The sequence below is a fragment of the Gordionus sp. m RMFG-2023 genome, chromosome 3, assembly GCF_954871325.1.
Source record: "Gordionus sp. m RMFG-2023 chromosome 3, tfGorSpeb1-WG-v2, whole genome shotgun sequence".
NCBI classification, from domain to species: domain Eukaryota; kingdom Metazoa; phylum Nematomorpha; class Gordioida; order Chordodea; family Parachordodidae; genus Gordionus; species Gordionus sp. m RMFG-2023.
This window is the reverse complement of record NC_088777.1, coordinates 4582072-4653323: the sequence shown is the minus strand read 5'-3', so window position 1 is coordinate 4653323 and position 71252 is coordinate 4582072. Positions and strand designations below refer to the sequence as shown.

At 27.3% G+C, this 71252-nt stretch overlaps 2 protein-coding genes across 2 annotated transcripts; both read left to right on the top strand.

Moving 5' to 3' along the window:
• The first annotated feature begins 13106 nt into the window (after nt 1-13106).
• LOC135926522 (cysteine-rich secretory protein 2-like) lies at nt 13107-21260 on the top strand. Its single transcript, XM_065462429.1, has 7 exons — nt 13107-13234; nt 13872-13972; nt 14030-14123; nt 15333-15478; nt 20709-20794; nt 20895-21016; nt 21076-21260. The coding sequence occupies exons 1-7, from the start codon at nt 13186-13188 to the stop codon at nt 21120-21122; spliced, it is 645 nt and encodes a 214-aa protein (XP_065318501.1). The 5' UTR covers nt 13107-13185; the 3' UTR covers nt 21123-21260.
• A 19922-nt stretch (nt 21261-41182) lies between these two features.
• Nucleotides 41183-69624, top strand: LOC135927578 (enhancer of mRNA-decapping protein 4-like). Its single transcript, XM_065463653.1, has 19 exons — nt 41183-41220; nt 41265-41364; nt 41532-41637; nt 41959-42193; nt 42801-42957; nt 43036-43293; nt 43734-43913; nt 50329-50566; nt 50805-50985; nt 58992-59633; nt 59789-60204; nt 62048-62260; nt 63779-63945; nt 65457-65631; nt 67064-67307; nt 67600-67882; nt 68106-68356; nt 69228-69348; nt 69409-69624. The coding sequence occupies exons 1-19, from the start codon at nt 41198-41200 to the stop codon at nt 69478-69480; spliced, it is 4062 nt and encodes a 1353-aa protein (XP_065319725.1). The 5' UTR covers nt 41183-41197; the 3' UTR covers nt 69481-69624.
• The last annotated feature ends 1628 nt before the right edge of the window (nt 69625-71252 follow it).

Below are 71252 nucleotides of genomic sequence, written 5' to 3'. Positions count from 1 at the left end.
TCCAGACTATGGATTTTTTATTATCCAGAGTTAGGATACTAAAATTATTTATAGAATTATTAAATGTAGATACATCCATTTTAAAAATGTGTAAAATTATGGAAACTTTTGGAATTTTAGATTTTTGATTGATTGAATTCTATAATGACGTCAATATAATTATGATTTTAAAACAGTAGAAAATAAAAATTCATCAAAATCCTGATTGACATTTAAAAATTACAAGAGTGACGTTGACATTAGAATAAAAAGGTATAAAATATGAAAAAATTTTCTGCGCAGGCCGTGCGCCGCCAACATAAAAATTGGCGGCGCGCCGGCGTGATTTTCTTAAACGGCGGCGTTTTTGGCGTAACCAGGCCGGCCGGCGAACAGGTCTAGTTATTGTTAAAAAGCCCGATTTAGGTCGAATAACGGCCTGATTAAGATTTTAGCTAATTTACTTTTTATTGATTAAAAGGCAATCTCTAGCAAAATGGTCACAAATAGTGAGTTTAGCAAAATTTTGAACATAATAAAAAATAAATTTTTTTTATAAAATATATAGGACATGTAAAAGAAAATGAAAATAAATCAATTTAATAGTCATTAATATATCAACTCGGAAATTTTTTGAAAGCGTTTTCAGGGGCTAACCAGCTAATTCTTTTGGTCCGACTAGTGGCCTAATTTTAAAAAAATTTCCGAAACTTTTCGGTCTGGTAAAAATATTTTAGCAAAGTTTGTTCCAATTTACCCCGAAATATTTTGAAACTCTTAGGACTTCTGGTCCAGGTTGGGCCTTGCCAGCTTCTACTATTTTTTTTTCTATATTTTTAAAAAATAACGAGTAAATAAAAGCTGATAGTAAAGATATGTTACTTTCAGGCTATTATAGTGTTGTTAAACGGCTCGATTATGAGCCGATTTTTATAAATGTCTAACTCAATATTTTATGCAGAAAGTTTTGATACAAGCATGCAGATATTGCACATAGATAGCACAAAGGTCTGGAGATATCTATTAACAAAATCTTAGAGGCTTGGAGCAAAATTTTTCTGGCATTAATATTGAGTAAAAATTGGCTCAAAACGAATCTTTAACACTACTATACAGACCTCCTTTTTTTTAAAAAAATTTATATATTTGGTTCCCACTAATCATTTCTCCCCTCACTCACCGATTAGAGGACAAAAAATAAAATATAAGAAAGACTGCTAACTACTTCTAAAGAATGTAAGATTACGCATTTTTCCTAAAATTATATTATTACTAGTATTATAAAATCTATTAAAAAGCGTTGCTCCGTGAACGTAGCGGGAAGACCATATCATGTACCATATCAACAAGATACCCATGATTATAAGCGACGAAATATTCTTTAATTGAGACATCTTTATTTATATTTGTTGTTTTTTTTTAAAAAAAATTTGTATAAAACTAATGTTGAAAAAATTTTCAAATTATATATAATTTTTTTTTTTTTATAATGTTGATCGTAATATTTCATTAAACACACCTCTTCCCTGATTGGTCATCTATAAAAATAACCTCTGCTTTATACATATATCACTTTACAACTACCCTCATCTCCGAACTAGATATACTCATTTCCAATTAAATACTAATCGCAACCCTATGAGTATGTCTCTTGGCCCAATCGATACTACTACATACCTTAGTTTCAATTACACGAGAAACTAGTAGCCGGGCTCAGCTACTGTTCTTAGGTTCTAACATATATTTTGCCAATAAAAAATTATAAAATATTCAGTAATAATCTTGAAAAAAATAAATTAGCATTTTTACTCTGTGAGGCTTACGATAGAATCACTGATATTCCTTTCACTTAATTTTTTTATCAATATAAAAAGATTTCGTTAATTTTGATCATATTTTTTTAAAAATTTAAACTTTAATTTTCAATAATTTAAAATCTTTAATATTTAAATAATTTAAAATCTTTAATTTTCAATAATTTAAAACTTTAATTTCAATAATTTAAAACTTTATTCAATATTTAAAATGATAAATCCTTAAATTTATTTCAAAGTAGAAGAAAATAAAATGACTAGATATTACTAGTAGATAGCCCGTCAAAAATGACGAGGAATGAAAATTTCTTCTTACTTTTATGCTATTTGAAATAATATCCAATTTTTATTCTTTTTACCCCCTCCCCCCTTCAGGCCAGGTTCAATCCATTAAAACTAAGTGCCATGGTTTGAGTAAAATAAATTTAAAGCATTTACTTGATAATACCAATATTATTCGTTAAATATTACTGATTAGTTATACCTAATATTTAATATTAAAAAAAATTCCCAGGCAAAGTCCAAAGCCATATTATGAATGAAAAATTCTTCCAAGCCCAATGAAAGATCATAATAATTTTGGTAGTTGAAAACTGAAATAAAATATTTAAATAATCATAATGAATTTAAAAATACAATCAAAATTCAGATTTTCATGGGCCTTGGTTTTTTGATCAGGTCAAGCCCAGATTTGCAAAAAAAATTTGTTTTGGGCCAATGTCTCACCTATAATTAATAATAAAAAAATTCTCAAGCGTCCAAGCTCATAATAATTTTGAAAAATTTTCCCCAAGCCCAGCCCAATATAATTTATAAAAATAATTTCCAAGCCCAGCCCAACCTATAATAATTTTATAAAAAAAATTTCTCAAACCTGGCCAACCGATAGTAATTTTCAAAATTTTTTTCCAAGCCTGGAAATAGGTAAATCTCTAAAAACCATTTTAGTCCATTAAGACTAAGAGTGAATACTATTTTTTTGAATAAAAATATATTTAGATTAGATTTTACCTGAGGGCCATATAAATATTCTGTGTTAAATATTACATCTATGCCTAATATTAAAAAAATTCCCAAGCCAGGTCCTAGCACTTGGTTTTCTCAAACCCGAAGACCATAATAATTTTGATAGTTGAGGACTGAAATAAAATATATAAAAAGTCAATATACATTTAAAAATACAATCAGAATATGAAAGTTGCATGGACCTTGGTTTTTGATCAGGCCTTGCCATGTCTTTAAAAGTTTTCAGACCAATTTCTAGCCCATATTTAAAATTAAAAAATTTACAGGAATCTTAGACTATAATAATTATGAAAAATGTTTCTCAAGCTATGTCCAAGTCCATATTAATGATGAAAAATATTTCCCAGGCCCAGGAACCTAAATAATTTATTTTGATCCAGAAAAATAGGTCTGATGTAAGGGGTTTATAAGAATTAAATCTGTCTAATTTCAAAATTATCATCAAATGAAGGGTAAATATCTGATTTACCTATGATTCTACTGGTGAGCTCCTGGTATTTATATGAAATTCTAGAATACATATTAATGCTGAAAATATGTTCCTAATTTAAATTTTAAAAATACCAAATGATTTATTACTTAACAAAATATAAAATTAAATTTAAGAAATTATTATTAAATTACAATAGAAAAAATAAAAAGATATGTCTAAGTTATAATAGGAGGTTAACTTCAATCATAGTTAAATTATATATAAGTAAAACAAAAAGGTTATACATTTAATCAAAAATGTTATAATAAGTTATGAATAACATACATTCTACAATTATGAAGTTATGAGTAAAAATACAAAATTTTCCTATCTTATGAGGTGTTATTTAAAAATTTATATTTATTTTGGGGTTATTCTAAAATTTTCCATTATTTTTATAAAATATGTTAGTTATTTATTTGTATTTGTAATTTATAATCTAAAAATTTATTCTTGCTAGATAAGAGTTTTGTGTTACCAAGGTGTGCTTTGTCCCTTCCATATATCTCTTATCTTTTCTGAAACCCCAATATAATGGTATAAAATTCTAAATTATACATAAATTCAAGAATTAAAATAGTATTTTAATAATACATCTCTTATTTTAATAATACATCTCTTATTAATATTGAATTGGTACTTGATGCATTTAAAGTTCTATTTACCCCTAAATATTCAGGAATATGTATAATATTAGGTGTGTATTCAGTGCATTCAATGCACACGCAAAATTTTAAAAATGTTAACTATTAATTAAGAAAGTTGCATGTGACATTGATGAGGCCTGGCTATGTCTGCAAAAAAAATTTCAGACCAATCTATAACCCATATTTAAAATTGAAAAATCTTAAAGTACCTCTATTTTAAATTTTATCCAATATGATTTCCATCACATTTTTAAATTTTGATATTTCTAATACATGTTCACGGTAAACATTGCAACAATTTTACCTTTTTTTATCTTAAATTTTAATATATAAAATTTATTAATAAAGTATATTTACTACCATACACACAAACTAAATAATTACCCTTCAACCCCATCAGCTAGTATGGTAATAAAAATTTAATTATATTCAAGTTGGTGAATACGTAAAGCATATGCCTTTGAAGCTTTAATATATATATAATTAATATTTTATATTTATTTATATTCAAGTTGGTGCAAGCGGCAAAGCATATGCCTTTGAAACGGGAGGCTCGTGTTCGATTCTCGTAGAGAACAAAAAATTAACATTACACTATATAGTCTCCTTAAATTTAATATACATTAGGGAGGTACGAAAACGATCGTGTTATGATTATGGAGATCATATATATTAGATAGATTGTTATATAAAAATAATGAACAATCATAATAAAAACGTGATCAGCGATAATATCGATAATATTATTTTAGAAATTTATAATTTTACGACATACTATTATGATGAAATTAACTGAAGTGAATTCATTCTTTAAAAAAAATATATAGGGGAGATGTGGCATGACTGGCCATGATTGTTCTTTTTCTCCAAAAACTTCAATATTATGTGTAACTTAATTCCTAATCTTTAAAATTAAAATTTGAATCAAAGCTCTATCTATAATAGCTTTTGAACTAGATGAGGTTATGTGAAAGTTGTTTTACTGGTCAGTCAAAAATATGGTTATATTTTAATTGGGGCCATTTAGTATGTGTTAACTGGCCATAATATGTTATTTATGAATTTTAGTGTAAATATGAAATATTACTATTATAAAATACTAGTAAAAGTCCCTATGTTGATATTTCTTCATTTTTAAAAGTATATTTAAAACTAATTTTACACTAATTTGATTAATATTAACACATCCCCAATTTATTATCAGACATATATTATAATGTTAATGATAGTATTTCACAAAATTATTATCTTAATTATTTATAGACATGTGCGCCGACAGCATTATCGGCGGTGGCGTTTCTTTATATAAATGATCGGTTGGTGGCGGCGTCAAATATTTTTCTAACTCAAATTTTTTTTAATTAAAATTATAAATTCATTGGAAACACTTATAAAATAAAATTTATGCTTTTTTATGTTTAGAATTAATGATTATATTAAGTTAAAATTATCATATATAATATTTAGATTTATAGGACATTAATGATCTTTTAGAGTTCAAAGTGAGCCCAGCTATAGATAATATACGCTCGCTGGGTGTGCCTCGTAGCTGGAACGCACAGATCCTTTCTAGTTAATATTGAAAGTTTAGAAAATCCAATGCATCTTCCAAAAATCTAAGAAATCTTTTATCTCTAAATTATAAGGCGAAAATAATGAATAGCACTCCTTTTCTAAACTAGTTAAATAGTCTTGTTGTTCCAGATTATTTTTATGAATAGATGGATGTTTCATAGCTTATGACTTAAGATAATCGAATTCTGAAGCAACTTCCGTCGTTTCATATTTGGTTAATTCGTCCGTGTGTAAGTTTCAACTTTTTCTATCTCGGAAAGAATAGTTTCAGCGGTATATTTTTGAGTGACATGATGTGTCGCCAATGTATAAAATACAATATTAAAATTATTATCTATTTCGTGAAATGTAAAGTATTATAATTTTGTCGTCTATATTTGTCGGTCCACATATCAAAAGTTATACCACAAAATTTAGGACGTATATTAATTTGTTGACATATGCATGCTTTCATTGATAAATACACATCATCTAATCCACTCCGGCTAAGTGTTGTTCTATCTGGTAAAACTTTTGTATCTGAAATAATGCCATATTTTTACATAATAAAAAGTTAATAATAAAATTATTATTCCCATAAAAAATTCTAAATGTGGCATGAGATCAGTTTTATTTAAATATTCTATTATAAAATATAAAATAAAAATTAAGATTAAAATTAAAATTATATAATAATATCAATACCTTTTCTGTTTTACTATCCTAATTATCTTATCTAGCATGTTGGTCATAGACCGGCCCAAAGTGAGCCAACGTGTATTATATGGATTGTTAAAAATCAAATTTATAGCAAATGATATTTATTAATTTTAAAAAATTAAAATCACATTTTAAATAATTCAAAAAATATTTAATATTATTTTTCTTCTAGTTACAATTCATAAATAATATATAAAATAAATTTTTTTTTTTTTAAATTTATTTATTTTTTATTGAATAGTAGATAATATTAAAATTAACATATCAAATATAAAATAAAATAAAACATTATTTTATAAAAACGGAGGTGGGACTGCAAGTTTTCAAGAAACATGAATAGTTATATTTTAAAATAGTTATTTGTAGGTTTTGTTTTTAAAAGATATATTAATTTGAAAGATTCGGAGAATAAGATTAGAGACTAAAACGAATATACAATGATGTTGTAATTAAATTCTTATTAAGGATATACGTTTAACTTTTATTTAAAATACTGCTAGAGATATAACAGCCTCAATGATCTGATATATGAATAAGATACGCCAAAGTTGATAATATTTAGCAAAAATAGGTTGTTGATATACCAAAATCTTCATAAAGAGAAACGGCTTTTATCATTAGAAAATTCATGCAGAATCGAGCTCAATTAGAGATCAGAATTTTACTTTGAGTCATTAATAAGTTTTGAGGTCAGTTATGCAACATTATTCTAATAGCTGAAAGAAAATGGTAAAAAAATTGAAATACCAAAGAAGAAATAAAGATTTAAATTGTTTTAATGAGGCTTTAGATATAAGAAAATGGAAAATTAATGGAATCAATTATCATAGAGCTAAAGATCCAACAGAATGAAGAAATAGTTTATTTTATTGAATAATGATAATGTGGATACGAAATACTTCTAAAGAATAAGAAAAATTGTTTGATATTTAATTAAAATATTATTAGTTATAGTGATGTGATTGTATGTACAATTTTTTTTAAAAAAAAGAAAAAAGTATGAGAATTTATAAGGATTTAAAAAAGAAGAATTTGAGATTTAAAGTGATAAATAGTTGTTTCTAACAGATGCATCTAATAAGGGAAATATTAAAACATATGCCATGATCCTTCGCTATTTCAACAAGAATAAGGGCATTTCAATAAAAGTGTTAAAAAATTTTTCCGCTGATAGAAAAATTCAACGATATAGCTAACCACATAATGATAAATAGCTAATTCAGTGTTATCAATGAGTTGCTTGGCAGCTTTCTGCGCTGATAATGCCTCTGTGAATTTTGACAAAAACAAAAGTGTATTTATGGAATTGAGGCAGCACAATAATGAATTAATATCAATTGACTGTATATGCCAAATACTACATATTTCTTGCAAGAAAACAATGAATGTACTATCCGGATAGGTTGAAATAATTGTGATGAAATGTTTTAACGATTTAGTTCATCAACTAAGATAATGAATTAAAAGAGTTGGAATTTTTGAGATATGTACCTATCATGTGGTTATCATTAATACCTGCCATAGATCGAATTTTAAAATTTTACGAACCCTTAAAAAAATACTTCTTAAATAAATATTTTAAAAGAAATATTTTTTATAGGATGAAATGGCAGAAGCATATTTGGGATCAGTTTCACATGTAGGAAATATACTTCATGCATTTAATATTCAGTTGCAATCAGAAGATTCTTTATTAAAGATTTACAAAATCATGCTACAGCTCTGTTCATCTCTACAGTTAAAAATTGATAATAAATTTTATGGCGTTATTGCCAAAAATATTATATTAAAATTTTCAAATAATACTCTAATTAATATATTTTTAAATGAAGCAGATATTTTTATTAAGACAATTTTACAATATTTACAATCAAAATTTGATTTTAATAACGCTATTTACAAATGTATAATATTATGATCTTTGAACAGAAACTAACAATTGATGGTTTTTGTAATTTAATAAATATTTTAAAAATACCGATTGACATTGATGTCTTGTTTGAGGAGAGAGTAATTCTCTCTATTTTTTATGATTCATCTGAATACTTAAAGTTAGATGGTCTAAAAGTAGAAGAGAAATGGGTAGTTTTCATAATAACGATAAATCCCTATGCTTGGAAAAAATATGCGAGTATGTTTTCTCCTTACCTCATTCTAATGCCTCATCGAACGTCATTTTTATCCTGACAGGACTTCCTGGAAAAAGGAGAGTAATCTGATTTCTTTAACAACATTAGAGACTGGGCTAATAGTCAAAATTATATATGTCATGCCAGGAATTTTATAAATATCTTAATAACGACGGTAAACGTCTAGTTCCATTATTTAAATCTCAAATAAAATATAATTAACATTATAATTATTTAATTTTCCATATTTTTTTTATATTTTATAAAATCTTAATTATACATTCGCATAAAATAAATATATTTTTTACATTGTAAAATTATTATTTTGAATATTATGGCAAATCAAAAAATTGAGCATTACAAGACTATCGGTATTTTTTAAATATTTAAAATTTTTAATATATTTTTAGTAATGGCGCCATATAATTTATTGTCAATTTTTTACTGTAAATTATGCACACATCTTCAGCTTAATTTTGTGAATCTTTATTGAAAAAGATTCTTCTGATTTCAACTTCATATTAACAGCATGTAGCAGATTTCCTACATGTGAAATCTTTCCTAAAAATACCTCTGCCATTAATTCTTGAAAAAATTTTTCAAAATGTTACGACATCTCTTATAATTTATTTAAGAAATATTTTTTTAAAGGTTTATAAAATTTTAAAATTCTATCGATGGCGGGTATTAGGAACATGTCGCAACCAACTTTAACTGACTCAATTCTGTAAATACAGTGGTTTTTGCCAAATTCACTTAGGCATTATTATATCAGAAGGCTGACATGCAATTCATTGATAATCTCGAATCTGCTATATTTACCATTATATGGTTAATTATGTCTTTGGATTATTCACTATTTGAAAGAAAATATTTTAATAGATTGAAACGACGATAATTTTGTTGAAATAGCGGAGTATCAAGGAAATGTTATAATATTTCCCTTATTAGACGCATCTGTTAAGGTTGCATATGTATGCCAATCTTTCAAATCGTCAAGAATTGACCTAGTGGATTCAGGTTCTAAAACATTGATGATAGCCTTGCTCATTTTTACTCTACAAGAAAAATTTTCATTTATCTCGGAAATAGCTCTGTTAACGTTGTACTACATGATGTATACCATTGCCTCAACTGCGGTTGCATTTGTATTATTTTATATTTTTGGAGAATATTTTTGTTTTGCAATAGATGTAGATACACTCCCCTGCGCTGATTATAGTAATAATATAACTGACCTATAATAAATAAAATTATCATTGAAATAAGTGTAAAATATTACCTTAATATGTATTTAAATGTGATATAAGCGCCTATTCCTATAATGTTATACACAAACACACATGGTAAATTTCCAATTGCGGTAGTTTTGCGGGACTTTCGCATAATATATATTTTTTACATTATATAATTAAAATCGTTTATTTTTTTTTATAAAATTAATATATTTTAAACATGTTAATTTAATAATAAAGATAGTATTTAAAAATTTTTTGTCTCGTACTATTATTAACATTGGCGTACGCAGGGGGGGAGGGGGGGGGGAGGGGGGTTGCAGGGGGACAAATCCCCCCCCCCCCTCTCAAAGCCAAAATATGTAGATGCCGGATATATTTTTCAAAAATATTATTGTTTATATTAATTTATATTTGTTAATATTTATTCCTATCTCATATATATATTTAATTACATTTATTTATCACATTCATCTACTAAGTTATTTTATCAATTAATTTCGATTTCCTTGGCGTAATTTACCTATTATTTTCATAGTTTAGTGGCGTATTATTTATCTAAATTTCTAGTCAAATAATAATTATTTCTGAAATTGTCCAACAGGGAGAAAGAAATTGCAACCTTGTCCAACGAGATAGACTATCCGCCATCATGCCGTAACAGCTTTCATAGAGTTAGAAGAGCCGATTATTAATTCTATTACTGAAATATCACAATGACCTGAAATAAATATTTCCTCAGAAGCAAGAAAATTATTCAATGCTTATTCCAAATTTTATTTCTCATTAGAATGTATTATTTAATTATACAACTATTTTAAGTATTACTTTTCAAAAACATGACATTGACTTGATTAAGAAGATGAGAAGAGCGGAGAGGATTTTATCAGAACTCAAGGAAATTAGGGCTAAAGTTGATGAAGAATTTCATATTTTATTGTTGAATCAAAAGCAGAGCTATACGTGTTTAATATTTGTCTCCCTCGACTTATAGCAAGGCAAGCTCATTGTTAAAACTTTAATATAGGATCAGTAGAAGAGTATATCTTAAATATAGATACATTTATAACCCAAATAAATGAATTTTTAATTCATCATGCAGCACTTACAAATCTGCAAATATTACTTCCACAAAAGCCATCCCAACCTTTTTTCAGATGGTGATGGGAAAAAAAATATTTGTTAGATTTTTATTATGATGTTAAAGTATCTTATGATGCCTTACTAGCTGAATAACTATGTTTATAAGATTAACTATGGTTGATATAGTCCCAAAATGCTATGGATGATCTGCATTATTTCAAACACATTTTAGATTAAATTCCCAATGTATTACAAGGGTTTATAAACTCTCCCCATTAGTAAACTAATGAGAGAACATTCTCCTTTTTAAGAAGAATAACAGAGGCCTGCAGAAGTACCATTTGCAGGGCACGGCCCGGATTATTTTTAAAAATTTTTTACGGCCTGGCCTGGTTTTTTTTTTAAATTTTCAGGCCCGGCTCGGATTTTTTTAAAATAAATTTTATTTAGATTTATTAGCTAATAATAACGATTTCAAATATAGGCTGTTTTAAAAAATACAGCCCGGATTGGGTGTTTTTTTAAAATAATTCAGCCCCAGCTTGGGTGTTTTTTTAAAAACTTCGGGCCCGGCCCGGGTATATTTAAAAAATTAAAATACTGTCCAGCCCGGAGGCCGGGCCTACAGGTCAAGGTTTGGATCTTTTGAATTTTCATAGGCATTTGACGACAAGCAAGGATGAGATAATTGAAAAATTAGCTCAATCACAACGAAGATTGGATTTTACATTGTAAATATATAACATACAAAATGCAATTATTCCTAAGAATTATTTTGTGTAAAGGCTCAAAAAAATCAAATTTCTATTTTGGGTCATTTAAGTGATTTTTTACATATAATTTTTTTATAATTCACATAAATTTAAAATTGTGTATTAGAAATAGTTATTGGTCCTAATAAATTAATGCTTGATATTTTTAAAAAACAATAATATTCATTTAAACATTTTATCATCCCCCCCCCCCCCTTCCCCTAGACCAAATTCCTGCGTACGCGCTGATTATTAATTATTTTATTTTGAAAAATAGTTATTGACCTTATATTATAAACTAATTATTATAAAAATAATAGGCGGATAAAACTCAATTCAAAATCCCTGCAGGCCATAAAAATATTTTAGCGAATTTTATATTTCTACCACAATTTCCATATTTCTACCACAATTTCCATATTTCTCCCGCAAAATACCAAATTTCTCCCGCAATTTAAGAATTTTGACATGGCAAACGTGGTCTTGGCTACGCTTATGTTCAGTCTAACACCGTCTTGAGGTAAAGGTTGATGAGTTAGAGATATTTGGGTGTGTGAACTGCTGTTAAAACTTATTAATGATATGATCTATAATAGTGTGTGACCTCGACCCCCTTGGCTAAATAATAAAAATTAAACCTTGTCTCCTTTCGAAAGATAAAACAGTAATGGGATCTCTAAAAATCTATTTGAAAGAGCTGGCCAGATTCCAACCTTCACTGGTAACGAAACTTATGCAACAAATAATCACTTTAAAAAAAAAGATATTGGATAAAATTGTAATTTTTATTTATATTTTAAACTCTAATTCTAAGAACGGAATAAAACGTTATTAAGTAATTTATACGTTTTTAATTCTTATCAGTTATTTAAAAAATAAGATCAAGGTTGAATTTGTGTTTTTTGTAAAAACATTAAGCACTATAAGTAAAGGTTAATAAAAATCTAGCTTAAAAATATCTGATAAGATAAAATAAATATTAAAATGTTTAAAATTCTTGAGTAAACACTCAATCTATCTTAAAAATTTTGTATATATATATAACGAAACAACTCATATCAAATATATTTTAATCATTTGACTAAACAATAATTTTTGTTTCATTTAAACCAATATGATGTACACATCTCTTTTAAATATATTAATGTTGCTTTTGAATACAGGTAATTTTGTGAACTTTTAATGTTTTTTTTGTTTCTTATTTTTGTTTTGTGAAATAAATAGATAATATGTGTTAATTTAAATCAAATAAGCATACATTTTTTCAAATTTTAAAGACTTTATTTGCTTAAAATTGTATTCAATCATTGGAATACTACATCAGTATAGAAAAATAAACAACGTTAGCTTTTTTCGTTGGTTCTTTTCTCAAAAAAATTATTTTAAATAAATGAAAAAAGGCACTGCTTTGCAAACACAATTTCGATATCAAGTTTTAAAAAATTTAATCAATAAGTTACTTTCATACATTAAAAGATATCTTTGAAATAATTAACTTTTAGGACATTTTTATTATTTTTCTCTATCCCTAATATTTTAAAATAAGTTTTGAATTTTCCTAAAAGATATATTATTTGTGAATAATTTGGTTTTTTAAATTTGTTCATTTAATTTTGTGATAAAAACATAGGAGCAATTGTTTACCCATTCATAGGGCCTGAGTAAACACTCAATCTATCTTAAAAATTTTGTATATATATATAACGAAACAACTCATATCAAATATATTTTAATCATTTGACTAAACAATAATTTTTGTTTCATTTAAACCAATATGATGTACACATCTCTTTTAAATATATTAATGTTGCTTTTGAATACAGGTAATTTTGTGAACTTTTAATGTTTTTTTTGTTTCTTATTTTTGTTTTGTGAAATAAATAGATAATATGTGTTAATTTAAATCAAATAAGCATACATTTTTTAAAATTTTGAAGACTTTATTTGCTTAAAATTGTATTCAATCATTGGAATACTACATCAGTATAGAAAAATAAACAACGTTAGCTTTTTTCGTTGGTTCTTTTCTCAAAAAAATTATTTTAAATAAATGAAAAAACTGCTTTGCAAACACAATTTCGATAGTAAGTTTTAAAAAATTTAATCAATAAGTTACTTTCATACATTAAAAGATATCTTTGAAATAATTAACTTTTAGAACATTTTTATTATTTTTCTCTATCCCTAATATTTTAAAATAAGTTGAATTTTCCTAAAAGATATATTATTTGTGAATAATTTCGTTTTTTAAATTTGTTCATTTAATTTTGTGATAAAAACATAGGAGCAATTGTTTATCCATTCATAGGGCCTTAGGATAATTTTATTAATTTATTTAGTCCTCGTATTATCAATAAATTATATTCCAAATTTCGGTCTTGAACATTATATAGTTATTAAAAACAATTAAAATATATTCTGTGGAAAATTGAATAAATTTATAATGATTGTTATTGACAGAAGCAAAAATTCCAGATAAAAAAGAAATTAAAAGTATTCTAAATACTCACAATAAATACAGAGCGTATGTAAACCCAGCATCTAGCGCAATGTTTAAATTGGTAATAGATTACCATAATAGAATAAATTTTCATTTTAAAATAATTCATTTATATTAGAGATGGAGTAGTGAGGGAGCTATAAAAGCTCAAGCAATGACCAAGCGATGCATATTCAATCATAGCTCATTGGATAGAGATAGAGCTATATCTAGTTTAATATTTAAAAAATTGTATAGTATATTATTTTTTATGCAAATAAATATTATATATACAAACCTTCATAAAGGAATCTCTTTAACATATGGGATAGATATTGGTTAACTTGTAGATCTATATATGAACTTATATGTTATTTTGGTAATAAAGATTAAGTAAAAAATCCCTTGATAAGTAGGTGTTACCTTAAGATCTTTTTAGCAAAGTTTAAAATGCTCAGAAAATCTATAATCTGTTTTATTTCACTTCTTTAACCATCCTTTTAACATTCAAAGAATAAAAACAGTATATTTTAAACTTTAACCTTTAATATGATTATCATATATTTTCAATTTGATGTCTTGCAAAAAAAATTTGAGGGGGGTGGAGTAAGTATTCATATTGTTTTCTTAATGATTCTCACCTACAGTGACTCAGGAGGAGTCAGAAAAATATTTGACTATAGCGGTTCATACAAGCCGTTTTAAGTATACAAAGTTACCATTTAGACTATCCATAGTACTTAACCATTTTTCAAAGATTAAATATAAATTATTAATATCATGTCGAATGACATACGTATACATCTAAATGATATCGTAATAAATGGCCATGACTATAATAATAAACTACAGAAATTATTAAAGGTATTCGGGAATTGCAGAAGGTTATAATCAGAGTTATCAATCTAGAAGAATTAAAAGAATCTGAAAACTTGGGTTTAGCCTGGTCTTTGAACTTAGATTTTGGAAATGGCTAAGAATCAGAAATGGCGATGAATTACAAATACGTTAATAACAAATGGCGTTATATCACAAACTTTGAAGAAGCACGGAATAAAATAAAAAATAATAATAATATAGGCTTTAATCTGTGGAAGCAAATTAATAAATTATTGATTACACCTTTCCATAATTCCCGAATATTTTAATATTTTATGTAGTTTATCATAATAGTCATGGCCACTTATTACGATATAATCTAGGTATACACTCCTGTCATTCGGTATGATATTAATAATTTAAGCTTAATCTATGAAAAATCGTTATACATTATGGATAGTCTAAATGGTATCGAACCGTTATAGTAAGGGTACTCACTTCCTCTAAGTGATGTGAATGTTAGAGGCTTAATATCATAGGTATCAATGTATGATCATTTTTATAAATTTTAAAACGAATAAACTTTAAAAATTTATTATATTATTTAAAAAAATAATATTTAGAATATAGTGAGGGAGGCCAAAATTTGTTTCTCTCAAGGGGTACATTTGTCTGGAACTGGAATGACATCATTAAATCATGGCATGATGAAGTAAGTGATTTTACTTTTGGGGTGCATAGGAACACCACTACTGGTCATTATACACAAGTATAAGCCTTAATTATATCTTAACAGCATCATCACATATATTAACATCAATTTTTAATCTTTTTAGTCAATTATAGGGTTTAGAATTCACCTAATTATATCAAATAAATTTTTTTTAAAGTTATCTGTATAGATAGCATGTCATAAAAAGGTATCTAGATAAAATAGACTTTACAAAATGATCAATATAAATATAATTCTTCTTGAGAGTTTGATGAGGTGTTAAAATTTGCATTTAAACTAGCCAAAATAGGCAAGAGATTTAGTTACTATGCCTAATAATTGTAAGTTGACTATTTAAAATTTTTATTGATCCAGATTCTAGATTTGTATAAAAATAATTTGAATAATATTTAAAATGACTCATTCAATTATATTGATTTACTTTAAATTATTGTATGCTCATTCAATTTGAAGAACAGTAAGAGATTTATCGAAATAAGTTTTTATTATATATCAAAAATTCATCATTATCTGTTTTAACAAAAGAAAATCTTCTTTTTATATCTTTTTAAAAAATAAATAAATCATAAAATAATCAATTATATAAAAAATGTTTGTTTAAAATTGAATTTAACTAAAATTATATAATAACAAAGAATATATAAATTGTCAATTATAGCAAAAATATAAAACGATAAAATAAATTGATTTTAAAATTAAGAAACAAAGATAAATTGCAACGATAAAATAAAAAGCTAATACAAACTAAAAATAATCTCGCCGAAAGATATAAAATAAAACAAGGTTTTAAATCGACGTATTTAACACAATTATATTGGTTTTCTTTAAATTATTATTATTATAATGTTGAGTAAGCTATTGACCAATTTTAATTGAAAAATCATATCGAATTAATTAAGCAAACCATTTTAACTATTAATACTTGAATTTTATTATGGCCATTCTCGACTACCATGCTAATTCTCGAATAAAAGTAGTATTTGAAATATAGAATTATATATATAAAACCAATGATAATATCTCTAAAAGGTTTATAAGTTAATTTTATGTTTTATGTAGAAGAAAATATATTATAAGTATAGCATATTTTAAAAAAGAAGTAAAATTATTTAAATTTAAACACTTAAAACAAGATAAGGTAATAGTATATTAGTTTAAAAATTATTAACAAAAAGTGGAAAAATGCAAAAGTCGATAAAAATTAATTAAAGAGGGATTTAGGTACCTCTTGTGGACAAGTTAGAATCTACTAAATTGATAGAGATATATCCTAATAGTAGGGTAAGGATTAGACATGTGCGCCGACAGCATTTTCGGCGGCGGCGTTTCTTTTTTTAAAATGATCGGCTGGCGGCGGCGAATCAAACGCCGCCATAAAAATCGGCGGCGGCGCGGCGGCGTCAAATATTTTTCTAACTTAAATTTTTTTAAGTAAATTTATAAATTCATTGGAAACACTTTTAAAATAAAATTTATACTTTATTATGTTTATAACTATAATTTAATGATTTTATTAAGTTATAATTATCATGAATAAATATTATTTGATTAAGATTTAAAGGACATAGTAATGATCTTTTAGAGTTCAGAGTGAGCCCAGCTATAGAAAATACACGCTCGCTGGGTGTGCTTGTAGCTGGAACGCACAGGACCTTTCTAGCTAATATTGAAAGTTTAGGAAGATCCAATGCTCTTATCTTCCAAAAATCTAAGACATCTTTTATCTCCAAATTTTAAGGCGAAAATAATGAATAACACTCTTTTTCTAAACTAGTTAAATAGTGTTGTTGTTCCAGGTTATTGTTTTGAATAGATGAATGCTTCGTAGCCAATGACTTAAGATAATCGAGTTTTGAAGCAACTTCCGTCGTTTTACATTCGTTTAATTTGTCCGTGTAAGGACGTAGAGAGGTAGCGTGTTGACATAAAAATTGAACCGGAGTAATATTTTTTTCCTTTAAATATTCATTTACTATGTTTATTGATTGAAAACGAGGATCCAAAAGTGCTCCTAACACCTAAGTAAAAAAAATAAAAGAAAGAATAATGTATAAAAAATAATTTATGTATTTTAAAATACTACCTGAAGATCGGTTATTGGAAATCTATGATTAAATTTAGTAAGCATATTTTGTTTAAGGGATGCTATGGGTGGACTATCATTTTCTTTTACAATTAAATGATTTTTAATTTCACTACGAAATAATAAGGCTAAATTTATAGTAACTCCTTTTTGGACAGATAAATATTCAACAGTTTGTTTGAAGGTTTTAAGAAAATTTAAAAGTTCATACACCAAGTCCCAATCGGAGTTAAATAATTTGAGATCCGGTTTCTCCATTCTATTTAATAGAATATTTATAGGATTTTTGTTATTGCCAGTCACACTTTCCAGCATTATTAAAATACTATGCCAACGTGTAGGCACATTTAATTTTAAGGTTTTATGTTTTTTCTCATATGATTTTTGATTTTCACTATCATCATCATACCCCAAACGATCTTCATAAAAAGGATCATTATCATCCAAATCTAAAATATCCGATGTATATGATATCGATTCAAAACATTTTCTATTTTCTATATCGTTTATATTTTCAAAATCCGCTGTTTTGAATCTTAAGGCAACTATTACTTCTCTAACTTTTTTAATGAGATTTTCAATTTTATTAACTTTTTTATTCCATCGACTGTCACTAGATTATGTAATCCATGCCCCAAACATAAATGATGGTCATATTCTCCTAGACGAACACTTTTTTTTACATTGGGTCCTGCATCCGTAACCATTTGAATTTTCTTGGACCCTAAATCAAATTCATTTTCAACTTTTTCTATTTCGGAAAGAATAGTTTCAGCGGTATGTTTTTGGGTGACATGATGTGTCGCCAATGTATAAAATACAATATTAAAATTATTATCTATTTCGTGAAAAGTAAAGGTGATATAATTTCGCCGTCTATATTTGTCTGTCCACATATCAAAAGTTATAGCACAAAATTTAAGACCTAGATTAATTTGTTGGCATATGTATGCTTTTATTGATAAATAAACATCATCTAATCCACTCCGGCTAAGTGTAGTTCTGTCAGGTAATTCTTTGGCATCTGAAATAATGCCATATTTCTACATAATAAAAAATTAATAATAAAATATTATGCCATAAAAAATTCTAAATGTGGGATGTTATAAAAAAATTAAATATCTTAACAAATAAAAATTAAGATTGCCCTATAAAAAATTATAATGATTTTACAAATAACCTTTAGAAAATCTTGCATTCCAGTATTATTTATAGAAGAGAATGGCATTAAATCCTTGCAACACATGAGAACATAATTCCTTACCAGAATCCATTTTTTATCTTTTATAGGGTCAGTTGTATCTTTTACAATGGGTTTGAAAAATAACTTTAAATTTTGTTTAGATATTTCTTCTTTGCATGATAAATCATGTTTGTCAAGTAAATGTTTTATTATATTTGATGGGCTGATATTTTTTGAAAAAGATTTAATTGGATAACTAATTAAAAAATTTACTAATATTTATAAAATAATCAAAAAATTTACTCTGAAAATGAAGAATTATTTTTATCCTCACCATCTTTATCAAGTGCTATTTGCAAGCATATATTACAAAAGACTTTATCTGTAGCAACACTGGTTCTCTTATAATTTGTGTCAGTTTTTAATATTAAGGATCCAAAATGTTTCCATGCAAAAGAAGGTTTTGCTTGCAAGGATATACTATATTTTGTTACAGGGTATTGCAATGCTGCATCCATTATATTTAGTCCTGGTATTTTTATATATGTTTGGCAACAAAATAAAAATCATTAAATAAAATTTATATTATGATAAAAAATAAATTTTATATAACGAGTTGTAAATTATTTTAATCAAAATAAAAGAATAAAATATAGATTTACCTATTCAAATTTAATGTCCTAATCTTATTTTATCTAGCACGTTGGTCATAAACCTGCCCAAAGTGAGCGAATAAGGATTGTTACAAATCAAATTTATAGCAAATAATATTTATTAATTTTAAAAAATAAAATCGCATTTTTTAATAATTCAAAAAATATTTAATATTTTTCTTATATTCATAAATAATATATAAAATAAATAATAAAAAATATGTATCACGCCGCCACGCCGCCGAATTTTTACATCGGCGGCGGCGTGTTGAGCGCCGACAATTTTTTGGCGCGCGGCGTCGGCGTGGTCAAAATAATCGGCGGCGGCGCATTTGACCGGCGGCGCACATGTCTAGTAAGGATTATAAATTTATATTTAGCAAGAAGAGTTGGTATATATAAGAAAGATATAAGTTAATGATATAGGCACAAAACGGAAAGTATTGGTAATTTGAAAAAAAATCTTAGACTAAATTGAAAAAAATTTAAGATTTGGTATTTGTTATCTATGTATTATAAATTTAAGAGTCATGTAAAAAATGAAAAATGAATTTTGATGACATAGTCATGGTGAAGTTGTGGTGATGGTAAGAAGATCTATAAATAAAGATATGATTAAATGAAATAAATATTGGCCTGATTCTTGGGATAGGAAGGAACATTGTATCATGGAGCTGCGTGATTATGTGTTATGCATAAATAAAATTCTTCACATAAGTTTTAACGCTTCGTTAAAAAAAGCAGACGAAAAAACCCAAACTAAAGAGTAATAAACTAAAATATACTACATATGACTTTTATGTTGCATTTACTAAAAAATATGTCAATCTTTATGATAATATAATCCAAATAAACTATAAATGAAATATAATAATATCCTATATAGCATTTATCACAGTTATAAGTTAGCTGAGTTTATACAATATGACCGTGACTTAATCCAGGAAAATACAATTTATGTCTTATTTCCTTTTAACTGACATGCTCAGTTATATTGTCATTCGATAATAGTGACTTATTCGTAAAACATTATGAAATTATATAGATCAAACGTTGCTATAAGAGTTAAATTGAATGTTAATATTTTTAAAATTTAATGTAAATGACATCAAATTATTATATCGTATCTTTGGGCCTTGTCTATTGACAACTCCCATGATTGCTGGCCAAAATCTTTTAGTTATCAGTTAAGTTTGGGTACTTAAAAACCAAAATATGTAAAATAAATTAACGCAATTACCATTTTTCATTAAGGAAAACTATATCGCTTATATCTCCCCCCCCCACCCCCCACTCCCCTCCATTAGAAATTTCTTAATTTAGAAGAATTCTTTCATAATGTTTTAGGTGGTTTGGGGCACAACGCAAGAAGTCGGATGCGCAATGACCCAATGTAACGCGGATAAAATATATGCGTGCAATTATTATCCCAGGTAACAACAATTAAAATGTTAAGATTCGCACCTCCCCCCCCCACCACCCCCTATTTTGTCTAAACATTAAATTACTACATATAATTGTAAATATTTTTAGTGGTAATATTAAGCCGACTTATTTGCCTTATATAAAATCAAATGTTCAATCATGCAAGGGTTGCATAAAGGGACGAGAATGTTCAAAAGATGTTTATGCTGGAAAATTGCTTGAGAAATGCGGTAAAAGATGCTAGTTATTCATAATAAAAAATAAATTTTTAATAAAACCAAATATAAAGCATTATTCGGTAAAAGAGTGCAACAATTTAGCAACGCGAATAGATAAATATGCCAAATCTTCTAAAAGCTTTATTCCAAGTCCAATGAAAATTAATTCTTTAATGATAACAATCTTAAAAATATTATTTATATTTCATTGTTAATATTGTAAGACGGGCACACTATATTATAAATAAAGATTAAATATATACGTATATTTATTAGATATGAATTATATATCTTTTTATTATATTCAATAAAATGTTTAGTTTTAAGAAAAGTAACTTTAAGAAAGCTTAAATGATAGGAAAAAACAAGTAATATATTTTGTATAGTGTTGTTAAACTATCTAACTTTGACCCTCTCTATTGTGGCTTAGTCAAGTTTTTGGTTTAAAAAATTGAATTAAGTTTCTAAGTTGAATCTCAAATTGAAAATTGATTTGAATATTTTTGCATAAATACATACCTACACTGTTTTATAGTTGACTAAAGTTTGGCATTTTAGCAACACTAATTTTATAAAAAAAAATCCCCATTTTCTAAGGTCCGTGAAGTTAGCTCCTGATATTTGATTTTTAATAGTTTATTTATTTGGATTTCGTCTCGAAATATATTTCAAATATACCAGCCCGCCTGCAATTGTTTTAAAGATATTTATAAGCCCCCCCCCCCAGCTTTAATAAATTGATCTAACTTTTAAACCTCATACAACATCAATAATAAGCTCCTATAATTTTTCTTTCGGAAATATATATCTGCCCCAATTAATGTTTAATACCAAAGACTGAAATAAACCATGATAAATTATATAAATATCATATTAATAAATTATTATATTTGAACACTATTATAAACTTGGTCTAAGGCCGTATATGGGAAATATTTTTGCGAAGTTAAGAATATGAGGCAAGTAACCCTTGAGTTGAAGTCATAGGATGAAGGGAATTTGGGTCATTTGAGGAATGGTTGGTCTAATTTAAATGAAAGGGTTTTGTAATATGCAAAATTACTTATTGAATTATGAAGGTTGGTTATGCATAGACTTTATATTTGGTTAGATAGGTAATATTTTTTATGTAAATGGGATGAAAGCGCATGATGATTGCAGATATTTTCTACTTTAAAGGTTTAACAATTGACTTGTTATTCACTTTTTTTTAACTTTTTTTAAAAATATTTTTCTTATAATTTTAATTTTGTTTATATATCTTTTACATTACGGAGTGTAATTATCTTTATTGGATGAAAGAAGATCATTAGGGTTATTAAAATTTTGTTTCACTCTTCATATCCTTCATTATTCAATCCATCATCTTCTACAATGAAACTTTCAATTTTAAAATAATATAATATATTTGCTGTTTGTTAAGTTGTAACCTAAAAATAAACCAGGAATTTATAATCAATTTTCTAGTTATTATTTAATTCATATAAAACCATTTTCCAAAGTAAAACTTTAACGAACGAATGAATGTGTAAAAAAAATTGTTAGTCTTCCCAATTCTTTTTTTATTATTCGCCACTTTATATATTCTCAATATATGGCAATCACATGCAAAGTTATCAAAGTAATATAGATTTAAAGATGTGATATCTGAATTTAGTCGAACTAGTTACTATTTTAGAAACACCTTATCTATTTTTAGATACATTTTGTTATAATTTCTATTATACGTTTTTTTATATTAAAAATAATAATATGTCCTAGTTCATTTCATCGTCAAAATAAACCAGAAACATTTTATTTAGTTTGAACATTCAAAGTTAAACAAAATTAGACTTTCGAGCATATAAAAATTGATTTTTTTATATTAAACTTTACAATTCGACCAAAACCTGAAAAAATCAACATTTCAAATTAATTTGAGTCAAATGTTTCAAAGCGCATGTTAAAAATGTCCACCATTAGCTCAAATATGTGCTCTAAGGCGATCTCGCCACTCACCGATTGCGCAATAAACAATTCCTTGATCAAATTACTTTGTAAATCGCTGTTTGAGATGGTCAACGTCGCTTATGCTATTTTAATAACCTGATCAAATATGGAAAAAATTACAGAACGATAATAATCAAAAATCAGTCAATCAGTGATCGGGCAAAACGTATAGTATGATATACTTTTACCCTTGATTCAAAAGATGATCCTAGAGCAGTCAAGACTTAATAACTCGAATGAAAGATTTAGAGAAACTTAAATGAATACAAAGTAATCCATTAGCTGAAATTTAATTTTTTTTTTATATCACATTGAAAATGCAACGTACATCCTATAAATTTCCAGATTTGCCATGGAAGTTACTATAATGAGCTTTTTTTGCGAACCATATAGAATGAACAATCCTCGATGGATATTTTGGTAAAAGTTGTTTTGTACTATTTACCAGAAAGCAATCTTATTCGAATCGGTTATGTCCTGGTTTCCTTTTTTAACATTTTAGCCGCAGCTCTTTATGTATAATCCGATTCACTGTAGCTTGCGAGATCCCAGTTTCTCGGGATACAAGAAGAATCGTTCTGTAGGTGCCAAGTCGTTTCAAAATTCCATAAAACTATCTGTACGTTATCTTTCACCACTGCCAATTTTCTGCTAACCCGATGGCCATCAATTATTCCAATCAATTGATTTAAGGCTGGGATATACCAGTTTCTGTTAGGAAATTCCTTAAAAAATCTTAATGTTTTCTTGAACCCATATGGAATGGATTATTTAGTTTCCTTAGAAGTTTGAATTTTAAGAATAGAATCCTAAGTTAAACAATATGCGCATCATACATAAGTATAATAAAATTGTATCTGTATCTAGATAAGTTTATAGACTATATATCTGTATTCATTTTTATATTATATATCTGTATCTAGATCCATTTTAAAAGTAAGTTTTAACAACTCTGATTACATGTAGTTATTTTGCATTTCATTTTATAATTAGCCAAATAGGAAATCATCTTTCTATTATGATTGTTATTATTATTACAATGATATAAGAATAAAGATATGTTACGAAACAAAGCTGTTTGTTTTTTTATTTTGAAATAAATTGTAATTTATTTAAATTTAATGATTAATTATTTAAATATATTGGATAAAGTTATAAATAAAGTTTTCAAAGTTATACTCATATTTTAAATTAAATAATATCAATTAAATTGTTGATTAATTCTATCATATCCTTCAACTTCAAAGGTATAAATTGAAATCTATATGTATAATTATTGCGATATTTTATAATTTTCTTTAAGAAAGAACAAAGTTTAAGTTAGATAGTAAATTTTATTGAAACAATAGCGTAGGAACCCCCCTTCCCCAGAATGAAAATAAAATTTATTTTTTTTAAAATTTTATTTTTTAAAAATTTATTTTTTAAATTTATTTAATTTTAATTTAATAAATTCTTAATAAACGCTTGATTTTTATGTTTTAAATTTATTATAAATAATAATAGATATACACATTTGATTATTTTTATATTTATTTTTGGTTTGCAGCTATTTCGTTTATTTTTTATTTAATTATACATATGATTTTAGCAAAATGCTACAAAAAATTGATTTAGATTTAAGGGAGATTATGAATAGAGCAAAGGATATTGTTAAAATATTAACAAATATCAGAGAGAATGTGGATGAAAAATTTCATGAAATATATGAAAAAGTAAAGGAGATTGCTAATATGTTTGGAATTGAAATTTTTAAACCTAGAGTAGTATCTAGACAATCCAATATATCAAATATTGATGCATCTACGATTGAGGAGTTTTATAAAATAAACATTTTTATTCCCCTTATTGATACATTTTTATTTCAATTAAAAGAAAGATTACTTACAATCTACCAATCCTTTAAAAATTTCAAATGATATACCACTCATATCTAATACCAAATATTATAAACTACGTTCAATTTAAAAAAAAAGAATAAAATATAATAGCATTATCAATATTAGAGGTTTAGAAATATTTTTCTAATTATAAAAACTTTTTACTGGTCTGAAAATAAGTATAATTTTTTTTATATTTCTAGATTTTTAAGGGTGAAGTCAAAAAGTAATGAAAGAAAATTTTTTTTACTGAATCCAAATATTTTATAACATCTTTTTAATATCAAAATTTTTAAATAGGCTTAAAACAATTTTAAATAAAATTTTCCTCATTGGAATAAAATATAATTGCATTGATACGTTATTACTAGATCCAATGGTTTTAGAAAATCTTTAAATATCCAAAACTTTTTACAAGACTTTAAACATAAATAAATTTTTTTTTAATTTCAAGCGTGGTGTTAAAAAAAATGGCAATAGAAATTTCTTTATAAAAATAAAATTTTAGAACTTTATAATATTAAAAACCACTAAGATTATAAGAAAGTTTTAAAAAAAACTTAAAGATGACGATTATGACAATTGTCACTTTTCTAAGGTACATATTCGCTAAAAATTTAATTTAACATGTTTACAATATATATTTTTACCTATTTGCTTCAAAAAAATTCGAAAAAACTTAAAAATGACGATTATGACAATTGTCACTTTTCTAAGGTACACATACACTGAAAATTTAATTTAACATGTTCTCAACATATATTTCTACCTATTTGCTTCAAAAAAATTCGAAAAAACTCGAAAAAACTTAAAAATGACGATTATGACAATTGTCACTTTTCTAAAGTACACATACACTGAAAATTTAATTTAACATGTTCTCAACATATATTTCTACCTATTTGCTTCAAAAAAATTCGAAAAAACTCGAAAAAACTTAAAAATGACGATTATGACAATTGTCACTTTTCTAAGGTACATATTCACTGAAAATTTAATTTAACATGTTTACAATATATATTTTTACCTATTTGCTTCAAAAAAATTCGTAAAAACTTAAAAATGACGATTATGACAAATTTTAACGCAAGCCGACCCAACAGGCCGACCCAGCAAGTCGACCCAACAAGCCGACCCAGCAAGCTGACCCAACAAGCCGATCCAGCAAGCCGACTCATCGGGTCGCCCCAATGGGTCGGCTCATGAGGCCCATTAGGTCGGGTCGGGTCTGATCTATGGCTAAATGGGTTCGCTCGGGTTTAAGGTCGTTTTTTTCGGCTCAAACCTTGCTGGGTTTTCGGCCAAGCCGACCCGACCCAGCAATTTAACAACACTATTATTAGGCATAGTAACTAAATCTCTTGCCTATTTTGGCTAGTTTAAATGCAAATTTTAACACCTCATCAAACTCTCAAGAAGAATTATATCTATATTGATCATTTTGTAAAGTCTATTTTATCTAGATACCTTTTTATGACATGCTATCTATACAGATAACTTTAAAAAAAATTTATTTGATATAATTAGGTAAATACTAAACTCTAAAATTGACTAAAAAGATTAAAAATTGATGTTAATATATGTGATAATGCTGTTAAGATATAAATAAGGCTTATACTTGTGTATAATGACCAGTAGTGGTGTTCCTATGCACCCCAAAAGTAAAATCACTTACTTCATCATGCCATGATTTAATGATGTCATTCCAGTTCCAGTCAAATGTACCCCTTGAGAGAAACAAATTTTGGCCTCCCTCACTATATTCTAAATATTATTTTTTTAAATAATATAATAAATTTTTAAAATTTATTCGTTTTAATATTCATAAAAATGATCATACATTGATACCTATGATATTAAGCCTCTAACATTCACATCACTTAGAGGAAGTGAGTACCCTTACTATAACGGTTCGATACCATTTAGACTATCCATAATGTATAACGATTTTTCATAGATTAAGGATAGATTATTAATATCATACCGAATGACAGGAGTGTATACCTAGATTATATCGTAATAAGTGGCCATGACTATTATGATAAACTATATAAAATATTAAAAGTATTCGGGAATTATGGAAAGGTGTAATCAATAATTTATTAAATTGCTTCCACAGATTCAATCCTATATTATAATTTTTTTTATTTTATTCCGTGCTTCTTCAAAATTTGTGATATAACGTCATTTGTTATTAACGTATTTGTAATTCATCGCCATTTATGATTCTTAGAAATTTCCATAATCTCAGTCCAAAGACCAGGCTCTAGTGCAAGCCCAGGTTTTCAGATTATTTTAATTCTTTTAGATTGATAACTTTGATTCTAACCTTCTGTAATTCCCGAATACCTTTAATAATTTCTGTAGGTTATTATAGTCATGGCCATTTATTACGATATCATTTAGGTGAATACGTCTGTCATTCGACATGATATTAATAATTTATATTTAATCTTTGAAAAATCGTTAAATACTATGGATAGTCTAAATGGTAACTTTGAATACTTAAAATGGCTTGTATGGACCGCTATGGTCAAATATTTTTGTGCTCCTCCTGAGTCACTGTAGGTGAGAATCATTAAGACAATGCCATGAATACTTACTCCCCCCTCCCAGCTCTATCCAATGAGCTATGATTGAATATGCATCGCTTGGTCATTGCTTGAGCTTTTATAGCTCCCTCACTACTCCATCTCTAATATAAAAATTAATTATTTTAAAATGAAAATTATTCTATTATGGTAATCTATTACCAATTTAAACATTGTGCTAGATGCTGGGTTTACATACGCTCTATATTTATTGTGAGTATTTAGAATATTTTCAATTTCCTTTTTATCTGGAATTTTTGTTTCTGTCAATAAAATCATTATAAATTTATTCAATTTTACACAGAATATATTTTAATTGTTTTTAATAACTATATAATGTTCAAGACCGAAATTTGGAATATAATTTATTGATAATACGAAGACTAAATAAATTAATAAAATTATCCTAAGGCCCTATGAATGGGTAAACAATTGCTCCTATGTTTTTATCACAAAATTAAATGAACAAATTTAAAAAACCAAATTATTCATAAATAATATATCTTTTAGGAAAATTCAAAACTTATTTTAAAATATTAGGGATATAGAAAGATAATAAAAATGTTCTAAAAGTTAATTATTCCAAAGATATCTTTTAATGTTTGAAAGTATCTTTAAAATTGATTAAATTTTTTTCAAACTTGATTTAATCGAAATTGTGTTTGCAAAGCATTTATATCCTATTCTACATTTATTTAAAATCATATTTTGAGAAAAGAATCAAGGAAAACAGCAAAGGTTGCTTTTCTATATCTAGGTAGTATTCCAATGATGGAATACAATTTTAAGCAAATAAAGTCTTCAAAATTTAAAAAAATGTATGCTTGTTTGATTTAAATTTTAAAGAATATTTCTTTAATCCCTTGAATTCCTACCACACATATTATCTATTTATTTCACAAAACAAAAATAAGAAATAAAATAAACATTAAAAATTCACAAAATTACCTGTATTCAAAAGCAACATTAATATATTTAAAAGAGATGTGTAGGGGAGACCGGGGATGGTTGGGACACTTTTCGTTCAAACCTTAATAATTCTAATATTAATAGACCAATCTGAATAATTAAAACATCTTCTGAATCCCAAAAGTATAGGCTATTTGAAATAATTAATATATATTTTATGAAGATTATATTTTTTTAAAAAATTTAATTAAAAAAAAAATTTTTTTTTGTCCCAACTATGACAGACTCTGTGTACGTTGGGCACACATATGTGATAGTTGGGACACATGTGAAATAGAGGTCTAAATAAATTAAAAAACTTAAAATCAGTAATCCAATAAGACTAGAGACTATGACACATATGATTTTATTGATAATATTGTAATTCATAATCAATAACTATATAAAAAAAATTTAGCAAAATTTAGGAAATTTATTTTGGGGAAAATAAAATTGTAAAGAAAAAAATGTAAAAAAATTTTTTTTTTAATCATAAACATAGTGAAAGATAAGTATTTAATTATTCATTATTCACAATACTAAATTAATAATAAAATAATAAAATTGTTTATAAAATGAGCTAAAATGGCGTGTCCCAACTATACTATGACCAACTATAACCGAGCCCACTAACTTTATAAATATCATCCAAAATTATATTAATTCATGTTTATTGATTCTGAAAGTTTGCCAGATTAGAAAATAGGGTTTAGGCTTTCCTAAAATCTGATTTATTATGATTTTTGAAGCTTTATTTATAAATATAAACGATAAAGTTTGCAAATATTTTTTATTATTTTTGGTATGCCAAAACACATTTTCTTCTGTAAAAATTAAATTACTAAATATTTTTCAAATCTTTTTTAGCCAATCATGTATGACAAAATTATCTATGTTAGGCTCAAATTTTCAGTCTTATAAAATAATAGATCAAATTATAATTAGAATGTCCTAACGTTCCCCTGTACTCAATGTACCCCGGTCTCACCTACATCATATTGGTTTAAATGAAACAAAAATTATTGTTTAGTCAAATGATTAAAATATATTTGATATGAGTTGTTTCGTTATATTTATACAAAATTTTTCAGATAGATTCAGTGTTTACTCAAGAATTTTAAACATTTTAATATTTATTTTATCTTATCAGATATTTTTAAGCTAGATTTTTATTAACCTTTACTTATAGTGCTTAATGTTTTTACAAAAAACACAAATTCAACCTTGATCTTATTTTTTAAATAACTGATAAGAATTAAAAACGTATAAATTAATTAATAACGTTTTAAAAAACCAATTCCGTTCTTAGAATTAGAGTTTAAAATATAAATAAAAATTACAATTTTATCCAATATCTTTTTTTTAAAAAAAGTGATTATTTGTTGCATAAGTTTCGTTACCAGTGAAGGTTGGAATCTGGCCAGCTCTTTCAAATAGATTTTTAGAGATCCCATTACTGTTTTATCTTTCGAAAGGAGACAAGGTTTAATTTTTATTATTTAGCTAAGGGGGTCGAGGTCACACACTATTATAGATCATATCATTAATAAGTTTTAACAGCAGTTCACACACCCATATATCTCTAACTCATCAACCTTTACCACGAGACGGTGTTAGACTGAACATAAGCGTAGCCAAGACCACGTTTGCCATGTCAAAATTCTTAAATTGCGGGAGAAATTTGGTATTTTGCGGGAGAAATATGGAAATTGAGGTAGAAATATAAAATTCGCTAAAAAATTTTTACGGCCTGCAGGGATTTTGATTGAGTTATTTATCCGCCTATTATTTTTATAATAATTAGTTTATAATATAGTCATTAACTATTTTTCATAATATAATAAATAATTATAGAACGAGACAAAAATTTTTTAAATACTATCTTTACTATTAAATTAACACGTTTAAAATATATTAATTTTATAAAAAAAAATAAACGATTTTAATTATACAATGCAAAAAATATATTTTATGCGAAAGTCCCGCAAAACTACCGCAATTGGAAATTTACCATGTGTGTTTGTGTATAACATTATAGGGGTAGGCGCTTATATCACATTTAAATACATATTATGGTAATATTGTACACATATTTCAATGATAATTATTTTATTTATTATAGTTCAATTATATAATTTATAATCGGCGCAGAGGAGTGTATCTACATCTATTGCACAACAAAAATATTCTCCAAAAATATGAAATAATACAAATGCAATTACAGTTGAGGCAATGGTATACATCTATCATGTAGTACAACATTAACAGAGCTATTTCCGAGATAAATGAAAATTTTTCTTGTAGAGTAAAAATGAGCAAGGCTATCATCAATGTTTTAGAACCTGAATCCAGTACATCAATTCTTGACGATTTGAAAGATCGGCATACATATGCAATTCTAACAGATGCATCTAATAAGGGAAATATTATAACATTTCCTTGATCCTGCTATTTTAACAAAATTATCGTCGTTTCAATAAAACTATTAATGTTTTTTCTTTCAAATAGTGAATAATCCAAAGACATAATTAACCATATAATGGTAAATATAGCAGATTCGGTATTATCAATGAATAGCATGTCAGCCTTCTGATATGATAATGCCTAAATGAATTTGGCAAAAACCACTGTATTTACAGAATTGAGTCAGCTAAAGTTGGTTGCGACATGTTCCTAATACCTGCCATCGATAGAATTTTAAAATTTTATAAACCTATAAAAAAATATTTCTTAAATAAATTATAAAAGATGTCCTAACATTTTGAAAATTTTTTTCAAGAATTAATGGCAGAGGTATTTTTAGGAAATATTTCACATTTAGGAAATCTGCTACATGCTGTTAAAATGAAGTTGAAATCAGAAGAATTTTTTTTAATAAAGATTCACAAAATTAAGCTGCAGATGTGTTCATAATTTACAGTTAAAAATTGACAATAAATTATATGGCGCCATTACTAAAAATATATTTAAAATTTTAAATATTTTAAAAATACCGATAGCCTTTTTTGAGGAGATTGTAATGTTCACTTTTTTGATTTGCAATAATATTCAAAATAATAATTTTACAATGTAAAAAATATATTTATTTTATGCGAATGTATAATTAAGATTTTATAAAATATAAAAAAAATATGGAAAATTAAATAGTTATAATGTTAATTATATTTTATTTGAGATTGGAACTAGACTTTTACCGTCGTTATTTAGATATTTATAAAATTCCTGGCATGACATATTAAAATTTTGACCATTAGCTCACCCTCTAATGTTGTTAAAGAAATCAGATTACTCTCCTTTCTCCAGGAAGTCCTATCAGGATAAAAAAGCGGTTAGATGAGCATTAGAATGAGGTAAGGAGACAACATACTCGCATATTTTTTCCAATCATGGGGATTTATCGTTATTACGAAATTTCTACTCATTTCTCCTCTGCATTTAGATCATCTAACTTTAAGTATTCTGATGAATCATAAAAAATAGAGAAAATTACTATCACCTCAAACAAGACATCAATATCAATCAGTATTTTTACTATATTTATTAGATTACAAAAACCATCAATTGATGGTTTCTGTTCAAAGATCATAATATTAATACATTTGTAAATAGCGTATGGAGGAAGTGCAGCCTGGGAATTATAAATGGCATGAAATCAGAAATTCCTACAAGTATGGCGAAGGATCACAAATCAGGAGATATCAGAGTTTAAATAAAAATAAAATATGGGTATGGGGTTAAGAATGGATATTAAAAAAAATATTATTAATTTATGTATCGCCATAATATAAATGAATATATTTTAATAGGCTAATTTTATTGAGAAGGAACCATGAGAAATAAAAATTATAAAAATATTTATTATATGCAAAATAATTAGTATATATATGTGAATTAAGATAAATATTGTTTGGAGAACCATTTTGGCAACCTTTCTATAATGTAGGATCGTAGAGAATATAATTTGTTCTTAAATATTTAAAAAAGTAACGATTTTCCATTTTGAATTGGAATTTGCCCCTTTTTATTGGATCTTTTACTTTTTTGATAGAACCTTTTCCTTTGATCAAACTTTTAACGGAAAAGCAATCTAGAATCAGTTGGAATTAAACTTTTTCTAAGAATTATAGGAAGATGGGGAATTGAAAAATAGGAAGAAGCAGGAGAAATGCAAGGAATTGGAAAGGAAAGGAAAAAAGAAAGATAGGAAGGAAAACGGGGTAATGGAAAGTGAAATAAAAAATAGAAAAAAAAAGGGAAAGTGAAAGAAAAAATAGATTAAAAGGGAAAAGTGAAAGAAAAATGAAAAGAAAAGAAAAGAAAAGAAAAGAAAAGAAAAGAAAAGAAAAGAAAAGAAAAGAAAAGAAAAGAAAAGAAAAGAAAAGAAAAGAAAAGAAAAGAAAAGAAAAGAAAAGAAAAGAAAAGAAAAGAAAAGAAAAGAAAAGAAAAGAAAAGAAAAGAAAAGAAAAGAAAAGAAAAGAAAAGAAAAGAAAAGAAAAGAAAAGAAAAGAAAAGAAAAGAAAAGAAAAGAAAAGAAAAGAAAAGAAAAGAAAAGAAAAGAAAAGAAAAGAAAAGAAAAGAAAAGAAAAGAAAAGAAAAGAAAAGAAAAGAAAAGAAAAGAAAAGAAAAGAAAAGAAAAGAAAAGAAAAGAAAAGAAAAGAAAAGAAAAGAAAAGAAAAGAAAAGAAAAGAAAAGAAAAGAAAAGAAAAGAAAAGAAAAGAAAAGAAAAGAAAAGAAAAGAAAAGAAAAGAAAAGAAAAGAAAAGAAAAGAAAAGAAAAGAAAAGAAAAGAAAAGAAAAGAAAAGAAAAGAAAAGAAAAGAAAAGAAAAGAAAAAGGGTAAGGAAAAGAAAGAGCAAGGAAATGAAAAAGGGAAAGGAGGAAAAAAAATGTAAAGGAAAAGAAAATGGGAAAGTAGAAAGTAAATAAAATCTGGAAAGGAGTGAAAGGTAAGGGAAATAGAAAGAAAAAAAGAAAAAACTAAAGGAAAGGAAAGGGGAAAGAAAAAGATTGTAATGAAAATAAAGGGGGGGGGGGGTAGGATTGTTAAAAAAATCTGATTTACGTCGATTTTTAAAAACAACCCAATTATTTTCAGCCGAAATAATATTTTAGACTGAAAATTTTGCTCGTAGATGGCAAAAATGTTTGCACCTATATTTTAGTCAAATCTCCAGGCTTATATAATATTTATTTTTGTCTAAAATAATAATAGGATCATTTTTTGTAAATCGACTCAAATCAGCATTTAAATAACCCTATAAAAATTGAAAGGTGAAGAAAGGTAGAAAAGGAACAGGGAAAGGGGAAAGACTTATTATTTTTATTGAAATAAAACCGTAAAGGAACCAGGGTAGAGGATTAATATCCACTGTTTGGGTATTTAAACCAGGGGGGGGGGGGGAAGTAGGGCACATCCTTGTTGCTAAATCTACCTAACACTTTTACAAAAATGAAAATAGCCACCCTTAATAAAATGTGTATAATAAATTCCCACCCCTTTTCTTTACAATGTTGTAAACGATATTTATGATATATAGCTTTATCAGTAATATATAAATATTTATTAAAGTATAAAAGGTTATTATTATATTTTAATTTTACAAATTTATAAAATGCTTTTTTTAAAAAAAATAAAATCTTGAAATTTAAATGATCATTGATTTATTTAAAAATATAATAAATAAGAAAATTAATTTTGAATATTGTAGTATAATTGATATAATGAAAATATTATGTATCATATTGTATTTTACATTGGTGAATAATTGTTTTCACTGATAGCAGTTTCTTGAGTTAAAATGGTAATATCATCTTGAATAGCTTTATAATTGATATAGTAATATTACTGATATCATATTGTATTTTACATTGAATTGATGAATAATTGTTTTCAGATAGCAGCTTCTTGAGTAAGAGTGGTAATATCATCTTGCATAGCTTTATAATTGATATAATAAAAAAAATATTATACAAATTTTGTAATAAATTAAAATGATTTGTAAAATTTTATAAAGATAAATTAAAAGAATATTTAAGGTTTTACTTTGGCATCCTACAGTTGCATGGTTAACTGAAGTTATAGGCTCATCTGTTAGTATAGATATTGGAAAAAAAATAATAAATAAATACGTACCAATGACATGACGTAGCGATGACATGATCGGAAAATTATAATATAGATTATTAAATTTGTATTACATAATCATGACCAATAAAATAAATATATTTTAATACAAATGCCAAATTTAGTATACTTAATATCGTAATCGATATTGTATTTATTAATATAGCAAATAATTTTTACGAAAATAAGAAATACATGGGTTATTTTACTGGGGTATTTTTCCCATAGTACCAATTTGAACTTTAGCATTTTATCTTGTTTAAGCATTTTTTTATGGAGAGTATATGAGTAATATTTAAATAATGAATTAGGTCCTATTTTAGCTTATTAATTTATTATATTTTTATAATATTTTTTTATAAAATACTAATTTTTCTATACATTATAAATATGAGTAAATCCATTATAACCAAACAAAACCTATATTATTAGGTCTTAAGTAAAATCTATATACAAAAAAAATTCTGGGGGTTGTTTATCCTGTGGGTTTTTTTGTAGTGGGAGTTTTTTCCGGGTTTATTTTCGGGGGTTATTTCTGGCAGGAGTTTTTTTTCCGGGATTCGTATAAAATATATATCTTACAAAATTATTTAGAATCGTAAACAGTTTTAAAAAAATTCATTAAAAAAACATATTAAAATAACCTAACCAAAAATGTCCTTAATATTTCAATGAGCTTTTGTCCAAATGCTAAATTACCTGTAGTAGATTATTGACAAGGTCACGATGAGTCTATCAAGCGATTGAGTATATTGCTCCCATGACAGACCCTAGCATTATTAACCAACATATGAAAATTTTAGTTTGAGTATTGAAATAGGCTTGATTTATTTGCTTTACTACGTTTTTCTTATATAGTTTTTATTAGGCTTTTTCCAACTCTAATGAATACTTTAACATTTTAGACAATAAAATTATATCTTCTAGTTAGTATGATATTCAAAGCTTTGGACGGAAGGGCAACAAATAGTTTGAAATTATTATATATATGATATTTGATGATTGAGATGTTTAACATTAATAATAGATATTCGATGATTTGCATAGCACCGACGACCAGTTGATATCAAGAAATACTGAAATAATATTATAAATATTTTGAATACAAATAACTTAGAATCTTACAAAAGTGAAATAGATATTGGGTTATACTTATTTCATGTATAACAGAGGAGGAAGATAAACTAGTTTTATTGGCTTATTTTGGTCTGAAGAGATTAGGTGAGTTGGAAAGATATATATTCCCAAATAAATTAATAGAATTGAAGTATAAGGATTATTTAGACGCGGCAAATAAGCTATTTAAGAAGAACAATGCAATGTTCTATTATCGAATAAAGTTTATTATATCCAGACAAGGGCAAATGAACAAATAATGCAATTTTCTAGTCGACTTAAAGAGATAATATGGTTAAAAAATTACCTTCCAATGAGCAAAATCTACAAGCTTACATAATATTATTTCGGCTATAATAGGGCCGTTTTTATAAATCGATTCGAATCGGGCCTTTAACAATACAGTCGTAAAGTGACATATTATTTATTAGGATAGACACTGTCACTTAAACATATGGCTATAATTTATATTTAAAAAATCATCATTTATAGAAAGCCACAGTGGCCTAGTCATTAAATGCGGGAGCGTTAATATGATAATTGTTCTAACCAAGAACCATGTTTTTTTGAAACCAACTAGACTAGATGGTAGTGTTGTTAAAAAGTCAGATTTGGGTCCATTTTAAAAACGGCCCGATCAAGATTTTAGCTAAAATAACATTATGTAAGCATCGAGATTTGACAAATAGATGCCCAAGCATTTCTGCCACAGCTTTGAGCTAAATCTTTAAGTTCGAAATGTTATCTTGGTTATAATCGTAATCGGGCCGTTTTTGAAAATCGACCCGAATAGGGATTTTTTTATCAACGATAATGGTTCTGATCTAAGGCGATGATATATAAAATATCGGAAAGAACGCGTTATTCCATCTCTTAAACATGATATATAGAAAATTAATTTTTTTTACATTTTAAAAATAATTCCCCCTTTTTTACCAATTTAAATTGTTGTTTAAAAAATTGATATATATATTCACTTAGAGGTAATTAACAATGACCTGGCCCAAAGTATCTATGAAAAAACGTCATCGTACCTTTCGAAAAAGTATTGATATTTATTAATCAAATTTTATTTAATAAACACATTTTTCCTTCAACTTTAATAACAAGTTGTGATTTCAATTATTCTAAATCCAATTTTTCTTCAAAGATTTATTAAAAATAAAAAGGGAAATACGAATTTCAAATTTATTAAAAAAATTAAGATGTATAGATTGACTATCACATTCAAATCACATTATCATATGGTTGTTTGCAGAGTTAGGCATGTCCTCCGAAAAAAATATATAGATACAGATTCTTTGTTAAAAAATGAATCTTAGATACAGATACTAGTATCTTTTTTAAATATCAAAAAGATACAAGATAAAAGATACTTGTATCTTTTGTCTAATTAGATTATCCTAAATACAATATATTTTTAAATTATAATTATCAATTAATAGTTTATAAATTACAGTTTTTATTATTTATTTGTGAAGAACATAACATACGCATATAATATGAATGAATATTTAATAAAATATTTAATGATGAGTTAATTATAAAAATCAGGCATTTTAATATTAGTAATAAATAGCTTATTCTTAGAATAGAGAGGGAGGGGAGACTAGTATTTTTAATGGGAGTTGAAATATTAATTTGCAAAAGAGTATTTAAAATAGATTCATAATTTTATAAGATAATCAAATTTTTCAAATAATTTATCATTAAATTGCCTTTTGGCCTATTTAACATTGTGCCAAAACTAAATTATCTTTCAATTGGAGCTGAATTATATTTATAAATATTTCCTTAATGGAAGGATAATTTAAGCATTATTAATGTATTTCGATTTATTTAATATAATTTAAAACCTCCAGTCCTATTTGTATTATTGAACTCAGAAAAATTTGTTTCACTAAGAGAAATATAATCATCATTTTCTTTATTAAATGTTAAATCTAAAGGTGTTATAGTTTGAACTTGTATATACTCTGGTTCTACATTTAGGGCTTCTTTTATTAATATATTTTAAAAGTATTTGCTTTTATCATCTGACTCAATCCATTAAAATATGTGTGATCAGTGGCGTAGCTAGGAATTTTCCTTAGAGGGGGTCCATACATATAAAAGCCTGGGGGCTGCCCCCCAGACTCCGTTTAACGGGCCTTCGGCCCTTTAGCCCGGCCTTCGGCCGGGTTTCTTTTACAAATCATAACCATATCTTCGATAATATATAATAAATATTTTTTTTAAATGCATCATTATTATAATTTAGTCGATTATTCTCAATACTTTATAATAATACTATTTAGAATAATTTCAATAGTAATATAATATCCTTCCACAAACATCAAAACCAGAAAAATATAAATATAGATATTAATGGTATTTATTTGATATAAAGTCACTTTTAAGTTTTTTGAACGTATAATCTAAAAAAATATTTTTGCTCTGGGAGGGGTCCAAACCCGAAAACCACCCTCGTAGCTCTGCCACTCTATGTGATATCTATGTCAAAAAAGCCTCATATATTCAAATCTATATGTCATTGATTCAAATCATAGGAAAATATTATCTTAAAATTATTGCCCATGTCACCTTAGGCAGCTTTTAATAAAGGTAGCAATATTAACTTAAATATTTAAGATGACCTATCCTTTTAACCACACATAAATAATATACTTTAATATGTTCAACAAAATTTGTGTTTAACTATTTATCATTTTTTTGTTTATACAGGTTTTACATCTAGTCTTTAAGTTGTCTTTTTTAACTTTTATTTTTAAAAAATTTCCATATAGAATTTTAAGATTTGGATTTGATTCGTGGGAACTAATATCCAGTGGCCCCTACACTTTCTGAGCGAATAAAGCAGAATACCCCACTGAAAAGTACCCCCCCCCCCTCGAAAAAATTATAATTATTTTATGACACCCATAAATTTTAAAAATAATTTTTATAGCATCAATTTTTAATATATAATATAAATAAAATGCAAAAAATATATACTTTATAAATATTATTTTTAAATTAATAATTTAGATAAATTAGGGGAAGAGAAAGCCAAAGAATTTATAATTTTATCAATATTTAATTGTTTAAATAAATTTTTTTCCATTGATAATATGGTTAAATTATTGAGAAATGAATCTTTCATGGTACTACGAAGTCTTGTTTTAATTAATTTAATTTTACTCATGACTCTTTCGGCAGTGCATGAGGTTATAGGATGGTTAATAAATATTTATATAAAATTGCTAAATTAGGGAAAGCAGAAAAATTTAAAAGTAGACGATATGGTAAAATAAATGAATAGTTTTCCCAATCTGAATCGTAAGTCCCTGAACTATCATCATCATCAGAAGAAGCTAAATAATGTATTGGTAAAAATATTTTAATTAAACAAATTTTCACTCAGAATCTGACAAATCTTTAGATTCTTGAATCTCTACGTCATGAATAATAATTACATTCCCCATTTTAGCCATCTTATAAATATTTCTAAACTTCAACATTTCTTCGAAAATTTGACTTGATTAAATTGTAAAATTCACAGATATCCTCGATATCTTCTTTAATAATTGATTTTTCTGCCATTCCCTTTGGCGTAAAAAAATGATGTTTGATGTAAAAATTTCATCGAATCATCATCAAATCTTTCATTAAACTACATAATAATTAAATTGAGTGCAGCATAAAACACTATTTTAAAGCTAAAAAAATTTCTATATTTAATGATAAAGTATATATACCTCTCCTTTTTGGATTGTAATGTTTGAAGTCTAGAACTTTCAAAATCAAAAGGTAGATTTCTCTCCTTCATAAATCTTGTGCCTTTGAAAAAACATCCAAAAATTCAGTGTTATTATCTATTAGATTAAAAAATAATTAAAACAATATTTTATATTATACTTCTCAAATTAATCACGCAATCTTTTGCCAATTGAATTTGATTTATTTATTGCAAACCCTATATCCTTCAAAATGGTTTGCAATTTTGTACAAGTCAAACTTGTTATCAACAATATTTTATCCAAAACACAAAGGGATAAGATAAAATCAAATTTTTCTATGCTAAAAACTATAGCACTAGCCATAGTGGAAGTGGCAGGATCTTCAGAATCCTTTAAATTTGTTAAAGCTGCCCTCAAGGCATCATAAAGTAGAAAAAAATTTACAATAGCTTTATATGACGATAGCCAGCTTCTAAATAAAAAAACATTTTAAATCTAAATAAATAAAGTGCTATTACCCGAGTGGTATTCTTGATGCGTAGAAATCGTTGCGATTTTTCCAGATAATTACACTGACATTCTTTGAGTACCTCATATCTTTCTACACCATTAAAATAAATATAAATCTCGTCTAGTATTCCTAGAATATTTCGAAATTCTTTTTATTGGCATAATTGAACAATGATTAAATTTAATCGATGACAATAACACCAAATAACTGCAGCCTTTGTCTCCTCTGCTCTAATCAAGGCCGGCACACCATTTATTCTTCCACTCATGTTTGAGGCGCCATCATAACTTTGCCCAACTTGAAATTCAAGGGGTAAATTCATCGAGCCAAGTTTGGATATTATATTAGGCTTATATCGAGATTTGCGGTATTTACCGTACAATATATGTCAATCAGTCTTTCAACAGGCTTCGGCGTCTCACTATTTTCAACATATCTTACTATCAAAGCTATTGCTTCTGATTCAGAAACATCATATGTGTCATCAACTATGTAGGAAAACCACCTGTTCAATAGAATCTGGGGGGGGGGGGTGCTTATTATTACATTTATAAACCAGAAATCACTTGATCATGATGGATGTAACAAAACAGTAAAAGAATTAAATAATAAAAAAAAAATTAAAAAAGTACCCCCACTCAAATTTACTGAAGCATTTGCTTCGGACCCCCTTCCCGTTGTAGGGGCCACTGCTTATATCCATAATTTAAATTTTACTACCATGAGTGCTAATCATTCTACAAATAAAAAAAATGTTACTTAAAATTGGAATGATATTCATCGAGTTACATTTATATAAAATATAATCTTTATTTTATTTTGGTGTTTTTATATTTTTTATCTATCTACCTTAATATGAGTTGTAAATTTTTCAGCTACTTTTGGTTGTCATTAAATAAGGAAATTAATACAAGATTCTCGAAGAAAATAAGATATATACTGTTATATGTAAAATTTTAAACATGAATATTAAAAAGAATCTGTATTTGTATCTTTTGTCAAGTAAATGAAAATGAAAAAGATACAAGATTCTTTTCAGAATAAAGGATTTTAGATACAGATACTAGTATCTTATTAAAAATGTCAAAAAAACACTGAGTAGAAGATACAAAAGAATCTTCTATCTTGTATCTTAGATACAAGTATTGGCGGTACAGCCCAACTCTGGTTGTTTGTACATTTATTTCTTTTTTTATAAATCATTCGTTATCATTGTTCGTTATACTATTATATTTCCAGCGGTAACGTTTAGTCCACACCATGTTAAATTTTTTATTCATATTTTAAATGACTGCTATAGTATTTAAAAGTAGCGAGATGCTAAAAAAAACTGAAACGATGTATAATAATCATTATTAATTTATGTGACAATTTATTTTAATAGAGCTCCTAACGAAGCTGCCAATAAATATACTATTCATGGGGATAATATTCTTATACAATGTGATCTTATACCATTTAAACAAAGCTCAGGAAATGATAAGGTTTTGAATTTTTATTTGCTTAAATATATGAATATCATGTGTTTATAAGGAATTTATAAATTGTTAATGTTGTAAAGATGCTTATTTTGTATTTGAATAAATTGTATATAATTATAAAATTTGCCTAGTATATGTTACAAATCTCATTTTGCATAAAATTATATAAGGTGATAGTAGAGAATTTAGCCAATTATCAATGGGAAACAAAATGGCTCAATGGAGATTTAGTTGATTGCCAAAGAAAATTAAAATTCGTAGCTTATCCCCTTAAAAGTACCTTCTATTTTTTGAAATGACACATCAGTTAAGTTTAAAAGTTATTTATTACATGTTAATTCTTTTTATGGTTATTTTATATAATTTTACTATTTTAAATAGAAAATGATAATTATTCATAAGTACACTTTAGTGCAAAATTTACATAAATTTTTTAAACACTAGATGGTACAGCTATTAATCCAATAGCCATTTTCTATTTATTATTTTTTAATTATTGTTGTATATACAGAGAAATTTAAGTGTTATATAGCTGCATATAAATTGTAAACACTTTCAGAATTTATCAAATATTAAGACATATATATGTTAAAAAAGGTAATGATAACTCTTGTGGTATTAGGATTATGCAAAATCAAACCAAAATTAAACCCCTGTTGAAGAGTTCTTGTGATTTTATATGTGATGTATCCTTTTCACAACATGTATATGTGACTTCAGACTCACAGATTTGTAAATTAGCTTACATAGATGCCAAATCTAACACATTTGTTTACGATATATGCATGATTAAAAACACTCTTTCTGATTCATCTGATGAGTACTCTTACAAGTATATAATATAAATTAACATAAGTTCAATGATAATATTGTATGGCTTCTTAATATAATAAAATACATTTTGTCACTTAACTAATGTTGTTTAAAATCTTGATTTTTAGCTTATTTTAAATGACTATATTGAGATTTTTATAATAATCCATAATTATGAATATTCACTTTGGATCCTATCTATTTAAAAAATACGAATTAATATTTCTATTATATTGGAGTTAGGTAAAAATCAAAAATTGGGAATCTAGCTTATATATATATATATCATAGAAATTTTTAAAAGCATTATTGAAGATAATATTCGATGCTAGGGAAGTAAACAATTGTATTAAATTGATTTATTAAAAAATCTTGGGGAAATATCTTAAAGATTACAAATTCGGGAATCTTAAATAATATTTTCCTCATTTGTAATGATTTTTTTTAAAAACTCAATAAATATAGGATGAATCTACTTCTGTAGAATCTATCTTAATTATTGTTAATATTTATTTAAAAATATTCTAGGAGATATAAATGAGATTCCCAATTTTTGTCTTAGCAATTTAGAATGGGGACCATATTTTATAATCCTACTCAATGAATTTAAAAAAAAAATAATCAAGTTGCATTCCTTTATATCATATGATTCCCTCTGGTCAGACATTCCATGAGGGTGATTTGAGCCATCAAGAAAACAGGCTTCCTTTAAGAGTTATCTGGAAAGATTTATCAGCTCAATCACAAATCCGACAAATCCTCCTCATTATACTTGCCAAAGAGGTTTACTTTTTTTGTGTGTGGATGAGTTTTTTTTACATAATAATTTTGTATTTTTTTTAATCAATTCTTTCATTTTAGTTACTTATTATTGATTTCACAATGACAGAAGACTTGGAAAAAGGTGATGCCAAAATATTTCAATTTATTACTTATGCAGACATTGCTCTTCCTGGGAGCACAAATGATCTAATAAAAATTATTCACAAGCTGACAGCCTATGGGGCTGATAATACTGCCAATCATAATGATATCCCTTATATGATAGGTGCCGATATTAATTCTGATGGTTCTTCTTTGGCAGTTTTTTATCAAGATGGCCATGTCAAATTTTACAAGGTTTCAAATTATACTAAGACTATATATAATATATAAATTGATGTTAGTTTTAAGGAAATGTAATGTTATATACAAAACAATTTGACAATTTATATTATATTTCCCAAACCAGGAACTTCTACACCCCCCCATCCCCCCTCCCCATAAGTCAATGACAATATTACCCTCATCAAAAATTTTAGCCCCACACCAACACCAAATCAAAACTTATAAAAATAAAAATAGAATTTAAAAACTATCTCACTCTAATTTCATTCAAATTAAGATGAGTTATGCCTAACTTTCTACCCCCTCTCCAACTTCAATGACCATCTTATGTCTTACCCACCCTCCCTTCCCCTTAGTAGAAGTCTTCTCTGGAAGTAAATGTAACTATGATGTATAGTCATAATTTTGATATTCAGAAATTTGTATTTAATTAAATTTTTGGAATTTTTTAGTCATCTCTTGATGGCAAAGAACCATTGCAACAGCTATTTGAGTTCAAGCCTCATAACCTGCCAGTGACTGGTTTACTTTACTTGGACCATGCTGCAGAAACTAATCCATTAACCTCCGAATATGACAAAAACCTTGCATTTAATATGCTCACTCTAGCTAGTCACAACTCAGAAATCAAGGTTTATATTTATAATATATCTTGAATTTTGTCACCCGGCTACATAAAATATTTTGTAAAAAATTATAGGGCTCATTTGCCAACCATTATAAAACAGCTTTGATTTTTTTTAGTGTTATATAGAGTCATGATTACCTTATACTATAATTAAAGGCATAAAGAATATCCTTCCATACATTAGCATTTTAAATATAATGGACATTTTTACTCAACTTAAAATTTGACTACATCGTAACTCTATATTTTCCAGAGATTTGCAGAGGTACCATTTGCACGGCCTGGCCTGGCCCGGGTTTAAAAATAAAAAAAATTTTAGGCCCGGCTCGATTTTTTAAAATTATATTCGACCTGGTATATACAAAAAAATCATCTATTTGCCTTTTATCATATATTTTGGCGAGTATTATAATTTAATAAGCAAGCATATTAGCTAATGTTGTTAAACAGCTCGTTTTGAGCCAATTTTTAAAAACGGCTAACTCAATATTTTCGCCAGAAAAATATTGATTAAGCCTCGAAATTTCTATACTATATGTCTATAGACCTTTGCTCCTTCTATGAGTAAAATTTTCAGGCTTGCATAATATTTTTCTGGATAAAAACTGAGTTAGCCGTTTTTTAAAATCGGCTCAAAACGAGCCGTTTAACAACAACTACTACATATTTTATTTTTTTATATTCTAAACAGTTATTTAGTATATTACAAATTGATACTATAAAATTTGTGTAAATAATATTTTGAGAATATACTATATTAATTGTATTTATAAAAAAAATAAAACTGATATTTTAACTAATAAAAAATATAACATATATTATATAATAATGTATTTAATCCTTTGCCTATTTATTCCATGGCTGGAAAACTATAATTATATTATGTAATAGATACTATGAGTGTTAGCTAGTATTAACTTTCACCAAGCATTATATTAATCATAACTATATATAATCATTATAACCATATCCAATTGACGAATATAATAATTCATGTTGTATAAATTTTAAAAAAAAAATATGGCCCGGCCCGGGTATTTAAAAAAAAAATTTTCAGACCCGGCCCTTTTAGAAATTTAAAATACGGCCCGGCCCTGGTACTCGGGCCGGTCTTAGGGCCGGATCTGCAAGTCTCTTGATATTTTCCAACCCCTAATTTTCTCCTTATTGCCTAAATAAATATTTCAATTTTTAAAAAAAAATCAAAAACTTGTAAATTTTACAGCATCCAAATTAGTAATAATAATTAATAGCACACTATTTAAAACCAGAGATACCTATATGGTTATGAAAGTTATTGGTAACTGTAGAAGCTTGATGAAGCTCACCAAAAACCGGTATAGGGTCTAATGATGGATCGTGAAACATCAATCTAGAGATCATTTGAACTATAGACTTTAACTTTGGAAATAGGAATTGGCATTTCCACTGATCAGATTTATGAGATCCTAAAAAATTGCTACCAATTGTCATAAAAAGGTCTTGCAATTTTTTTTTATGGGACGATGATAATCCCCAGCATAGTACTTAAAACGGATGTGAAAACTAAACTAGCTTCTGGTTGAAGTTATATATTTCAATTTTAAGTATTCTTGTTTTCCGTTAACCAATACATTCAGCCATTTATCTTAGAGTTTTATTCAGTTTACTTAAAAATAATCATAAAAAAATGTTTTATCATATATTTCAAAAATAAATGTAACGGTTACCACCAGAGCTCTTTGTTACATTTAAAAAAATGGTAGAATTTAGGGCTGTGCCGATATTAATTATCGGATCGGTACCGATATTTAGCCTTTTCCAAAAATATCGGATCGGGTTGATAGCTTTAAAAAACCCATCCTTATTTTTTTTTGTTGTTATTTTATGTATATTTATTTAACATTAATAATATTTTCTTAATAAATTTTTTTTTTTTTAAACTATGCAAATGCACAACACCCCTTAAATTTTATTTATTTTTAAAAAAATAGATTTATAGTATTTTAAAAGTTTATTTTATAATATTATAAATCTTTTTAATATAATAACGCCAATTTTATTATTTTATACTTTAAATTAAATAAAAAAAATTTTAAAATATGGTATCTGAATTATGGAAATATTTTACAAAAGGCAAAGATAATTTTGCAAAATGCGTTATCCGCCGAATTCTAATTTCACGGGGAGGAATAACGAAAAATTTATTTAATACTACCAATATCCCGTAAGCCTTTTTTTAATTATTGTAGAAATAAAAAAATATTAGATTAAATGCATAATTGGATTTTTTGCGCGAAAAAAATATTGATTTCTTAATTACATTTGGTTCAAAGGGGGGTGGGGGGGTGAAGATCAATAAATATCGGATCGGTATCGGATCGGTGAAAAATATGTGACTCGGCACTTACTTAACCTATAACGCTATTTGTAACATTTTAGCCCAACCATGTCTCAGGTAATATAAGTGATTGGGAGCTATAAATTTGTTTTACCTTAATTAATAGATATATAATAACACAATTTGATTTTGTTATTTTATTTTTTTTAATATTTTATTTTTTTTGTACATAAATCTAGAATTAAGAAATAAAAATTTTTGAAAACTTTAATTAAAATTAATATTTTTTTATATATATATAAAGTGCCCGATTTGCATTAGTATAAAAATCAATACCAATATTTAATTAAATAAGGGCAGAGAGATATATAAATTACATTATAGAAATATTTCATTAAATTTAAACAATATATGAATTGAATAGATTTCCATTAATAATTATTTTTTTTCGGAAATTTATATAAAATAAATTTAAATTTCACAAGTTTATTACAATTTATATGCAAAATATAAATTAAATGAGATGTATTGAAAATGTTTTTAATTAAAATATAAAAACCAATATTAATTTACCAGCAAAAAAAACAAGAGAGAATACACTAATAATAAACAATTTCGTGGTTATAATTCAATTATAATTTCCAATAAAAATATTAGAAATTATAAAATCATTTTTAAAAAAAAAAAATTTCTAACTCCGATCCCCTAATTGCTTTGAGCGCTCTAACATCTACTCTACGCGTGCCGTAATACTCTTTACGATTCAAAAATTGCCCTCACCTATTATTTAAACCGAACCTAGCTATATTTAGCTTAATCTGAACTAAATCGATGTTCATTGGGGTCTCGGATCTCTGGTTACAAAGTAGTAACATTATTAGTTTAATTAGGATTACCAATTTTAAATAAAAATTATTTTCTAAATTAAATATAAAATCGGTGTATGCTCCATGTCATATCCTCTTTATTTTATATAATTTAACTATCTGCAGCTTATTATACGAAATATAGAAATATAGAGATGGACTTCATTTTTAATCCAATTTTATAATATTAGACGGAAATATTTAATATATAATATAAAATTTTAAATTAAAAATCAATTTGACTAATTTTGTAGAAGTTAGAGATGCTAATTTTATCTTAACATATCTTAATTATTTTTATCCATTTTAAATTTATATATATATATATTATCATGTTCTTTTTAATATTTATCTCTTTGCAAAAGAGAATATATGTAAATGCAATATGCTATTTTTTTAAAATGACTATGACGTTTAATCAATGTAATGTTATTAGTCTAATAGATTTTATAGTAGATGAACTATGGTCATTATGTGCTAAAAAGTAGAACAGGACTATATAGAATCACCTAATATTGACTACTTTATAATAAGAATTTTTTAAATCAATAGACTTTTTAATTAAATAATATATATTAGTTAGCATTAATATGGAATGTGAAATTTTAACAATTTATAATATATAAATATATTAAATATTTCTTTTAAAATAAAATCAAAACAACATAAATCTTTATTTAAAATAAAATTATTTATCTTTATCCTATTATAAATTATTAATTAATTACCAAGACTTAAATCATCCCCAAATGTATGCAAATTAAAATGGAAGAATTTGAGGGGTTCTTTTTTTTAAAAAAGAAAAAGAGAAGTAATACATTCAGGGAATGCTGCTAAAATCTAGCACTCCATGGAAATGGTACGATTCTCTATCATTTCTTACTACTTCCCCCATTCCCCGAAAAACGCTAAACAGTGACACAGATAATAACGAGAATGTAAGACCCGTAAAAAGGGGTTAGGGTAAAAAAAAGAAGAGATCCTTATGGAAAAATATTTTGATATAATGTTGGAAATCCACAGTGATCCAGATAGAATATTGTGCTTGTCTTTGGTAGACGGTGCAAATAAAGTGCCGAGTGAAATTAAAGAAGCTATGAAAATAATTGTTTTAAACTATCATTTCATTCATAATTGTATAAATAATATTGTAGTAAAAAATGTTGATGATATTATGGAAAAAAATTAAATAGTTTTATATTATATTATTATTTTTTAAATTTTAATACACGTATCTTATTTAATAAAAAAAAATATTACTAATAAAGAATTCATTCATTATTGATATTGTACTGGCTAGTGTTGTTAAACGGCTCAACTCAATATTTCATTTAAGAATAATATTACGCAGGCATGAAGATTTTGTTTTTAGAAGGAACAAAGGCTTGGACATCTATCAGCGAAATATCGAGGCTTGGGCAATATTTTTCTGGCTAAAATATTGAGTTAGCCGCTTTTAAAGATCGGCTCAAAACGAGCCGTTTAATAGCACTACCTTATAAGTTTTCTTAAACGACAATTACCTGGGATGAGAATGCCTTATGATTTACTTGCACTAATTTACATTCCTTTTTAATATCAAGTATGACAATTTTTTTAGGATATCTTCATTTATTAATTTATTTGTTTTTTAAAAAAAAATCACAAAAGTCCTAAGAATGATATGGATATTATCCTCTATCATAATTTAATAGCGCGAAAACGTTATTATTAAATAATTACCCAATCCACAACGATTTACAGTTTTGAATTGGCATCTTATATAATAATATTACAATGAAAAATAATGCTATAATCCTTTGAATATATCTATATATATATATATATATATATATTGTACAATAATATTAAAACTCAAACTAATGCCCCAATACTAAAATGCTAATCTAGAATTCTGCGACCCTTTAAACAGCCTAAAAAGGAGGTAGAGAAAGAGTGGTTATTTAGATTCACGTTAGTAAAAGTGTCTGTAATTTTTTTTCCTAAAGCAAAATATTTACTTAAATATAGAGATTTAAAGGCAAACCAAAATAGTGTGTCCTAGTTCAAAATCAGTTTTACAGGGTCTAAATAGAAAGGCGAATCCGATTACGGCTGTCTGCCAGAATTATAGATACCATTTTAAATTCACGATTTCTTTTGTGACAAATGTAGTATTTTATATAAGGAATCAGGGTTACGCTATTGACTTTGATCTGCTCTAGATCATGACGTGGGCCGCCATGTTAATTATTTGTTTATTTTAATTTCGGCTACTAAGCTGATTAAGGCATTAACCTCTACGAACGGAGCACTAAGGAATGATATGAATTTCATCGTTGCTACTTTGGTAATTATTTGGCCAAAATTTGACCTCAAAACATTTCTTTCGCGGTATAACTGCCTTTTCATAAGGCGACGATTGACCAAATAAGTTGCGGAATTTGAATGTATCAATTAAAGGACTATATAATGGCGAAAACAGGATGTTTAGTACAACTATAGTTTTTTGTTTTGGTTGGCCCGCCATTCATTGTTTATTTTTGTTTTTTCGCAAACAAATTTTTATTTCTTAAATTCGGTTACCAAAGTGATTAAAGCATAACCTCTACTAACTAAGCACCTAGGAATGATATAGGTTTCATCGTAAGCGCTTCCAATCGTTCGTCCAATTTCACGCCTAGATCGTGACGTCATAATTTTTTTATTTAGTAACCTTTTTTTATAGGGCGGTTAACTAAATTAGTAACGGAGTTTAAATATATTAATTAAGCACTAAATATTAGCGAAAACTAAATATTTACTGCTTTTCTACTAACGAAACACTAAAAATGGCATATGGTTCATCGTTAGCGCTTCCAATCGTTCGGCCAAATGCACGGACCTATAAGTTAGCTGTATATATTTAAAAAAAATTTCGTAATAAAAGCTTCGCTCTAATAAACATTCTCGATTAAAATTTCGTTGAATTGACACGGAACCGTCAAATCATCTGTTTTGACGTAAGATCGGATCCGTCACTCACCATGAAAGCAGTCTAATAACAGAATAAATATTTCGAGTTTGAGATACATTTCTCTAATTGGCCTATATCTAAGTCTTTTATATGGGTCTCGGATGAGTTCGAGCTGAAAAAAAAATAATCGATTTTGCGGGTCTTTACCATGAGGTATACATGTAACAATACAATGCCAATCATTAATTATTTCGCCTATCTAAACTTTATTTACCCATTATTACTTTATATTTGATAGTTGTGGAAAATAGCTCCCGAGTCTGCCCACGCTGAATGCCTACAAAAGTTTTCTTTTGTCCGTAACAACGTGTATCAGCCAGAACCGTCAGCTCCCGCGTGTGTAACCCCCGCCACGTTTTACGCTAAATACCGGTGGATAGATTACCCTTTAGGTCCTAACCTCTTCAAACCTTTTTTGGTTATAACCGACATCAATGGTCAAACGCTCTACCTCCTGGAAATGGGGAAGGCTAACGGTACGGGCATATGTCTTATGGAATCTATCCTACCTTTTTGCTCATTTATCATTCATGATTTGTACTTTTATTTTTTATAGGCCATAATTCGATTTTTTTTTTTACTAAAGGATGAATTTTTTCGCTTTGCCAACAGCTGCTTCATCATATAACAAATTTTTTAAAATATTTTTCTTGTAATTATACCCTCGAGTTGTCACTCGGTAACCTTGATCCATTTTAAATAAATATTACTTAGGATTCGATTCCCTGACGCGCGTCGTTATCAATCAACCGGTCATCAGTTTTTCCATTTTGAATCTCTTCTCCGAAACTATCGATCTTTTCGGGATGGAAGCTTTCGAGGGAATGCTTCTCAACAACGACAACCTAATCCATAATTTGGACTCTCACGGATCCGTCTCGACTGCTTGTCTTGAGTATGTAAATATTGAAATGATGTAGTCAGAGTTGGGCAGTACCGCGAATACTTGCATCTAAGATACAAGATAATTTTGTATCTTGTACATTGACATTTTTAATATGCCCAACTCTGGATGTAGTATAGCCACTCCTCCTTAGTACCGCCCTCCCCCTTAAGGTGATAAATCTCGTCAAAATTAGATGGTGCGAGTAGTGTTAACCATATAAAAGTTCTACCCTCCTTGATGTGTGTAATGTATAATTATTATACCATGCATAACACTAATGGCGCTGAACATATTCAATGTAGTGTTGTTAAAAAACTTAGTCAAGCCGGCTTAGCCCTAAACTCAGCCAGTTTTTGAGCCTAAAATTAGACTCAGACTCAAGCCGGCTTATTAAGCCGGCTGAGTTGGCTTGCTCGAGTCGGCTCAGGAGTTGGCTCAAGCCGGCTCAGGAGTTGGCTCAAGCCATTAGCTCAAGCCGGCTCAGGAGTTGGCTCAAGCCATTAGCTCAAGCCGAAATTTATTTATTTGTGATTAGTCTTGTTAAACGGCTGATCCAAACCGGCTTCTTAGCTTACTAATGTTGTTAAACGGCTCAGCCAAGCCGGCTTCTTGGCTGCCATGCCGGCTTATCCCTAAACTCAGTCAAATTTTGAATCAAAAATTTGTAACTCAAGCCTACTTTTAAGCCAATAATTAATTTATTTGTGATTAGTGTTGTTAAACGGTTGACCCAAGCTGGCTTCTTGGCTTATTAGTGTTGCTAAACGGTTTGGCCGTAATTTGAAGCCTTTCATTGATTTTAAATCAGTGATGTAATAATATTACTGTAAGGTATTGAATGTTTTTCCTAGGACCCTTGCAATTTATTTTACTATCTCTCAGCCAATATTATCTTTAGAAATAAAATATTATGTAAAAAAAAATAATAGCATAATTTAGGATTTGATATAGAAAACTGTTTTACGCAGGCGCACCCTACCTAAGTAATAATTACACATATTTATACTAAATAGATTAACATTTTTTATAAAATAATCATTCCTTAAATAAAATTCTTTATAAAAAATTCTCTATAAAATCATTCTCTGTAAAATAAATCTCTATAAACGACATTCTCTATAATTGTTTTCTCTGTAAAAGTTTCTCTATAATTGTTTTCTCTGTAATGGTTTCTCTGTAATTACACGATACCAAATATTTTCAATTATTATTTTATAAATGAAAAAAATAAATTAAACATACAATTACAAATAAAAAGAAAATATTATTATTTAAAAAAATAAATTTTATAATGGATTCAACAACAAGTTCCTATTTTTTTTTTATCGTTGAATGAAATTTTTTAAAATTATTATTTATTGTTCCATAAATAAAAAAGGCAAAGTTACATACATCCTGTTTTTTCAATATTTTTTGTACATATTTTATTTTTTAGGTATAAAATATAAATTAAAATATAAATAATTTTTTTCTTTTAAATATCCTTTATTGACTCAACATTTTATTTCTTTATTTTTTCATAGAATTTGATGTATAAATATTTATTAAACATTAAGATGGTTTTTATTAATATTATTAAGTATTGTTTATAAATTTTTAAATGTGGTTTATTTTAATATTAATTATTATATCCGATAGCTGCAGAGCCGTTTGTTGGCCAGTATTTCTTAAAAAATATTTAGATATACATAGAGTCCGTGCTTTGTATATTCAGATTTTAGTTTTTTAAATGTTATATATTTTAAGAAAATATTAAAAACAAAAAATATCTAAGATTTTTTTTTCTTTAATGCCGCTTCATCTATTTTACTTAAATACTTTTTATGTAATTTATTCAGGTAAAGAATGCATACATTTATATATTATAAATATAATAAGAAAGCAGCAGTTATAAACCTGGCAAGGGCAACCCATACATCATTAGTTTATCTCAAGTTAATAAAAATAAGGAGGCTGACATGTTTGATATAAATAATTAATTTTCTCCTTTAAAATCATAAACTAATATAATAAATTATATTTATAGTCAACCCTTAGTAATATAGGAAGGGAGGGGGTTGGGAAGAAATTTAAATAAATAAATATTTTTGTAATTAAAATCAAGGGAAAAAAATGAGACAGATATCAGGTGACCCCAATGAAGGATTTTACCTTCGTCAGCTGATTTCCCTGGAAGGAAATCTGCAGGTCCAATTTTATAAATATTCAAGCTTCTCTCAGATGATATGTATCCGCTTTTTTAAAAATACTTTTCTCAGTTCTTTTTTATGCATTAAATTCTTTTTTTTTCCAATTCATTTTTTTTAATATATATTTTTAATTATGTTGTGTATATTTCTCATTGCGATTTAATATACAAAAAATTGTTTTTATATTTTTAAAATTCTTGGTTAAATCTTTTCCATTTTTACTTATATACTTAATTTGATATCCAATTTTTAAAAAAAAATAAAAAATAGCCACTAAAGTTATCTTCACTTATTTTTAACTTGAAATATTTATTTTAATTATTATGATAAAAACTATTAGGCCAAAATAAATCTAATATATGATAATATATTTAAATAATAAAGCTAACAAATATATTATTTGACCGTTCTTATGCAAGAGTCTTTCCAACATACCTAAGGTCCATAAACCCTATTTGATTATTGAAATAAGATATTTTATATCAGCGCAAAGAACACATTTTTTCATAAAATTTATTGATTTATTTGTATATTATAGTATAAACAAATATATAATATAATTAAAATTTATATATAAAAATCATCTTTTAAAGTTAAAAAATTAAATTTCCATGATTTTAATGACAAACATTCATTTAATTTTGTAGAAGAAATTCGATTTCTTTTCTTTGTCAATGTGTCAACCGCACGTGAAAAGGTTCTTTCACTAGGTACAGATGTTGATTGATGGGAAAAGAAATCTCTAGCCATCATTGCTAATTTGGGAAATCTTGTGCTGTTCGAACTCCACCAATCCAAAACATGGATTGTAGGTTTAGCAACAACCTCTCCAATATAATCTTCCATCTCCTCTCTCGCTGGATCTGGATATTGATATGCTTCCCTTAAAAGCGAATTATAAAAATATATGACATAATAAATTTTTGTATTTACTTTCTAAGGTCATTAAATATCGTTACCGACATAAGATTTGATGGATTAAGCTCGTTATCGATATCATAAACATTTAAATTTTCCGGATTATATTGGTTATATAAAATTTTAAAATGATCCAAATATGTAGCTTTATTAAGAAAAGTTGGTATATATTTTTTTTTTATTCGAGGATCTAGGAATGCACAGACATAATTTGCAAAAGTTGCCATATGTTCTGAATATATTTTGCATTTTTCTTTCATTTTAGAAGCCGCTTTTTTTATTTGAGTGCTTGCATTTGATATCTCTGTGCGTTCCAGTGACGTCATTATTGTATTAATGTATAATACAGATAAGCCTACCGTGGTTATTGTTTCGGAGCTTATTTCGTTTGTTATCTTATAAAATGGATATAAAAATGATTCGAGTTCCTTGAGAAAAATACTATCCTCATTGTTGATGTGGTACTCATCATCAAATTTTTTGCAAAATTTAAAGACCGCATCAATATTCTAAAAATATAAAACATTATTAAAAAATAAAATTTATAATTAATAATTATACCTGATTGATTGAACGTATCATTAAATATTTACTGTTCCATCTGGTAGCCACATCTATTGGTATTTTCGTGCCACCACTTAAGGTTAGGAATTCTTGCATCATTTTAGGACTTCTATGTATTTTCCTGACAAATCGGTCTACATTTTCTAATAGGGAAGAGAATGAATCTAATCCCTCTTTCACTACTATATTCAAAATATGTGCCAAACATCTATGGCTGTAAAATTCTTTACTATAATTTTTCATATAATATTTTTTCATGTATTCGGATGCCAATAAAATATTGGAAGCGTTATCATGAGTAATAGATGTAATTTTATTAATAATATTAAATTTTTCTAGGGAATCTATAATTATTGCACAAATCTCCTCACTCGTATGTGGGTGAGGTATTTCGATAAAATCTAATAAATAATTTTTGGGTGACCAATCATTATCTATATAATGGATTGTCAAAGCCATGTATGATATAGAATTTATACCGGTCCACAAATCAGTCGTAATAGATAGTTGGCTCTTCACCTTCTTAAGATTAGCAATCATTTGATTCTTGGCTGTTATATATATTTTAGATAAATATTTGGAAGCGCTTTGTCTACACCAAATTTTTGCGTATTTATTAATATATTTAAATATATTTTTAAATGAATCACTGTCGAATGAATTGATAGATATATTTTCATCAACAAAATATTTGAGGATTAATTTATTAAGATTTAAATTTTCACTAGGTGAAAGTATTTTAACTCCAAACAAAGATGAGGATGCATTCTGAAGACTTTCATGTAAGGCATTCGGATGAAATCTTTTCAAATGATTTTTTAAATTACTAGATGCTGTACTAACTAGGTAGTATTTATCGCAGAACCGACATTTTCGTCTGGTTTTCTTGGGAGTCATTTTATAATTATTTCCTATCATAATACTATTATCCGATCTAGATACTTTATATCCTTCTTCAATTTCCCTTATTGGACTGGACATAGGCTGCGTCTAAATATTATTCAAAAAATTAAAATTATACATTTGCTAAAATAAATAGATGTAAAATTTAGAGATCTTTTATTTTACTTGAAAGACAATTTTATATTTATCGGTCATTTAGTTTAACGTGGAAATTAAGTTAAAGATGGGCTTGGGTCTAAAAAAATTTATTTTAAGATAGGGCTAAGGCTTTTATTTTTTTGACTCAAAATATAAAAAAGATTCTAAGCAATAAAATAGATTTCTCTAAGATTAGGGTAAAGGAATTAAATTTTTATATTAATTGATTGTTAAATAGGCGTTTAGTTATATTTTTCAATTAAATTAAATACAGGACAGGTAGTGACACTACTTTTATAAAGAAAAATAGCTAATTACTAATGTCGCTATTTTTTTTTGTGCAGCTATAGCTAAAAAAAATAGCTAATTTATTAAGCTACTTAAAAAAAATTAATTAATGTTTTAAAATGATAAATATAACTAGTCATTTTATTTAGGGCTTTGGCGATATTAAATATCAGATCGAATTTATTGTTTTTGTAAAATATTGAATTAGCCCAATATTTTTTAAAGAAACCTATCCGAACCAATATTTTTATTATTTTTTAGTCATTTTCAGAGTTGTTAAAGTAGCGCGCTATCTTTTTTGGTAGCTATAGCTAATAGCCGCTACTTTTTTTTGTAATTATTTATTTTATTTTTTAGCGCGCTACTTTTTTTGAAAGTAACTAAGTAGCGCGCTACTTAGCTACTTTTAAAAAATATAATGAATGTAAGTATAAACATGAAAATTTAAATATAATATCATAATTAATTATAATTTTTATGATTTATTATTTAATTTTGAAATTGAAATATATTTTCAATTTGTAATTTATATTTTCAATCTATATTATAAACCTAAATCACGTGTTAATAATTTAAAATATCATCGCCTTGGAAATCTAAATCGTTGAAAGTGATTCAGACAATGATATTAATGAAATAGAAGATACCAGGGAAGAAAATGTTCTTAATAGCTATAATACATATTTCCCATAACCCATATACTAATTATTCTCATGTTAAAAACTATTATTAAATTGATAACTTGCTTCCTTATTCTCTCGATGATCTGGAACCATTCTTTAATCTGTTTGCCTTTTTAATAATGACATGGGTAACCAAAATAGTTTTTGCTAAAATATTGGGTTAGCCATTTTTAAAAATCAAGCCATTTAGGAATACTACCTATAAGCTAAAAAAAGTAGTCTAAAGAACAGCTGTTAGATAATAAAAAAACATTAAAAATAATATAATATATTTTTTTTCATCTTCTAGATCATTACCGTTTTCATGAATAACGAAGATTATGGACTCCTATATATTAGCTATTGGACAAAAGAAATCGATTTAGATTAATCATATTTAAAATTAAAAAGTATCTTTTAGTTAGTTTGGATGATAGGAATTTCCGAAGATGACTTTCTCATTCGAAATCTTAAAAAACAATTTGTATATTTAATTTTAATTTGTTTTATATTCCATTTCCCTCAAATAAATGGAATTCGAAAGAAGATTTATTTACCCTAAAGCCACTACTTCTTTTCGTGTTTTATTGCGTAGATAAAGTTCAACGTTTTCGATTAAGTAAAGAAGTAATTAATAATAATAAAAATACCTTATCTTATTTTAAAAATTGATGAGAAATCAGATCAAAAATATAATTATAATTGAATTATTCTTCTTAAAAAAAACTTATATTGCGTAGTGAAGATTTCGGCTAAACGAAAAAATTGATTAAAATTCAGATCAAAAATATAATTATCATTAGTAGTAAAATAAGTCTTCTTAAAAAACTTCTATTGAGAAGTCAAGAACGATTTTAGCTAAACGATTAGCTAATATTTGAACATATAAATAGAAATATTGTAGTACTTCTATTCCACTCATTTCTTGGTGTGAGGTAGATGTAGATGGTAAATCGAAACTTGTTGAATCCATAAAATTTATTTTTTTAATGTTTAGTCAATAAAGGATATTTAAAAGAAAAAAATTATTTATAATTTAATTTCTATTCTATATCTAAAAAAAAAATATGTACAAAAAATAATAAAATATTAAAAAAACAGGATGTAACTTTGCCTTTTTTATTTATAGCATGGCATGGCATAAATAAGCATAAAAAATATTAAATAATAATTTAAAAAAATTACATTATGCGATAAAAAAAAATAGGAACTTGTTGAAATTTATTTTTTTAAATAATAATTTCTTTTTATTTGTAATTGTATGTTTAACCCTTCACTACAAAGGTGGAAAAAACTCCCTTAACTACAAAGGTGGGGTCTATTTTACCCCAAATTTTGATTAGCTATATCTCAGAACATTAAAGTTTGAGATCTAAAATTTTGAATATAGATACACCAGAGTTGCTATGATACTTTTCATATTTATCTAGATAGATACATGGTCTAAAAAGCTTAATATACCAAGATTTATAAATACAATTTTTTATTTTAATCATGTAAGATGAGTGTAAAATATCAAAATAAAATTTATTCAGTTTGATATTTTATATATAAAAGAAAATTTGTTTATTAAAACAGTTTTCTATATCAAATCCTAAATTATGCTATTATTTTTTTTTACATAATATTTTATTTCTAAAGATAATATTGGCTGAGAGATAGTAAAATAAATTGCAATAGTCCTAGGAAAAACATTCAATACCTTACAGTTATATTATTACATCACTGATTTAAAATCAATGAAAGGCTTCAAATTACGGCTAAACCGTTTAACAACACTAATAAGCCAAGAAGCCAGCTTGGGTCAACCATTTAACAACACTAATCACAAATAAATTAATTATTGGCTTAAAAGTAGGCTAGAGTCAACTCTTGAGTCTAAGTCAAATTTTCGATTCAAAATTTGACTGAGTTTAGGGATAAGCCGGCATGGCAGCCAAGAAGCCGGCTTGGCTCAGCCGTTTAATAAAACTAGTAAGCCAAGAAGCGGATTTGGATCAGCCATTTAACAACACTAATCACAAATAAATAAATTTCGGCTTGAGCTAACGGCTGAGCCGCTTGAGCCAACTCCTGAGCCGACTCGAGCAAGCCAACTCAGCCGGCTCAATGAGCCGGCTTGAGCCTGAGCGAATTTTTTGGCTACGACCTCGAGGTCGGAGCCGATAAAACTCGGCATGCTAGAGAAATATTTTAAATAAAGTTGTGTAATTGGAGATTAAGATAAAAAAAAAGAAGGTATTATAATACAAGTATGGATGTTTCAAATTATTTAAAAATATCGTAAGATTTAGAATTAATATTTCTATTTGTTATATTCATACATAATTTGTTCAAAAAAAAAATTAACAAGAATAATAGCTCTGCATCCCAAATGCCTAAGAAAATTAGTTATACATTTGGAAACCTCATTGATTCCTTCCGATTCTAACGAAAGTGTAACTAACGTTTTGAACACTCCCGACACCAAGGAGGGCGAAACCAGTAATTCGGTGAACAATTTTTTTGCAATAGACGATCTCATGCTCAAAGGCTCTTCTTCTAGCTCAATTTCGGATCAGACTAACGATATTTCAAATCAGGATACCAAGAAGGTTCGAGAGGATAGTGACGATATCGAAGATTTGCTAAGTTTCTTGCTGCAGAAGAACGAACTAAATGGAACAGGCGAGGCGGACGTTAAAAGCATCGCCAAAAACGATGATCCCATTCAAAAAAAGAAAATTCACGACGATAGCACTATGCCAAATGAGCCCATGCCCCTCAAACTATCCAACAGGGAGGATATGATTAAAAACCCGTCCAATACAAATGGAACACCCATAAACAATACCAACGATGATTCAATCACTTCCAAGGCCTTTATGCCCCTATCGCTTGATAGTTTGTTTGCTAAGAAAGACGAATTATTTAAATCCACCAAAAACTCGAAATCTATCGCTAATGGGCCACAAAATCTTGAGCAAGAACACCTCAAGCCTCAGGCCACTAGCAAGTAATATCCATTAACCCCTAACCCTTTTTTTTATAAACCTCCCTCATTAATTTTAAATATATATCTAATTTTTAGTACGTACCCATTTTATTTGATTATTCAAAGGCGCATATATAATTGTATTTCACTCTCTTTGCCCCCCCCCTTCCCGTTAGACCAAAGAAATCTACCTTAACCCCGGTTAATCTTTCGATCTCAACTGTTTGCCCCAATTCGGACCCAAACCTTGCCAATAACCCTAACTCGCTCACTACCACGCCTCATAATCTATCGATAAAAAACTCAAAAGTCCTCAATTCTACCTCTTCCATCCTCAGCAACCCCCCTTCCATTTTCGGCAGCCCCCCGAGTATTACTACCCAAATTAAAACGACCAGTGCCAAAAAAATGCCGGCCACCATAAACAGTATTGCTCCTATTCCGAGCAGCCCCGGATTGGTCAATAGTACCAACCTTAACAACCATAAAGTGACGACTCTTTTGGAAAACGAAAATAAGAGGTTAATCGAGGCCCTCAAGGAGATTTCGGTCTCCCAAGCCAAGCTCGCTCAAAAAATGGACACGCTTGCAGGTATATTTTTGTTGATATGGTTGGTTTATTTAAAGCAGCTAATCGTAGCTCCTCCCCCCGGACCGAATTTTGAAATATGAGCTGGGTCTTAAAAAAAGGCAAGCTCCCCCCCCCCAACCTCACTTGGGTATAAACCAGGGTTGGCAAGTCGGTCAATTGATCAGTCAAATTTAGTCAATTGACCGAAGCTGGTCAAATACAGTCAAATTGATCACAATGTTTGCTTATTTTTGGGGTCAACAACAAGAGGAGAATCTCACTAGTAGTGAATTTAATGAAGTATGTGATATAATTCTAGAATTAGCTATTTTACAAGATAGTGATGACCAAAATATTTTAAGTGATATAATTAATTTCAAAAGCAAAAACAGCATGTTTAATATAGCGAATTTAGGAAAGTAGTAATTTCCAAAAACAATCAATTCCGACCTCAAGTTAATAGATTAAACTTTGCCCACCATGCTCATTAAGAGATTAATAATTCCTAGTTCTTCTTCTTTTGAAAGAAATAGGTCGATTTGGGTTAATATTCCTATAAAAATATAAATCGATTGAAGATCTAAGACATCAGGAAAATTGATTAAAAAATATTAAAGAAAATAATAATATTGAATATGAATCAGAACAAGAATCTGTTATGGATAGCTAAATGTTAGTTATTTAATGACAATGAATTTAAAAAAATTAATAATATAGATTCATTTTACTATTATATTCAAATTTTAACTTAAAAAACATATATTTGAATTTGACCATATTTGACCGGTCAAATATCGGTCAATTGACCGAAACGTATTTTACCGGTCAAATGCACAGCCCTGGTATAAACGGAAGGTTAGTTATTACCATAATCTAAATAAGACCAGGGATCTAGGCCCCATTAAACTGCTGGCTGTGTTCGGGCTTAAAGAAAATTAGGGATTTTATACTTTATCTAACTTCGTAAAAATGCGCTTAATTAATATTCTTTTAATTAAAATTTAAAAGAATTTGAATTAAAAAAAATTGAATTTGCCTGGCCCTAGTGCCATCTATCCCGAGTTCCTTCTCCTTATAGATCTAATTTCGAAGAAGAGAATCTTGAAAATATTTTAATTATATACGGCTCAATAATCGTTTTTTTTATGGGCAATATATTCTGAAATATTATATTGCTTTATTTTTTTATAATTTTTAAATTAGGTAGATTAAAGATTATGCCCAATATTTATATGCAAAATCTCTCCATTTGAGCCCATTTTTAAAAATGGTTAACTCCATATGGTATTTAGAAAAAAATATTTACCCATTCCTGAGGATTTTTTGCTCATAGATATTACGAAGTTTTGAATTTCTATTAGCGAAATCTCCACGCAGGCAATATTTTTCTGGCTAAAATATTGAATTAGATCATTTTTCTATTTATCTAAGATCTATTTATTTAAATAGCCTCAAAATTTTTCGATATTTAAAATGGTTTACCAAATCTTGAGTTGGCGGAAATACTTATCATAACGACTTTCTTAATTTAATGCTTCCTCGGCTAGCAGTGAAAGGGGGTTTTCAGCGGCCGGCAGGGTCTTTTTGAAGATAGGAGGGCTTCGTTAAAGCCAAATAATCGCAATAAATTTTTTAAACGCGATTGTAATTATAAAAGGTTATATGTTTTAAAGTATAATACACCATAATTTTTAATTGTTTTTTTTGGATATTATGAAATATTCACACTCAAAATTTTAAAATTTAGTCGGGTTCGGGTCAGGTTGAAAATTTTTTTTTCGGGCTCGGACAAAAATAAGACCTCTAAAGCATACAATATGAAATTTATAATGTGAATATCCCTCACAAAAAAATATATTTAAAGAAGCGGTAACCGCGATGAGCAAACGCCAGACCGAGATGGACAAAAAATTGACAGAGACGAAACGTCACAGTTCTAATAGCGGATCGGGAGATGGGCCCGATAATTTATCCAAGCAGTTAGAAAACATTCTCAACAAACCCCAATTGTGGAACGGTCTGAATCACAGACTCGAAAAAACTTTGCAATACGTTTTCAACAGCTACGTTATACCAGGTTTGTATTTTTTTAACCGAGTCGTTTTTTTTACGAAGTGGGGTATCTATTCTGCCCCATGTTTAATGTTGTTAAAACGGCTCGTTTTGAGCCGATTTTTAAAAAACGGTTAACTAAATATTTTATCCAGATAAATATCACGCAAACCTGAAGATTTTGCTCAGCAGAAGGAACAAGGGTTTAGACATATACTATCAAAATCACGAGGCTTGAGCAATATTTTTCTGGCTAAAATGTTGAGTTAGCCGTATTTAAAAATAAGCTCAAAACGAGCCGTTTAACAACACAATTCATATTTGTGGGATCATTAAAAAAAATATTGTTTTAGTTTGTTAATTGTAAATACTCGAAAACTCCATTTTGTTTTGTTTTCATAAAACCAAGATAGAAATTCACCCATTTTTTTTCGATTTTGTGTATTCCATATTTAGTTCTCGCTTTTATGTTAAGGTATCTGGAATGGTGTTTAGGCGGTTTAGCTTACAAACCCGTTCAACCATTGTTTAAGTTCCCGTCTTCCACATGGTTCTGGAAAATAAAATATTGATCTACTCATTTATTCAAAATGCTATATGGTCTTCAGTCCAGAACGTTTTTTTTAGTAGCAGGATCTGGATCTTACGAAGTGGCTATATATTGACCGCAAAAGCGTTTAGCATATTGTGATATTTCTTTTCTATGAAAGTTTTCATTCATTTTACCCATGAAAATCAGGAAAACACTATATTTAGAATTTTCATTTATTTCCTTCATGACACCTAAAAGGTTTTCAGGAAATAACTATATTTAATCCTAAACAAGTAACATCTAACCCTCTGTTAGCAACTAATTCCCAAAGGAGGAGATCTTGGCTCCCCAACAAAGAAATGTTTTCTAATAAGACAATGCAAGCTATCATATGTAATGAACTATCGATTAATAAAAATTGGAATAGATATACCCCATCTTTGATTCATATCTAAACCACCTCTATACCCCTTCGCATATAACACCTGAATGCTATTTCCTTTTTATATAGAAAATTTTCAAATTAACAATTAATTTTTAATTAACTGAATAACATATACCCTCCACTCCCATTACTTATTTAATTTTTTGCCAGTTATATTGTTTAAATGTTTTAAATATCCGTCTATAATAATTGGGCAGCAGCGTTAAACCATCTCCAATTGCAGACCTTCGTTTAAACTAATTTTTAGAATGATTCCAAAAAATTTCTTTTCTAAATACAATTTGGTATTATCCTTATTTAAAGTAAACCCCGAATTTTAACGAATTTATTTGTCCCATAATTCTATAAAACCGTTAGTGGCAAGCAATATATGAATTACTTAGCTTTACTCACGTGATCTCACTGGCTATGGCCAATGATAGTGATCTCTATCAATCTTTCGAACCTTAGTCGGTTCCTAAAGATCAAAGGTAATGACCCTCATTGCTCTTAACCAATTTACGCACCATTCTAATAAGTATTACTCATCCATTATTATCAAACTCCTATTTTATTATTATTATTAGAAATCTTTAAATCCTTCAACCATTTGGAACAAAAATTTACCGAAACCATAGCCGAATCTAACAAATCCCAAAAGGATACCCTAAGCCAAACTCTCAATTCTATATGCACATACATGAAAGATCAAAAATCTACCTCCGGTCCTGATAGTGCCAAATCCACGGAACAGGTATAACTTTTGATTCACATTTCAAAGAAACTCCACTCATTTTTTCTTCCGATGATATTATGCTTTACAGAGAACATGTCCCGGAAATGGGATAAAATGGATTTTTTCAAAAAATATGGGAGAAATTTATTTTTGGAAAATAAAACTCACTTACTATTTTATCGGATATGAGGACTATAAATAACACGCCATAATTTGTTTTAAAACAACATTTTCATTTTCCCTAAATATTTAGAAAACAATAAAATAATTTTTAAAAAATTTTTCCTTATCAACATTGATGGGCATGATTTGTTAGAGTATTACTAGATGTGTAATTGTGATGACTTAAATAATTGCTTATTGTTTTATTACCCTAATGGGGGAAGGCTACTAAATATAAATTAGATCTACCTTTCATTTTTTTAAAGATAATCTTTTCAAGTTTTTTGTACGCAACCTTCTCAAAATCTGACCATATTCTTTGCGATGCCCCGCTGTTAGAGGGTGCCGATAAATATATAACTACTGAACTAATATATTGGTCCACGGACTAATTAAATTCGTTGGCTGGTTTCTGCTAAATTAATGTCACGTAATCGTTGATCTTATAAATCATTTTATTTAACAGAATTTTTTTCTCCCTTTTGGATTTCTTTTTTAAAATAGTGTTAATTTGTGATACGGAAGCAATTGAAATGTTTTCCTTTCTTATAACTAAACGCTTTTGACACCAGATAAAATTGACCGCGCCTATCTAAAATTGCATTTCTTAAATTTTAAGCTAACCTCTTGTAAATAGGTCTGTGTCAATCTACAAATTTTTCACCGATATTTTCCAATATTACTAAAGTATCGATCCGATATTTACATTGATTTTTATTTACCATCAACCTTTGTATCGATGTCATAAATATATCAATTTTGTACTTTAAAAAAAACCATCTAACTTTCAATTTTTTAAGTAAAATTAAACGTAACGCGTTCCTTGTTTAAATTGATGTTGTTCTTTATTTGTTTACTAATAACCGTCGAATCAAGATTTTAAATAAGTTCTAAAAAAAAGGATTTGTCTTTGAAAATTAATATTTATCGTCTGCGTTCTTATTTTCTTTAATTTCTGAATATTCCTTTTTAGGATTATAAGTAAAGTTATTTATATTTACATTTTTATATAATATTACAAATTGAAGAATAAAAAAAAAAGTATTGAAAAGACATACCTGTTTGCGTTTTTAAAATGGTTGCTATCGCCAAACGGTAATTTTACTCAATTTGCACGGGCCCATTTGAAAGACATTATTGACGCTTGCAAACACAGCGTTTGAAAGCGCTCAATTTATGCACACTATAAGGCGGTTGGCCTCTAATTAGTTATTCACGAAAATTCTAGACTATTTAATGATTGATATCGGGCCGATATGTCTGTATTTTTGTTATAAGCCAATTAAACTATAATTCATTAAAAAGATATATATATATATTATATGCTTAATGCACATTAACGCTCATTAAAATACGAAACGATATAGAGCATTCAACGTGGCTTGCAAACGGCTCTCAAACAAAACGGCGTTCTGGAACGGTCTATAATAGGAGACTGCTTCAAGGTGTCCTTTTCCAACGATATACTACCCAAGATAGAGGCATTGCTTGCCGAAATATTCAAGCAATTGGAGATAAGCTTCGAACGCGGCATGAAAGATTGTTAGTTTTTTTTTAAAAAAATAACATTTTTCTATTACAATTTAATTAATAGTGCTGTAAACGTAAACGCTACTTCAAAAAAAAAGAAACGCGTTACGTCTAATAAAAGGAACGCGTTCCAAAAAGGAACCTGGCTATTCAAAAAGTAACGCGTTACTCTTTAATTGAAAATTAAAATATTATACACAAAAATTCCCTATATATATAATATTAATAAAATTATACAAAATTAATATTTTTTATAATAATTTTATATTTTAATTTTAGCGACAATTGATTTTTAAAATTTTGATCAGATTAACAAGAGAGTGCTCAACACGTCTTTCGCCATGCTCACTTCGACTGGAGCAGAGGATGGGAGGGCTGTATTATATTTAATAAATAAAAATTTTACTTGGGGGAATAAGATTTTTGAAAAAAAAGCTTAATAGATGATCATCTTCATTCAGATTCTTATCAATTTTTTTTAAAAATCTATCAGAAAATAATCTGTTAAGCGTGTGTTTTTTAAAGGAATCAAAGTCTGCCCCTTTTTCTTTGTCAAGATATTTTCTCAAACTAGAAATAAATTTTAACCTGTAATTTTACCAGGGCCAGTCCAATTTAAATAGCGGGTGAATTATTACTGTTAGTATGCACGTATTAATATTTATGGATATGTTCGAATCTATTGGAAATAAATATAATCAAAATATAAATTTTAAACAATATTTTTTACTGTATACCTTTTATCTATGTTCTAGCAGGATTGCATTAATAAGTGGCTTTATGAACGACTTCATTATCTGAAAATCCTTGTAGTTCAGATTTACCACAAGATTCGTCAAATTGGCTATTCTCTTTAATAAGGCTATTAATTTCACGGAGTTATAAGAAGAGTTTCATCTTGTTTTAACCAGTTTAATCAGATGATATCCCATTTTTTTCTTAAAAACGCTGCACAATTTGGAGACACTGGCCCCATGTTTATTCTACAATTGGGGAAATTGGTGTTAAAAAATGTTTCATATTGGGGATCCGAAGATATATAGAATTGACATAATATTAGAGAATAAGAATATAAGTTGACATACCTTGATTGATTCAATATTAATTGGATTAACAATCCTGGCTGAAAGTTTAACAACGAATATTTAAAATAAAATGGAAAGAATTCATTTGTGTTACCGTTACTCAAAAAAATAATAAACGCGTTACTCGTTACCTCTAGAAGAAGCGTTACTTATCAAAAAAGTCCTTCAGTAACGACTTTACTTTTTTGAAGTTACTTTACAGCACTAGTATTTTTTTTCTGCATTTTTAAGATGAAGTTGAGCTTGAAATTATCATTTTATTTTAATTAATCATCAACCACTAAAATTAAATTTTCTAAAAATAATGAATTTTTAAATTATACTTTACTCAAAATTTTGTTTATTTGATATCCTCGTAGTTTGCGTCTCCCTAGACCGAGCTCGGACCGACTCTGCGAGCCGTTTTGATAAATCGCTGGAACGGATATCAGCCTTGTGTGCCCAAATGGAAAAGCTTATCCCGCCTCCCGGCACGCATATCTTGAATAACCCGCTCTCCTCCACATTGATTATGAAGGAAAAAATGGTTGCCTCCGTTCCTAGCCTTAGTCCAGACCCTCAGCAACAGACCATCATGGCTTATTTCTCTCAGACCCTTAAAATGTTTTTTTTTATACAAATTTTTTGTATGTTTATAATAGGATCTTCCAAACCTTGTTCAATTATGAGTTATTGTTAGGGTTAGCAAAAATATGTTATATCGATAAAGTCACTCTTTTTTAATTTCAATCAAATATTTAATAAAAACATTGAATATAACTCTTGGCATAAACTATTGTCAAATTATCAATATGATTGATTTAAAATGTTATGTTTATCATATATAATATCAAAACTAAATTGATGTCATCTTTCTCTAACAGAATTATACTTTTAAAAAAAAATATACACATAGGGCGCTCTGCCAACTCCTATCTAAATTTCAAGATATCATAAAGAAAGAAATCAACGCGTCTACTAACCTAATCCAAACCGATATTAAGACCAATCTCAAGGAAACGCTTAACCACGATTTAATGGCTATGTTTAAAACTGCCTTAAACGAATCCATTGTATGCAATGCAACGCCCCCTATACTTAAGGATCCCGAGGGTCTCATGGGAAAGCCTTATACCGTGACTATCGAAGATTTGATCAAGCTAGTTGACGCGGGCAAAACAGAGGACGCTTTTAAAGAAGTAAATTTGGGGGCAGTGTATCTTATTATTTGATATCCTTTGAGTTATTAATAGCGCGGCCAGCTCACAAGCCCCAATTATATCCAAGAAGAATTAATAAAATTAGTAGAGGCCTAAGACCAGGCATGGCTTAATTTAGGTCTACAAGTGCTTTTTTGAAATTAAATGCCGAATAAGAGTTTATTATTAATTTATGTGCATATATATTGTTCAAAAACAATAGGCCATGTTTTACCACCTTTATCCAACCATTTCCCGTGACGTTGAACCAGGATCGAATCCTTTGGCAGCGGGAAACCACAAAAATGGCGATACCTTGCTGTTGGCTCTTTGCAAAAAATTGGACCCCGTCGACCTCTTTGAGAGCCAAAATTTGACGCGTTTGACTGTACTGGGTGTCGTGGAAAAGTTGGGGGAAGAAATGTCTTCATCTAAAAATGAAGATCTTACCCGGGACATCGATATTCGATGCCAGTAAATAATCAGAATTAAGCGTAATAGACCAATTTACCCCAATCTTAACGCGAGCCATCTTTTTCCCTGTTTTTCAAGGACCTATCTTCTTCCCTAAGAATTACTAGTAAGATGGGATAGTTTTGGCTCGATGTTCAGCTTAGATTGGTAAAACCGGCTTGCGAGCTATTTACCACTATACGCTTCTGTGACCGAGACATTCAATTTTTTTTTCTATCAAGGCCCATTATAAAAGATGGTTGCCCTTTGTCCGTTTATGGTTTTTCTATTATAATATTTCAAAGTATTATATATTATTTCTGATTAAATATCAATATTTCTTTTGTTTTTTTTTAAATATTTATGGTGTCAATAACGGAATATTCTAAAATTTACGCTTTTTATCATTCAATTTTAATATGATCGTCCAGCAAAGTTGAGCAGAAGTTGTAGTGTTGATAAATGGCTCGATTTGAGCCAATTTTTAAAAACGGCTAACTCAATATTTTAGTCAGAAAAATTTGTTGCCAAAGTCTTTAGATTTCGCTAATAAATGTCCAAATCTTTGTCCCATCAATGAGCAAAGTTTTTAGGGTTATATGTTATCCAGAGTTGTTAAAGGACCTAGATACAAGTATATAGATCCTGTATCTAGATATCAAAATGTGGTATCTGTATCTAGATAGATTTTTGATTAAATAATCTGTATCTAGATATTATTTTAGACGATGTATCTGTATCTAGATCTATTTAAAAAGTATCTTTTAACAACTCTGATGTTATCATTTAATTAAGAAATCATCTTTTTTTAAAAAAATAAAAACACTTATCTTTTGGAGGATAATTTGACAACCCTATATAATGAGACGTATAATTTTATCTAAACTCAAAGGTATTTGGAAGAAGGTCTCATGGCTTTGAACGAAAAAGAGAAAAGTGACAACACCGTTGGGGACTCTCAAATGAATATGTCGTTATCGAAATTGAGTCAAAACTTGACGAAATGTCTACAGGTAATTTACTAATAGGATTTTTTACATTTCAATTATACAATTTTTTTTTTATTGAATCAGTTTCAGCTTACTCCAAATCACAAGAAGAAGTTAAAGAAAATCAATATGATAGTGGATAAGTTATTGTTATGAATCTCATATTTTCAGAAGCAATCATTCCATCCAAAATTTAAAAATTTTTTTTATGTAAAATATATCTGCACAAAAAAATTTTATGGTGATTTTTGTGACGAAAATCAAACTTTTATTTTTGATTTTTTTTTAAAAAAAAATATGTCCGTAGAAACTGTTGTTAAAAATTTTATAAAATATGTTTTATTTTGAATATTACTACTTACTACATTTATAAATAAATTACTTTTGAGTTTAATTTTTTTTTTTTAAATTTAATTATTTATAATATATATATATATATTTTTTTAAATATATTTTAAAATGCGAAGTTTTTAAATATAAATTTTACAAAATAATGAGAATAAATGCAATAAAAAATTAGGCAAAATGAAGAGAAGTTGTTATTTTTGTGAAATATATATCAGAAACCTGCAGATATCAAAATTTTAAGGTCAGGTCACGTGTATTATTTAATTTCCCTATCAGATTCGATAAATGGCGTCAATTTATATTTTTTTTAATATTTAAGAAAATTATTTGTGTATAAGTTAAGAACATTCTTATAAACTAAATAAATAATTGAAAATATGTTTTAAAAAAATAATAAAATATAATTTAGTTTTATAAAAAATGTTTATGATTCTAACAATTTATATTGATCAGGAAAAAAGAATTTTTGAAATAAATAAAGATTACAACGATACTATATAAAATGGGTCTGTGCCGATCCACATATTTTTCACCGATCCGATATTTATACTGATTTTTCACCACCCTTCTTTGAACCAAATGTAATTTAAGAAATCAATATTTTTTATGCAAAAAATCGATTTGTACATTTAATTTAATTTTTTTTATTTCTACAAATAAGACTATAATTAAAAAAAATAAAATATTTATAATAGATAAAAAAAAATATTATAATAATGTAAAATAAATATACATAAAAAATAAAATTAAAAAGATCGGACCAGGTTTTTACAGGTATCGGCCCTATTCGGCACAGCCCTAATATAAAGAAATGATTTGTCACTATTATATACTTTTACATTGATGAATGTAGCTTTATAAATAAGGCTAGAATAATGATAAGTTATATTTTTTAAAAAAAAAAATATCAAAATTTAACATAAAAATCTATTAAAATAAGAACATGAAAAATAATTTAAGTTTATAAAATGAGGATATGTTTTTTTTTCTTTGTGGATTTTGAAACGGTTTTAAAATGATTAAGAGCAGCGGCTTGCCAGAAGGAGCAGAATGATGTAGCTACGATGGGGACGTGATATTGAATGGGTAATCTGCCTACATTAATTTAAATTTGGGTCGGCCTCCGATAAATACGATAGGTACTAGCAATGACATATAATAATACCTAGACTGACGATGCATTCATAATAATGCATTTGCAAGCGTCGTTGAATGCAAATCAGCTGAACCGGCCATTTTAAATATCCATATAGTAATTGTTCTCATGAACTACTATTAAATTGCTTCCTTATAATCTCGATGATCAGGCAATTCTTTAATAAAGTTTGCGTAAGGCATAGGAACGGCCTCTAGTTTAAAATTTTTTAATAATGATATGGGTAATCAAAATGGAGTCCTGAGCTGTTTCCATTGATGTACACTTTTAATGATTGCATCGTCACTCTAGGTATTATTATATGTCATCGGGTAATAGAGGTTTTTCAATTGGTATGTTTTTAGCACCGTAGTTGGTCCGAATGCTTTAATAAAAATTTAACCTGTCTCTAATTCTTTAAAAAATTATGCCCGTTCATAAGCTT

Bases quoted from the DNA above. Each gene is read 5' to 3' on its own strand.
- LOC135926522 (XM_065462429.1), top strand. From the start codon at position 13,186: ATGATGTACACATCTCTTTTAAATATATTAATGTTGCTTTTGAATACA. The intron at 13,235-13,871 runs GTAATTTTGTGA...TGTTATTGACAG, and splicing joins AATGTTGCTTTTGAATACAG to AAGCAAAAATTCCAGATAAA. The intron at 21,017-21,075 runs GTAAAAGATGCT...CCAAATATAAAG, and splicing joins AAAATTGCTTGAGAAATGCG to CATTATTCGGTAAAAGAGTG.
- LOC135927578 (XM_065463653.1), top strand. From the start codon at position 41,198: ATGCTAAAAAAAACTGAAACGAT. The intron at 67,308-67,599 runs GTTTTTTTTTAT...ATATACACATAG, and splicing joins TTCTCTCAGACCCTTAAAAT to GGCGCTCTGCCAACTCCTAT. The intron at 68,357-69,227 runs GTAAATAATCAG...CTAAACTCAAAG, and splicing joins GACATCGATATTCGATGCCA to GTATTTGGAAGAAGGTCTCA.